This window comes from Ziziphus jujuba, chromosome 2 (assembly GCF_031755915.1).
Source record: "Ziziphus jujuba cultivar Dongzao chromosome 2, ASM3175591v1".
NCBI lineage: Eukaryota > Viridiplantae > Streptophyta > Magnoliopsida > Rosales > Rhamnaceae > Ziziphus > Ziziphus jujuba.
This window is the reverse complement of record NC_083380.1, coordinates 30,757,935-30,830,023: the sequence shown is the minus strand read 5'-3', so window position 1 is coordinate 30,830,023 and position 72,089 is coordinate 30,757,935. Positions and strand designations below refer to the sequence as shown.

Below are 72,089 nucleotides of genomic sequence, written 5' to 3'. Positions count from 1 at the left end.
ACAAAGCTTTTGGGTTGGGCCTAGATATTGTACTGCTGCTGTGCTGCAGCTTTTCTGCCTTTTAATTTAGTTTTTATTTTTTAAATAGCGCAATTTCTTTTTGCCATGCTTTACAAAATATTCAAATTTATTAATTTTTATTTTTTAAATGTTAAGACTTTTACTTCAATCTTTTAAATGTTATATAACAATTTAACAGGCAATCAAATATTATTACTTTTTTAGTGTTAAAGCTTTTTTAAATTCTTTTTTAATGTCAAATATTATATTATTTTAATCTAATTAGTTTTTAAGAATTACATGAATAATAATGAAAAATTAATTTATCTATTTTAAATAATGTAATTATTGAGAAAAAAATTATATGAATAACAATAAAAAATTAATTTTGCCTATTTCAAGCAATGTAATTATTTAAAAAAATCATATTCATAATAATAAAAATTAATTTTCTTCTTAATTAAGACTATTTTTTCCCTAATTTATAGTACAGTATGTTTGTATACCAAACTTAGTGCAATATTAATACAATACAACACTTTACATTATAATACAGGCAACATAATTAATACAAGAGTAGTTTTATTTACACTATAAAAATTGACAGCCATACTATATTCTTTGCATACTCACATTTAATTCAATTTTTATTTTTACACCAATAAAATATACCAATATACCTCTATAACAAATAAAATTAAATTACCATACACTACAACAAGAATCCCCTAATTCTAACACCCTAATTCTTCTTACACCATTGAAATCGATAAGCCCCTAAATGGTTTTTTCCAACCGCACCTGATCCAATAGCTATAGATAGAAGACATTAAGGTTTTTCATCTTCGTTAGTCAATTCCCCACTGCCTTGGTACCATCCTCTTCCTTTTATCGAAAAAGGAAAAAGAAAAAAAAAAAACTTGAAAAACAAGGTTAGACATTCTGAGTTGTTCTGGATTTTGTATACCAAATAGGAATGAAATATACAACCTCAATAACCCAAAAAACTTCAAAACATCCATGCTATGTATGTACCAAACTATTTCACATGTAATTGAAGTTATGTTCGAATATTGTTGTCTTCTTTGGTCTATATAACTTGAGCGGCTTCAAAATGTTGAGTTATGTATATGGCACAACTTCATTTATCATTGAATTTCTATTCGGTTTATATAAATCAGATCTCATTGTTTTCTTTAGAATATTTGAGTTATGTATACCGACCGACTTCACCTATCAATGGATTTTTGTTCGGTTTAGTCTTTTTCGAAATACATAACCTAAACGATTTCAAAATATTTAGATTATATATATCGAACAATTTTACATATTATTTAATCTATGTTTGATTTATATAAACTGGATAGTATATATCACATTAGTTTTTGTAAATTGAATACTCATATAATTTTGAAAGTATAGTCGTGAGAATAACAAAAAGAACGAACATTCAAAAAAGAAAAGGAAAAACACATAAACAAAATAAATAAGTTAATAAATAAGAAGTTAAATACTTTTATTTTCAGGATTAAAAGAGATGATTTGCCCATCATTTTTTTCTCTCTTTTACTTCTTTGTCACTAAACTCCATTACTGCAATATATAATATACTGCATGTAGTATTTTATTCTATTCAAGTGCTTAAATGTATTTTTGATTTTTTATCAATGAATATTTTTTAAATAAAAAAAAATCTTAAAAATACGGTAGGACTAATTTTATGGTGTGCATAGAACTATCTTTGATACAATGGAGGTGGAATTTCTCCTAATCTAAATTTTGTATAAGTTTTTGAGGATCTAAGGATACATGGCAACTAATATATTAATGGTCAAGATTCATCTTTTTATTTATTCTTCTCTTATTTATTTATTTATTTATTTAACCTTTCCATAATTTTACGAGCAACTAACATCTAAATGGTTTAAGATTTTCATCGTTTAATTTATTTTTTCATTTAATTTTATTAGCTTTTAAAAATAAAATTCAACTTTTCATCACCTAACTAAATAAACAGATAAGCCCACCCAAACTGTTTTCCAATAGAATATCATTTTTGTTTATCGAAAATAGAACTGATAAATTAATTTTCTGAAATTCTCATTCTCTACCTATACTTTCTCGAAATATACACAATGATAGTGTATTGTTACAAAATTAAGTATCGAATAACCAAAAAAAAAAAAAAAAAAAAAAAAAAACAAAACAAAAACAAAAAAAAAGGACAAAAAGGAAAAGAAATGATTAAGGCTAGCCGGACATCAATAGAATGAAGAACTCGTAACTCATCCTTGTTCATAAGTCTAATTCTAAAAGCGAGGAAAGAATGGAACACTTTCTGAAAAACAACGAAAAGGTCCTAGGGGATTAAAAAAAAAAAAAAAAAAAATAATAATAATAATAATAAAAAACAAAAAAACAAAAAAAAAAAAAAAACAAAACGTAGAGGAGAAAATACTACATAGGTTTTTTTGGAATATGTTTATCGTATTAGATTTCTTGTGGGATTTTGTCCTCTGCCAATTTTTTTTTCCCCTAATATATTCTAAAAGTTCATAAGAAAAAATCATTAAAGCACAGGATAAACATGTAGAAGAAAAGCTGGAGCAGAAGAAAAAGTGTGATTTAGGCGTTGATTTAGGGATGAAATTAAAACCTATTTTGAGAGTATCATTAAAACATAAACTTTAAAAAAATATTAAGATGAATTTTAACCATTGATGATAGAAGCCATGTATCACTAAATCTTCAAAAAAATTTAGGTAAAGTTTATATTAGGAGAGAATCCAGATTCTAATAGAATAAAGTTATATCAAATATGCTATAAAAGGTTGGAAATAAAGAGGAATTACTAAGTTTTATGAATCAAATAGACATTATATTAAACTGATTAAGTTGATATTTCATTTACATCTACATTGAAATGTTGTAAGTTCAAAACAGTCGGAAAGGAAAGAAATTGTTTTAAATGAGCAAGCACATATATTATTATTATTTGTTGTCCCATTTACATGATCTGCAAAACCAGAATATTGGGCCATCTTACAATTGTTGGAGGGTTGCTATGCCAAGAATTTGGCCCGGGTCCAAGAGCAGAGTTACCTTGCCAGAGGTTTTTTTTGTTTTGTTTTGTTTTTTTTTTTTTTTTTTTTTTTTTCCTTGACATGGTTCGTTTTATACCGTTGTTGGTTTTTTATTTTTTATTTTTTTAAATTAAAATTTGGAATAGTTGTACTTTAATTCTATTTTGGGATGATTATGTTTTCGATGCTCATTTTCAAAATAATGCAATTTAGACGATATGTTTTTCAGGAAATTTTTGGCTATCGTTTCTTTATTATTATTATTGTCCAAGTATTGATGTCCTAGATGGAAAATTAGAGAGTAGCTTTCACGTGGTCGGCTTCCGTATCTTTAGGGTTTTAAACAACAACTAAGTTGTCAATACCAGAAATTTCAATTTTTTTCTTCAGGTAAATTTCACATGCTTTTGGAAAATAACTACTTACAATTATATAGTAGCATAATCATTTTCCTGTGAAAATATTTTTTGTTGTAGAATTTTACAATTAATGATACAATTAATATGGAATTTACATTATAACACTAGATGGTGCTTTTATATAGGTTTTATCGTTACAAATAATTGTAAAACCAACCAATCAAACCAAAACCAATTATGAATAAACCATGAAATTCAATTATAGATACGCATAAAATAAACAAGTAATGAATAAATGGAACACATATTGTACACAATGAACAATTAACACTCACTGAATCTTCTTACCCCAAAACACTTAAAAAAAAAAAAAAAAAAAACACTCACTGAATATGTTCAATCTTTTTCATAAATTGAACTTCCCAATTGTGCAGGATTAAAAACCCAAAAATACCTAGCACATAGAAAAGTAACACAACAAGAGTAGGGATGAAAATTGGTTCACCTGTAAAGTAGGGCCATATGACTCCCAAACTAAGTGTATAGCACAAAAGAAAGAGAAAGAGAAGCCCTCTCAGCAGCTTACCAATATTCCCATTAGGGAGTAGAAGAGCCATAATCATGATTGTAATATAAAATGTGATGCTGTTGCAAACATATAGAGGGAAGAAATTTGGAGTCCTCATTATCACCGTCCCAGGGCGATGAGTGTTAATATTGTTGTTGTTGCCATCTTGCCAAACTCCTCCAGGGGGACTTAGTGCAGCCTGGAATGTGAATGTTGCAATCGTTCCACAAATCACTAGGACCAAATTGCGTAGTGATTCATTCTTTGTGTCGTTTTTCAAACGAATCAAAATTATGGCAATTTGTTCTGTCAATGCCACCTTAGACCTCAAGTGATCCATGGAGCTGGAGACTTTTGGAAGGGACTCAGCTCTTAAAGCTCCAGCTGCAAGTAGTCTTTCTCTGACTTCTGTGTTGAGTGAATTTGATGTATTTTCAAATGAGATATCTAGAGCAGTCAAACCCCTTGAATCCTTTGCGTTTACATTGATTTTACTATCTTCCAATAATATTCTCACCACCTGATCAAAGATCCATTAATATGCTAAATTAGTTTATTAATTAATTATTTTATATCATAGAGTCTTATCAAATCGTCATCCTTAATTTTAAAAATTTTAACCTAATGTTAATTTTGTTATTGGAAAAAATTATCTAAAAAGGTTTTTAAGGACAAAAAATCCCCATTTTATCTATAATATCTATTACGATATATACATATACTACAAAAATATTTTATTCTAATTTGATAAATTATATAGTAGTATGATTAACCAATATTGTAAATAAGTTTTACAAAAATGTTGGTTACAAATATTATATATTATCTAGTTTTGAAAAAAAAAAAAAGATGAAAATTCAAAAGATTATGGAGTTCAAAACAATAATCTAGGGTCCAAAAGTAAAGATAATGGAGTTCAAAACAAAAATTTAAAGTTCAAAAGTTTATATATTTGTTAGCAATAATGATAGAGTCACCAAATCTTGGACACCAAACAATTTGTTGCATGGTTCAATTATCATAAGTCAAGGTATAATTTTGTGTAAACCATTATTAATCCCATGTCACATTTTATTAAAAAATTTGATTGCTTTAACATTTTTTCACTCGCATGAGTATTTTCAACCTCTACCCTCTTCGATGTGAAACAATAATGAACCACTTAACAAAAGGACATTTAATAAATATTTTAAAGGACTTACATATTTTATTTTATCGTTCCATGACGTGGCATATGATTATAGGTAATTAAATTTATATGGCACGTGGCCCTACTGTTTTATGCAATTTTTCTCCTTTTTTTTTTTTTTTTCTAGAGAGAATCCATCTAAGTTACCTACTCACACTACAAAAAAATAAATTAAAAAATTCTTAGCATTCACTTTTCAGCTACATTGCTTTGGTTAGAACAACCACTTTTTGCCACGACAATTAGTTTTAACTACAAATATTATTGTGGCTAAAAATATATTTTAAATACAAATTTTTTTTTTTTTTTTGGTTAAAAACTTGTAGCCACACAGTTATTGACCACAACTAATAATTTCATTTTGTTATGGCTAAAAAACTTTTAGCCTTGGAATTTACAATTATAAACACGACATTTGTTATGGCTGATATCCTATTTCTTTTTTCTTATTTTTATCTTTATTTATAGTTTTAAATGTTAGCACCGTGATTAAATAAAATGTACTTATTGTCAGTTTACGACCCATTAAGGTAATGAATCTTAACGATAGATCTGTTATATGGATCTAGACCATCATATGTAGTTTTGAGCACTAAAAATTTCATATAGTTGCATGTGGTGTTAACAAATTATATGAAATGTCTACTTATATGCGTACGATCACCATTCCAAGTAAAATAAATTTGATTACCAACGGCTTTTTTTTTTTTTTTGGAACCACTTATTCAGCATGCAATAATATTGGATCGGAAAGGATTAAAATATTATTTCAGATTTGGATAAAATTGGACGGTATAGTATGTAGGAGGATTCTATGGTCAGGATCGTCCGAATAGAGTTGCATGCGAACCAGAAGCAAAGTCGAAGCAAAATCGATATATTTTTTTTGGGTAGCGTCGGCTTGTTCTCTGAGTGAAAAAGCCGACATTTTTTTGGCGTGTAGCGTTTGCTTTTCTCTAGCTCACACGTAAGTTCATTTGGACAATCCTGACTGTAGAAGAACTTATAGTATGTATATAATTTAATTATTTGTTTGGTAGATTAGATTGGACTAAATTTTAAAATAGAATTATTTTTATTGTATTTTTTATATTTATCTTTGTAAATTAAGAAAAATCAATAAAACTGAAAAAGTCATTGAAATTAATTAGCACTTAACTCCTTTTTCATTTTCTTTTTTTTTTTTTCAATTGGAAATTAACAACATTACATTACAATAAAAAACCCCATTCTGAAAACAACATTGCTATGTGTGCCAGCATGTTTATACAGAGAGAAACATACTTGCTTGGTTTTTCCATAACAAATGATTGAGATTTGAGATTTGTGAGTTTTGGTTGCTTGACAAGATTAGCAAGGTTTGTGGAGTTCTGCTTTCTGGCTTCCCATGGATATTTGTAGTAAGTTTTATACGTACCTATTATCTCTGTTCTAGATATTTTAAGTCACACTTAATCCATTAATTGAGATTGATTTCAAACCAAAAAAAGAAAAAAAAAAACTAACTAAGAAAATAAAGAATTAATTAATGTTGAACCATAAAGGAAAAACATAAAATAATTGAAATAGACAAAGACATAAGAGAAAAGACTTACTTGGGATTGATTCATAGCGGTAGCAATGTGTAGTACATTGTCCCCATTGGCATCCTTCAAGTTTATAATTTTCCTCTCATCCATTTCAGAGCCTTTATGGCAAGCTCTTCGCAGTCCGCCTAGTAAGAAATCAAAAGCATCATCATTTTCAGACTTAACAGCGATATGAAAGGCTGTTTCCTTTCGATTATTCGTATCTTGGATACTTTGTGGACAAACCGACACGAATTTCAGTAAGAGATGAATCTTTTGTTGTTGATGATCCACATCGTTTTCTTTTGCAGCCAGATAATGCAAAGGAGTTTCACCATGCCTTCCTTGAATGCGAACAAGATGATCACGCGCTTCGCATTCTAGAAATAGATGAACCATATTGATTTGCTTGTTGTACAAGGCAAGGTGCATGGGACTATATAAACTTTGATTTAGCATCCGAGCAAATGATGGTTTCAAATTCATTATCTCTTTTGCAAATTCGACCTTTCCATGCTCAGCTGCTATATGCAAAGGAGTATCGAAAAATGTTACCTCATCGATGTCAAGTAGAGATGGATTATTGTAAATTAAATAGTATAGCATGTTCAAATCGCCATTTTGAGCAGCCGTTTTCAAGGCATCCATTCTTTCTTTCAATTCAAACACCTGCAAATCACATGAACTAGAATGTTACCGAGTAAAAAAAGAAAAAAAAAATATATATATATATATATATATAAAATAAAAAATTAAAAAGAAAACAAAATTTATAAAGTAAATAACCAACTAGGGACTATAAGGAATAGAGATGATCAAAAATCAAAGAAATTTTTTTTCTTTTTCAAGAAAAGTAAGCTAATTATAATTTATAAACCTGGAAACTTTGGAACCATAAACTAGTCTCTGTATATTCAATAAAACAAGGCAATTTCATGCAGCTAGAAAAATTCTCAAAAACAATCATACGCCAGGATGATAGGAAAGGAGAGCTATATATACAAGACCATACGCAATTTCCCTAGTATTTTCCTTCTAAAAAAATTAATTAAAATTATAAAGAGCCCCGACCCGTAAGACTAAAAAAGTTAAACGCCAAATCTCTTCGTCATTGACTTGCGGAGGCTTTTTTATTTTATTTTATTGTTTACTATGTATAAACAGAACTAAGTTTCACACCCCCTTCCCAAATGATTTTATAATTTGTATGATTTTCAAAATATGCAGAAAATTTATCGGTATGTTTCTTTTTCCTAAAATTTCCCGGGTTATATATATAGATATATATATCTATATAAAGAAAACTCGAAATTTTTTTTGAACTAATAATTAGCCTTTTATATATATTTTTTGGCTTTCAAAAAAGATGTATTTTTTCAAACAAGTTATTTTCTTGAAATTTATTTTCATGTATATATATATATATACACACACACACATTCGCTTTGACTTTTATATATATGCTGGGGAAATTGGGAGGGCAGAGCTTTTACTTAATTAATTAATTAATTAATTTTCTTTGATTTTCTTTTTCTCTGAGAACGCGTTATACGCGTGTACCAAACGTGTGTCTGGAAGAAACAATGACAAAAATAAAAATAAAAAGAGTTAATTTTGTGTTTGGCTTCAAGAAATTTCGACGTTAATGCTCTTCCAGTTCCCGGAAGTGGGTTTATTCAGGAAACAATATGTTGGTTTCTCTTCCAGTTCCCGGAAAATGACTTTTCTCGGTTGAAGTAAAAGACATCAAACATCATCACCGCAGGTTAATTTGCATTTTTTATTTTATTTTTTAGTTTCAGGGGATCAAAATATGAAATTTCATCATTAATTAGCATCAAAAGAAATTATATAAATCTTCTAAATTTCATTGTTATGGCAAAATGATTTTTTTTTTTTTTTAAATTATAAGGCCCACAAGATAAGACGAGACAGAAACAGCTGCGTAGCCTTCAATTACAGTACTACCATTCAGTGTTAATTAAGAGTAAACAAAGCGAATATCCTGAAAATGTAAACATTAGTATGAATTTTCATGCTCCTTTTTCTCTGTTTTTGTTAATTCACAAAAAAATTATCTCACAAAATGAATTGGATCTCGTTGGTAACTTAAAAAAAGGATGAGATAAATAGAATTTGGACAAAATAATCTAATAAAAACTTTTTTCTAACTTTAGAGTTACTTAAATATTTACCAAAATTTAATTTTTTTAATTAATTTATCCATTAAAAAATTCAATTATTTATATTTGAATTTTTATATTTGAATTTTATAAGTATGTCAACTGATAATATTTTATTATTTATTTGATAAATAATTTCACATCTATACCATTACTAAAACCTTTTTTTACATATGTACAAGTAGATGGATGATGTGGTTCCACATAAATCATAGTAAATAATTATTAATTTTAAAGATGTGCATTATAGGTTTTTTGTTTTTTTTTTTTTTCAGTATATATTATGACCATAGGTTGACTTACCTATACGTTGTAATTGTATATAATAATTAATTACAAATGATATATATGTGATGATATGACCAGCCTTCCATATATATATATATATATATATATATATAACACATTCTCATAAAATAGGACCACTTTCAATCGTAATTTGGGCTAGGCATTTGAATTGAACTCCAAAGTCATATATATCTTGCCTCGTTTTGAGTTATGAATCAGGCCCTTTTAAAATCCTGATAGTGAAATGAAGAAGGCTATATCAATAATTTTCCAATTCTTTCATCTAATTCCCTTGTACATTATTACATATTTGCTAGCTCATGTTGTACCACTATAAAAAATGATTTTGTTGTAGCATTTACTTACCAGCATTTTTTGAATTAAATATATATATCTATACATATATATGTAGAAATGAAAAAATCGCGAAATAAGATGCTACAAACTTACCAGCATGTTTTTTAATTAAAAATTATATATAGAAAGAAAAAAAATCTCCAAATTAGAATCCCCTTTATATGCATTTTCTAAAAGGTGATTTTATTCATGCTATGGAATTTAATAACAACACTGAAATTTAATAACAACATTATGTTTTTAATTATATTTTTATATTTAAGAAATATCCTTCAATGAAAGGTCACAAATACTTTCAAATACTTAAATAAAATGAAAATAAACTACTATGCACATTTTAATGCAGTTTTAGAAAAAATAAAAAACCTAGTAATGGAGATAATGAAATTTAGCAATTATGAGAAAAATAAAGATAAAAAAAAAATCTTTTTTTTAAGCCCTATTTAGCTTTCTTTCCTTTTTTTTTTTTTTAATATTTGTTTTCTTTGTATTTTCTTAAATCTCTTTCTATCTATTCTTCATATGAATTGCTTTGAAAATTGAAAAACCCTAAAATTATTTAGTACACATGGGCCGGATAATTTTAAACTATCTGTGTTATATACATTGTAAAAGACAATTGTATCTGAATTATATAATCTTGATGATTTAAATTCGTCCGAGTTATGTATTTTGGAGAAAACATTTAGATCTAATATACGTAACTTAAATGATTTAAATTCATTTGATATATATATACCGGAGAAAACAATTAGATTTGAATTATATTAAAAACAAAAATTTAATATTAAAAGAACTCGTTTAGCATATATAGCCTCGACGATTTGAACTCATCTTGAATTTGTATGCCATAGTAGACAATTAATTTAGGTTATATAAACGGAGTAAAAATTCAATGATATGTAAAGTCGTTTGCTTATGTAAATTCAAACTCCAATAAGAAAAAAGTTAGAGTTGATTGTAGCATAGTATGTAAAACTCATGATTCAAGCAATCAAATCAATTGGATTAAATCTGTCTACTCATAGGTTGATGATGAATAATGCAATATTGATTTGGAAATTAGGGCAATCAAAGGGAATTAGGGGTGAAGTTCATGTAATGTATATTAATTATATTTACAGATAAATTATATGATAATGTATAATTTATTAGTATAGATATTAAAAAGTGAGTGTGTATAAAATATAGGATGGTTATTAAATTTCCTAGTGTAGATAGAATTATCTTTTTCTAAGAGTAATTTGCCTTCTAATATTTAGAAAAATTCCAAAATATCTCCCTCAACTTTCATCCATATTTCAATTTGCCCCATAATTTTTTCCCAAACAATTTCACTCCTAAACTATTTTATAATGTTAAATTGCCCCCTCTCTCAAATGTTTTTGTTTGAATTTAACGAAATTGACTGCATAAAAATTCAAATTGACCACTTGTATAAATTATAACTTGTTTTGAACAAAATTGATTAAAAAAAAAAAAAAAAACAGAATGCATTTTTTTTTTCTTTTTTATCTGTGTTATTGCTCAATTTTTTATCAGTTTCAATGAAAACAAGTTATAATTTAGACATAATTTATATGAGTAGTTAATTTGAATATTAAAAGGTCAGTTTGGTCAAATTCCAATTAAATGTTGGACAGTTTTATTCACATTATAAAACTTGTTAGGCACATTACAACTTTAATAATTTTTTAATATTCCAACAATACCTATTGATAAAATGTTGGAAATATCCCTATGCGATGTAGGAAAAAAAAAAAAAAAAAAAAGAATATTAGACACATTACACCTACACTCATCCTTTTATAATTTAGGAAAAATCATAAACTCTAACCATAACCATGTAGTATAATGATGAAGATAACAAAATAGAAAAGAAAGATTGGCAAATCATTTTTTTAATCCTAAAAATATAAGTCTAGTTATTTCATTTTCTTCACAAGAGTTTTTCTCAAAATTGATTTTCTAGCTCGTGTTCTTCATCTATTTGCATTGTTTTTATCTCTTCGTGTGTGATAGTTTCTCAATGAGTATCTGGTTTACATATACCAATGTGGTTTAATATTCGGTATATACAACCCCAAATATCATAACATTATTGATGTGTAATACCGATATATATGTATATATATTCGTTTTAGTGTAGATTGTCTAAACTGGATGAATATATGCTATTCGGCAAACATATACTAGGGGGACCAATATCATCTAAATTATGTATATTGCAACACTTTCAATGACTGATGAAAATATAAGTTTGGGTTGCGATAAATGTATGCTATCTTGTAAACCTATACTGAATGGACCACCATCATCATAGTTATGTATATTGCACTATTAAAAATTGATGAAAGCATAAATCCAGAATGTTTAAACTAAATGCATATACATTCTCCGGTAAACAAATACCAAATGAACTACTATCATCTAGGTTATGTATATCATGATCTTTGTTTGTTTCTTCGAAGCCTAAACCCAAACCAACAAACTCACCCCACGATGGAGGAATCTAAACAAATTGAATTGGTTTGTAGAAGAAAACTTGCAACTTTTTGTTTTTGATTGATCTGTGTTTGTTTCGTCGAACCTTAAAAACAAATGAAGAACAAGGAGAACTATTTATACATATCAAATTCTTTGGGAGCTTTTGAAAAATTCCCCTGTAATGAATTTAGGTTTATTTTAAATTAGTAAGAGTAAAATACACATAATTTGTTAGTGTAGGTTGCAAAAATAAATTTTAATGTGAATGTGTGTAAAATGTAGTTGACTAAAAAATTTTGTAGTTTGAATAAAACAACCTTTAAAAGTTTTAAAGAAGAGGCAATTTCTTGGATCGATATCAATATATAATCCATTTTAATCTTAGAAAATTTTATCTAATTCAGGGGAAGATAAATCCGAAACCGTAAAGGGAGAGTGGCTGAGACAAATGGGAGTCAACGACTGGTATTGACTTGGCCTACCACCATATGGTCTCCTTTCCTTCCATGTAAATTCCAGTGCCTGGTACCGATAGCTTATTAAATAGCCGTGTTGCCGTCGTTGCCGCGTTACCGTGCACATAGGGTTGACGTTTTGAAAGCCACCTCCACATTCCGGAAACCAGTACCTTTCTGTGCAAATGCTTGGTTGCTTCTAGTCCATATGCATGCATCCATGCTACAATAAAGGGCATTCCAAGTTTTGGTATATATATTGCATAGTTTTAAATTCAAATTATTAGCATCAAATGAAAATCTAACAAAGAAAGACTGGTTAAATTAGACTTCCAAACTTAATTGTTATGGCAAATGATAATAAGGATGAGACAACTGGACATGCTTCAATATCACCGCAATCCTCTACTAAGATTAAGCTGAATGAATTTACTGAAAATGTAAAAAAATTAATGTGAATTTTCTTGCTCCTTTTCTCTTTTTTATTTTTTATGAATGATATAAGTTTGGGTGACGGCCGTTGCCCCACGTTAACTCCACCATCATAGACGTTCAAAAATTTCTAAAGCGGAAAAAATAAAAGTAGAAATGCTTGTTTTGAAAAAACATTTTCAGTGTTTCCCCACTAGCAAATTCCAAGAAGAAAAGCAAACCCATTATTTTATATATATATATAGATATATATATATAAAATATTGAGAGGGCTGCCCGACCAATTGAAGTGTAGCACCAAAAGAATTACGAAAAATCCTCGGAATTTCTATGAAAAGGAGAGTCAAGCGCGCTTGCGCGTTTTCCTTTTGTATTTTAGAAACTTAATTGATTGCTTTGAAAGTTTCATCTCTCTCTAGCTCTCTTTTGCTTCAATGTTACTACAGTATTTGTCTTCTTTTTCTTCCTCTATATATATATATATATATGCAATGTCTAACCCAGAAATATTCCTTCTATCAATCTGCAATCTCTCCTTTCCCACCCCCCAAAAAAAAAAAAAAAAAATCTGTTATGTGCTGTCTCTCTTATGCCTACACTACTACATATAAATACAACCAGCCAATGATGCAGCAAATTAAGAGTCTTCAGAAAGCATAAATTTTTAAGGTACGGATTCTTTCTTTCTTTCTTATTTTAGATTTTTCAAGTACGTGTTTGCATTTTCTTCCTTCTTTCTTCTATGCGATTAAGGTTCCATAGAATTTTATTTTATTTTTGCTGTTTTTTTTAGCTTTGGGTCCTATGTCAAGTAGAAATATTAATCAAACAACTGAAGCCAGCCATTTAAAAAAAAAAAATCACAATAGAATGAAAACTAGCAATTAATTGCTGTGTCCATTTTCCCTTTCAATCTAATTAACGTCACGTTTGGCACTCAATCCTCCATCCTCCATCTTTGTTCTTTCGAACTCCATCTTCCACTCACCATTTCCCTGCTCATTCTTCGACTCCGGTTTTCTGGACTCCAACAACGGCTTCCTTCGCCGCCACCGGCAGTTTTTGTTTCTCCTCCTTTTCCACTTCAATTCTTCTGAATCTGCTTTAGCCCCCAAATCTTACCAACGTACCTGACCCCAATTCCAAAATTTTGTTCACCCAACAATTTTATTTCTTTTCTTTTTTTCTTTTTTTCTTTTTCATGTTTAGGTTTTGGTGAAAATAAAGTGATTTAGACCAACCAAACCGATCTACTCGAATTGAACACGATTCTGTTTGATTTGGTTTTTAGTTAATAGTTGATTTAATTCAAGTTAAACAAAGTTCAATTCCAATCAAATCAACCCTATATATATATATATATATATAATTCCAATATTTTTTTTTTATCTTTTTAAATTATAAACAAAATACACATTATTTATAAACATAAAAAAATAAAAACTGAATGCCTAATTTAGTCTTGTCCAACGCTTGTTCCAAAAAACCACGAATAAAGCTTTTGGGTTGGGCCCACATATTGTACTGCTGTGCTGCAGCTTTTGTTGCCTTTTAATTTATTTTTTATTTTTTAAATAACGCCGTTTCTTTTTGCCATGCTTCACAAAATATTCAAATTTATTAATTTTTATTTTTTCAATGTTAAGACTTGTACTTCAATCTTTTAATGTTATATAACAATTTGATAGACAATCAAATATTATTATTTTTTTAGTGTTAAAGCTTTTTTCAATTCTTTTTTAATGGCAAATATTATATTGTTTTAATGTAATTAGTTTTTAAGAATTACATGAATAATAATGAAAAATTAATTTATCAATTATTTACATTATTGATAAAAATTATATGAATAAAAATAACAAATTAATTTTGCCTATTTCAAGCAATGTAATTATTTAAAAAATCATATTTATAATAATAAAAATTAATTTTTTTCTTAATTTAAACTTCTTCTTTTTTCCCTAAATTATAGTACAGTATGTTTGTATACCAAACTTAGTACAATATTAATACAATACAACAATTTACATTATAATACAGGCAACATAATTAATACAAGAATAGTTTTTTTTACACTAAAAATTGATAGCCATACTACATTCTATGCATACTCACATCTAATTCAATTTTTATTTTTACACCAATAAAATATACCAATATACCTCTATAACAAATAAAATTAAATTACCATACACTACAATAAGAATCCCCTAATTCTAACACCCTAATTCTTCTTACACCATTAAAATTGATAAGCCCCTAAAGGCTTTTTTCCGACTGCACCTGATCCAATAGCTATCGATAGAAAACATTAAGGTTTTTCATCTTCGTTAGTCAGTTAGTCAATTCCCCTCTGCCTTCATACCATCCTCTTGCTTTCACCAAAAAAGGGGGAAAAAAAAATTTGAAAAAACAAGGCTAAACAATCTGAGTTGTTCTGGATTTTGTATATCAAATAGGAATGAAATATAAAAGTTCAATAACCCTAACAACTTCAAAACATCCATGCTATGTATATACCAAACAATTTCACAAGTAATTGAAGTTATGTTCGAATCTTGTTGTCTTCTTTGGTATATATAATTTGACTGGCTTCAAAATGTTGAGTCACGTACATACATCGCACAGCTATATTTATTATTAAATTTCTATTCGCTTTATATAAATTAGATCTCATTGTCTTCTCCAATATACATAACCAGAACGGTTACAAAATATTCAAGTTATGTATGTCGAACGACTTCACCTATTAATGAATTTTTGTTTGATTTAATCTTTTTCGGTATATATAATCTAGACGACTTCAAAATATCTAGATTATATATACCGAATGATTTTACATATTATTTAATCTATGTTTGATTTATATAAACTGAATAGTATATATCACATTAGTTTTTGTAAATTGAATGCTCATATGATTTTGAAAGCAAAGTCATAAGAATAATAAAAAGAACAAACATTCAAAAAAGAAAAAAACATATAAATAAGATAAATAAATTAATAAATAAGAAGTAAAACACTTTCATTTTCAGGATTGAAAGACATGATTTACGCATCATTATTTTCTATCTTTACTTCTTCGTCGTTAAACTCCGTTACTACGATATATTATTTTTTTCTAAAATATAAAGTATAATATAGTACATTAGTATTTTGTTCTATTCAAGTGCTTAAAGATATTTTTTATTTTTTATCAATAAGTATTTTTTAAATAAAAAAATATCTTAAAAATATAGTGGGACTAATTTTATGGTGTGCATAGAACTATCTTTAATACAATGGACGTAGATTTTCTCCTAATCTAAACTTTGTCTAAATTTTGAGGATCTAAGGACACATGGCAACTAATATATTAATGGTCAAGATTGATCTTTTTATTTATTTTTCTCTTTTTTTATTTATTTATTTATTTAACCTTTCCATAATTTAACGAGCAACAAACATATAAATGTTTAAGATTCATCATTTAATTTTATTAGCTTTCAAAAATAAAATTCAACTTTTCATCACCTAACTAAATAAACAGATAAGCCCACCCAAACTGTTTTGCAATAGAATATCAATTTTGTTTGTCGAAAATAGAACTGAGCAATTAATTTTATGAAATTCTCATTCTCTACCTCTACTTTCTCGAAATATACACAATGATAACGTATTGTTACCAAATTAAGTAACGAATGAAAAAAAAAAAAAAAGGACAAAGAGGAAAAGAAATGATTAAGGCTAGCCGGACATCAATAGAAGGAAGAACTCGTAACTCATCCTTGTTCATAAATCTAATTCTAATAGTGAGAAAAGAATGGAACATTTTCTCAAAAACAACAAAAAGGTGCTAGGTGATTAAAATAAAAATTAAAAAAACGTAGAGGAGAAAATAATACAAAGTTTTTGTTGGAATATATTTAATCGTATTAGAGTTCTTGTTGGATTTTGTCCTCTGCCAATTTTTTTTGTTTTTTTTTTCCTAATATATTCTAAAAGTTCATAAGAAAAATCATTAAAGCACAGGAGAAACATGTAGAAGAAAAGCTGGAGCAGAAGAAGAAGTGTGATTTAGGCGTTGGTTTAGGAATGTCAATTAAAACCTATTTTGAGAGCATCATTAAAATATAAACTTTAAAAAATATTAAGATGATAGAAGCTATGTATCAATAAATCTTCAAAAAAAAATTACGTAAAGATAAAGAAGAAATACGCAATAAAAGGTTGGAAATAAAGAAGAATTACTAAGTTTTATGATTCAAATAGATATTATATAAAATTGATTAAGTGGATATATCACTTACATATTGAAAATGTTGTAAGTTCAAAACAATCGGATAGGAAAGAAATTGTTTTAAAACAGCATGCACATATATTATTATTTGTCCCATTTACATGATCTGCTAAACCAGAATATTGGGCCATCCTACAATTGTTGGAGGGCTGCTATGCCAAGAATATGGCCCGGGTCCAAAAGCAGAGTTACCTTTGCCAGAATTTTTTTTTTTTTTTCCTTTTGTTTTTTGTTTTTTTTTTTGTTTTCGTTGACATTTCGTTTTATACCGTTGTTGTTGTTGTTTTTTTTTTTTTTTTTTTTCAATTAAAATTTCGAATAGTTGTACTGTAATTCTATTTTGGGATGATTACGTTTTCGATCCTCATTTTCAAAATAATTCAATTTAGGCCATGATTAACAATATGTTTTTTAGGAAACTTTTGGCTATCTGTTTTTTTTTATTATAATTTTTGTCCAAATATTGATGTCCTAAATGGCAAATTAGATAGTAGCTTTCACTTGGTCGTCTTCTGTATCTTTAGGGTTTTAAACAACGACAACTAAGTTGTCAATACCAGAAATTTCAATTTTTTTCTTCTGGTAAATTTCACATGATTTTGGAAAATAATTACTTACAATTATATAGGAGCATAATCATTTTCCTATGTAAATATTTTTGTTGTAGAATTTTACAATTAGTATGGAATTTACATTACAACACTAGATGGTGCTTTTATATAGGTTTTATAGTTGCAAATAATTGTAAAATCAACCAATCAAACCAAAACCAATTTTAAATAAACCATGAAATTCAATTGTAGATACATATAAAATAAACAAATAATGAATAAATGGAACACATATTGTACACAATGAACAATTAACACTCACTGAATCTTCTTACCTAAAAACATTTAAAAAAAACACTCACTGATTATATACAATCTTTTTCATAAATTGAACTTCCCAATTGTGCAGGATTAAAAACCCAAAAATACCTAGCACATAGAAAAGTAACATAACAAGAGTAGGGATGAAAATTGGTTCAGCTGTAAAGTAGGGCCATATGACTCCCAAACTAAATGTATAGCACAAAAGAAAGAGAAAGAGAAGCCCTCTCAGCAGCTTACCAATATTCCCATTAGGGAGTAGAAGAGCCATAATCATGATTGTAATATAAAATGTGACGCTGTTGCTAACATATAGAGTGAAGAAATTTGGAGTCCTCATAATCACCGTCCCAGGGCGATGATTGTTAATTTTGTTGTTGTTGTCGTCCTGCCAAACTCCTCCTGGGGGACTTAGTACAGCCTGGAATGTGAATGTTGCAACCGTTCCACAAGCCACTAGTACCAGATTGCGTACTGATTCTTTCTTCGTGTCGTTTTTTAAACGAATCAAAATTATGGCAATTTGTTCTGTCAATGCCACCTTAGACCTTAAGTGATCCATGGAGCTGGAGACTTTGGGAAGGGACTTAGCTCTTAAAGCTCCAGTTGCAAGTAGTCTTTCCCTGACTTCTGTGTAGAGTGGATTTGATATATTTTCAAATGAGATATCTAAAGCAGTCAAACCCCTTGAATCCTTTGCGTTTACAGTAATATTTTCACCGCCTGATCGAAGATCCATTAATATGTTAAATTAGTTTATTAATTAATTATTCTATTTCAAAGAGTTTTATTAAATTATCGTCCTTGATTTAAAAATTATACCCTAATGTTAATTTTGTTATTGGAAAAATTATTTAAAAGGTTTTTCAAGACAAAAACATCCCCATTTTATCTATAATATCTATTATGATATATACATATACTACAAAAATATTTTACTCTGATTTGATAAATTATACAGTAGTATGATTAACCAATATTATAAATAAGTTTTACAAAAGTTTTGGTTACAGATATTATATATTATCCAGTTTTGGAAAAAAAAAAAAAAGATGAAAATTGAAAAGATTATGAAAGTTCAAAACAATTATTTAGAGTTAAAAAATTTATGTATTTGTTTGAAATAATGATAGGGTCACCAAATCTTGGATACCAAACAATTTGTTGCATGGTTCAATTTTCATGAATTTAGGTATAATTTTATGTGAACCATTCATCTCATGTCACATAATTTGGTAAACAAAATTTGTTGTAAATTTTGATTGCTTTATCAGTTTTTACTGGCATGAGTATTTCAACCTCTACTCTCTTTGGAGGGCAAATGCTTACTCTCTTTGGAGGGCAAATGCTGATATACAACTATTATATGGTTGATGTGGTATAACAATGGATCATTCAATAAGTGAATATTTAATAAATATTTTATAAGACTTACATATTTTATTTTATCGTCGCATGTCGTGGTAAATAATTATAGGTAATTAAATTTAGATGGCATGTACTGTCATTGTTTTATGCAATTTTTCTGTTTTTAAAAAGAATCCATATCTGTTGCCAACTCGCACTAAAAAAAAAATAAATAAATAAATAATTTTTTAGCACTCGCTTTTCAGACACATTGTTTTGGTTAGAACAACCCCTTTTTGCCACAAAAATTAGTTTTAACAACAAAAGTTGTGGCTAAAAATATATAGTAAATGCATTTTTATTTTTTTTGTTTTTTTGGTTAAAAACTTGTATCCACAGAGTTATTGACCAAAACTAATAATTTCATTTTGTTATGGCTAAAAACCTTTAGCCTTGGAATATACAATTATAACCACGTCATTTGTTATGGCTGATATCCTAATTCTTTTTCTTATTTTTATTTTTATTTATAGTTTTATATGTTAGCACCTGGATTAAATAAAAAGTACTTATTGTCAGTTTACGATCCATTGAGATAACGAATTTTAACGATAGATCTGTTATGTGGATCTAGACCATTATAGTTAGTTTTGAGCACTAACAATTTCATATAGGTTCATGTGGTGTTAACAAATTTTATGAAATGTCTATTTATATGCGGACGATCAACATTCCAGGTAAAATAAATTTTATTTGATTACCAATGGCTTTTTGTTTTTTTGGATAAAATTGGATGACGTAGTATGTATATAATTTTATTATTTGTTTGGTATATTAGATTGGACTAAATTTTAAAATAGAATTATTTTTTATTGTATTTTTTATATTTATCTTTGTAAATTAAGCAAAATCAATAAAATTGAAAAAGTCGTTAAAATTAATTAGTACTTAACTCTTTTTTCTTTTTCTTTTTTACAATTGGAAATTGAAAAAATTTCATTACAATAAAAAATCCCTTCTGAAACAACATTGCTATATGTACCAACATGTTTATACAGAGAAACATATTTGCTTGGTTTTTCCATAAATGATTGAGATTTGAGATTTGTGAGATTTGGTTGCTTGACAAGATTAGCAAGGTTTGTGGAGTTCTGCTTCTGGCTTCCTATGGATATTTGTAGTAAGTTTTATATGTACCTATTATCTCTGTTCTAGATATTTTAAGACACACTTAAATCTATTAATGGAGATTCATTTCAAACCAGAAAAAATAAAAAATAAATAAGAAAATAAAGAATTAATTAATGTTGAACCAAAAAGAAAACATAAATAAATAGATAAATGAAACAACAAAAATTGAAATAGATAAAGACATAAGAGAAAAGACTTACTTGGGATTGATTCATAGCGGTAGCAATGTGTAGCACATTGTCCCCATTGGCATCCTTCAAGTTTATAATTTTCCTCTCATCCATTTCAGAGCCTTTATGGCAAGCTCTTCGCAGTCTGCCTAGCAAGAAATCAAAAGCGTCATCATTTTCAGTCTTAACAGCGATATGAAAGGCAGTTTCCTTTCGATTATTCGTATCTTGGATACTTTGTGGACAAAGTGATACGAATATCGGTAAGAGATGGATCTTTTGTTGTTGATGATCCACATCGATTTCTTTTGCAGCCAGATAATGCAAAGGAGTTTCACCATGCTTTCCTCGAATGCGAAGAAGATGATCAGGAGCTTCGCATCCTAGAAATCGATGCACCATATTGATTTGCTTGTTGTATAAGGCAAGGTGCATGGGACTATATAAATTTTGATTTAGCTTCCAAGCAAATGATGGTTTCAAATTCATTATCTCTACTGCAAATTCGACCTTTCCATACTGAGCTGCTATATGCAAAGGAGTATCGAAAAATGTTACCTCATCAATGTGATCAAGGAGAGATGGATTATTGTAAATTAAAGAGTATTAGCATGTTCAAATCGCCATTTTGAGCAGCGGTTTTCAAGGCATCCATTCTTTCTTTCAATTCAAACACCTGCAAATCATATAACTAGAATGTTACCGAGTGAATATATATATATATATATATAGAGAGAGAGAGAGAGAAATAAAAATTAAAAAGAAAACAAAATTTCAAAGCAAATAACTTACTATGGACTATAAGGAATAGAGATAACCAAAAATCAAAGAAAAAAAAAAATTTTTTTTCAAGAAATATAAACTAATTATAAACCTGGAAACTTTGGAACTATAAACTAGTCTAGATCTGTATATTCAATAAAACAAAGCAATTTTATGCAGCTAGAACAATTCTCAGAAGCAATCATACCAAAATGATAGAAATTTGAGGCTATATATATATATTCACACCACCACCATAGGCAATTTCCTAGTATTCTTCTTTTTTTTTTTAAAAAAAAAGTTAGAATTATAAAAAGCCACATTAACGCGTCATCTCTTCGTCTGATGACTTTTAAAATATGCGGAGCTTGGTTAAATATACGAACAGAACTAAGTTTCCTTACCCCCTTCCGAAATGATTTTATAATTTGTATGAATTTCAAAATATGCAGAAAATTTATCAGTATGTTTTATATTTCTAGTATGTTTTATATTTCTAAAATTTCCTTGGTTGTATATACACAATACTTTATATACATATATATATATATATATATATATGGAAAACTCGAATTTTATTTTTTGAAATAAGAAGTAGCCTTTTACATGTATTTTTTGCCTTTAAAAAAATGCATTTCTTGAAACTAATTAGTCATTTGAAATTTATTTTCCTGTATATATATATATATGTATATTCACTTTGAATTTTATATTTGCTGGGAAAATTGGGAGGGCAGAGCTTTTAATTTTATTTATTTATTTGTTTTCTTTGATTTTATTTTTCTCAGAAAACGAGGAAAGAAACAATAATAGCAATAAAAATAAATAAATAAATAAAAAGTTAATTTTGTGTTTGAAATCCGAGGCTGCAAGAAATTTCGATGTTAACGCCGTTCCAGTTCCCGGAAGTTGGTTTCTTCAGGAAACAATATGTTAGGCAAAGTTGGAGAGGGAGACATAGAAACATCATCACGGCAACTTAATTTGCCTTTTTTATTTTATTTTAGTTCTTTAATTTCAGGGGATACCAAAGTGTGAATTTCGTTATTAATTAGCATCAAAATAAATTAGAAATCTTCCAATTTTTTTTTGTTACTAATTATTTTCTTTTGAAATATATTTTCATGTATATATATATACATTCGCTTTGAATTTTATATTTATGCTGGGGATATTGGGAGGGCAGAGCTTTTAATTAATTAATTAATTTATTTATTTATTTTCTTTGATTTTCTTTTTATCAGAGAACGCGTTATACGCGTATACCAAATTACCGTGTGTGTCTGAAAGGAACAATAACAAAAATAAAAATAAAAAAGAGTTAATTTTGTGTTTGAAGTACGGGGCTGCAAGAAATTTCGACGTTAATGCTTTTCCAGTTCCTGGAAGTCGGTTTATTCAGGAAAACACTGTGTTGGTTTCTCTTCCCATTCCCGGAAGTTGGTTTCTTTTTCTCGGTTGAAGAGAAAGGCATCAAACATCATCACGGCAAGTTAATTTGCATTTTTTATTTTATTTTTTTAGTTTCAGGGGATCAAAATATGAATTTCATCATTAATCAGCATCAAAAGAAATTATATAAATCTTCCAAATTTCATTGTTATGGCAAAATGAAGTTTTTTTTTTTTTTTTTTTAAATTACAAAGCCCACAAGATAATAAGACAAGACAGCCACAGCTACGTGCCTTCAATTAAGTACTATAATTCAGAGCGAGTTAAGATTAAGCAAAACGAATATCTTGAAAATGTAAAAATTAATATGAATTATCACGCACCTTTTTCTTTTTTCTTTTTATTTTTATTTCACAAAATGAATTGGAACTTTTTTTTTTTTTTAATAACTGAATTGGATCTTGTTGGTAACATAAAAAATAAAAAAAATAAAAAAAAGGACGAGATAAATAAAATTTGGGTAAAATAATCTACTAAAAACCTTTAGTTAATGTTTGAGTTATTAAAATATTTATTGAATGATTGGTTTATTTTTTAATTGTTTATCCGTTTAAAAATTTATTTATTTATGTTTAAGTTTTATTAATATGTCATCAAATAATATTTAATATTTATTTGGTAAATAATTTGATGTCTATATATAGCATTACTAAAATCTTTTTTTTTTTTTAATTTATAGCAACTATATAGATGATATGATTGTACACAAATCATTTATAATCAAACACTATATAATTATTAATTTTTTGTGTGTTTTTAAATTTTTTAGCATATAATATGACTATAGGTTGACTTACCTATGCGTTGTATTGCATATATATATATATATATATTGGTGAACCTATACGTTCTATTGTATATGATAATTAATTAGAAATGATATGTAATGATATGACCAGCCTTCCATATATATATATATATATATATATGTATAACACATTCTCATAAAATAGGATCACTTTGGACTAGGCATTTGAATTTAACTCCCAAGTTATATATATCTTGCCTCGTTTTGATTTATGACTCAGGCCCTTTTAAAATCATGATAGTGTAATGAAGAAGGCTTTCAATAATTTTCCAATTCTTTCATCTAATTCCCTTATACATTATTACATATTGGCTAGCTCATATTGTACCACTACAAAAAGTGATTTTATTGTAGCATTTACTCACCAGCAATTTTTTGAATTAAATATATATATATATATATAGAAATAAAAGATTCTCGAAATAAGAATGTTACAAACTTACCAGCATTTTTTGAATTAAAAAAATATATATAGAAATAAAAAATTCTCAAAAGAAGGATTTCCTTTATATGCATTTTTTAAAAGGTGATTCTATTTATGCTATGAAATTTAATAACAACATTATATTTTTAATTCTATTTTTATATTTCAAAAAATCCTTTAATAAAAGGTTACAAATACCCTTAAATACTTATATAAAATGAAAATGAAAAACTATGTACACTATGATGGAGTTTTAGAAAGAATAAAAAACCCTAATAATGGAGATAATGAAATTTAGTGATCAAGAGAAAAAAGATACATAAAAAAAGAAGAAGAAAATCATTCCTTTCAACACTATTTTTCTTTTATTTATTTATTTGTTTTCTCTGTATTTTTTTTCTTAATTCTCATACTATCTATTCTTCATATGAATTGCTTCAAAAGAAAAAAAAAAAAAAAAGAATGGGAACTTTGAAATTGTTCAATACACATAACCCGGACAATTTTAACTCATTCGGATTATATATTTCGCTAAAGACAATTGTATTTAGATTATATAATTCGATATACATAACTTAAATCATTTGAATACATTCGTGATATGTAAACTAGAGAAACAATTAGATTTGGACTATATTAACTTAAGTTGAAATTCAATGATAAGCAAACTTGTTCAGCATATATAACCTTGACTATCTGAACTCATCCTATTTTTTGTATGCCAAAGTAGACAATTATATCCAAGTTATATAAAATGTCAGAAATTTAATAATATGTGTAAAATCATTCATTTATGTATATTTGAAGAAAGGCTTGTTCTTCAATTGGAATTCCAACTCCAATAAGAAAAAGTTGAATCAATCGTAGCATAGTATATAAAACTCATGATTTAAGTAATCAAATCAATTGGATTAAATATGTTTGTTCATAAAGTTGAAGATGAATAATGCAAGATTGATTTGGAAATTAGAGCAATCAAAGGGAATTAGGGGAAGTTAATGTAGTGTATATTAATTATATTTTAGGGTAAATAAGGTATAATTTGTTAGCATAAATAATAAAAATTGAATTAAAAAGTGAGTATGTATAGAATGTAGTGTGGTTATTAAATTTTGTGGATAGAATTATCCTTTTTCAAAAGTTCTCTGCCTTCTAATATTTAGAAAAATTACAAAATATCTCCCCCAACTTTCATCCATATTTCAATTTGCCTTATAATTTTTTGGAATATTATCACCATTAATCCTTAAACTATATAATCAGTATCACTTCAGTCTTTAAATTTATTATTTTGACAATTTCATTCTCCAACTAACTTCAACAATTCACCTTAGTCCATAAATTATATAATCAGTATCGCTTAAGTTCTTAAACTTTTTTTTTTGACAATTTCATCTTCAAACTAACTTTAACAATTCACCTTTGTCCCTAAACTATATAATCATTATCACTTCAGTCCTTAAACTTATTTTTTTGACAATTTCATCCTCAAACTAACTTTAACAATTCACCTTAATCCATAAGTCCTTTTCCATCTATTTGGAACCGTGAAACTCACATACTTTAAAAAAAAGGGGAAAGGGATAGCTGTAACACCCCGTCACAAATCACACCGGAATCCGTGCACATTGACCGAGGTTGACCATTGACCGAGCGGGTCAAAAGTTGACTTTTTGTCCCAGTTGGAATTTCTAATTGACCAGGGTACCATGGCGAAGTGCATGATGCCCCGAGTTCGTAGACTAGTAGCACGTCGAAAACGGAACTACGGTTTGAAAGTTATGGGCAAAACGAGTTGAGGTGCAAACACTCCAAAAGGTGTTGGGAGTTGACTTTTTCTTGTTGTGTAATTTTGTTTTGAATCTTGTACGGTTGTAAAGTACTCGTCGATATGAGGTCATAGACTAGCTGCACGCTTAAATTGGACATTTGATTAAAAAGTTATGGACATTTGAAGTTCGCCGGATACCGTAATATTTTATTATATCTGGCTTAAGTGCACAGTAACACCACGTTTCATCACCTGATTGGTCCATGTGGAATGAACAGTGTCACCACGGTGGCTTTTATTTGACAAAAATCTCGGGGAAGAGAGAGAAAGAGAGAGAGGAGAGAGAGAAAGAGAGAGAAACCGACCGGCCTCCGGAATCTTCAAATTTTCCGGTCGATTCACATTACACGCACCGGCCAGACGGACACCTCTCCCCATTTCCGGCCAAACCCTGAAATTTCACGGCTGTTGGTTGCCGGACGCGCCTGGATCGAGGCGGCGAAGTTCAGCGGCGATTTTTCCCTCCACCGCCGTTTGCCCTGTTTCCAGCCATTTTTAGGCCACACGCGCCAGCCACCCCTCACCACCTCCTCAAGTCCGGCCTACCCACCAAATTTCACGGTCATCGGACCTCCGACACGCCGAGATCTGAGCTTTTTCCGGCGAGGGGCCGAAATTCTTCAAACCGCGATTTCTCCGCCGTCCGGCCTCCGTTTGCCTCACCGCTGGTCCCGTTGGATTCCTCTCCCCTTGATCTACAAAACTGCCAAAAATCTCAGCCAACGGCCACCGCACGCACCGCCAACAGCGACGGTTGCTGGTGACCGCGGCGGCTAGTTGGAAGTTACTGTTCCGGCGAGTACCCAGTCGCACCGCCGGTCCTTGTCCACTGTGTTCGACCTCCTGAACCCTAATCCGGCATCATTTTTTGCCAATTCGCGATGGTTTGGGAGAATTGAGGATTCGAAACCCGAAAGCTTTTCGACGAGATTCCGGCCACCTCGGGTCCGATCACCAGAAAGTAAGACTGAATCTGTGATCCTCATCACTCGAGCTTCGATTCAGTATATAACTCGTAACTTTTAGTTGTCGTTGTGTTCGCTCCCCGGGTACCCATTTGGGAATTACCCGATTAAAATATTAATATATTTGGTTGGTATACTGTGGATGTTTTAGGTGCGCGTACGAGTAGTGGAGTTGATCCTGCGGAGGATCTTAGCTGATTTACGCGCTTAAGGTGAGTGACCCACCTTCAAAAAAAAATATTTTGGGCAATTAATTATATTTAATTGATGTTTAATTGGTATTTGAATTATGCTCATGTGGTGCGATTTAATTATGAATTTTATTGTGGTTTAATTTATTTATTGTGCATGAGCAAAGTATATTTCAGTAATAATCGTACATGGTTTTAAGTGTTATTTTTTGGGCATAATTGGGTTAAATATTTTATAAAAATATTTGCTTAAGTTGGTGGTTTAATTTTATAAATTATGCCCGCGATATTTCAATTGTTGAACCTCGTATTACGAGAAAAATTATGGTTTTATTGGTTATCGATGTTTTCGTACCGGTTTGTTAAATAAAAATATGTGGGATGGTATTTTGTGAAAATTGGTATATTTCCCACGGTAATTTTGGAAAAAACGATACGGTTGATTTAATAATTATTTTAGACGCACTCATACAGTATTGGTGTTCTGGTGTATGTACACGTGGTTTAGCGTACAAGTATTATGTGGTTTAGCGAGCAAGTATTATGTCTCCCGTGGTTGCCATTGGACCATGGGCAGGCAAGTTTGATATTGGCCACAGCCGCCCCCCTCCTTGGTCGAGATGATGGTTTCAACAGCGGTACTGTCGGGACTCCGAAGTGCCGTTTGCAAGTTTCTCTCTTTAATCTCCCCGCCAGTCGGTGCTCAGGACGCTGGGTATCGGAGGGCATCACCGGTATATGGTGTGGTGCGTCAAGTGTAATTTTCAGATAAAGTTTTAAACCCCAAAGGTGTTCAAAAATTATTTATTATAATTTATTACATTTTAATTATATATTGGGGTATTTATTTATTTATTGTTTATCAAATGTTTGATCCCTTGGTTTTCGGGAAGTACGAATATCGGGTTTTGTGAAATCGTTTTAAAAAGGGAACATTTCCACGGAGTGATTGGTGAGAGTTTTGAGGGAAAATTATCATTTGCAACTGTTATTATTTATTTATTAATTGTTGGTATTAGTTCAATTCCCTTATTTGTTATATTATTATTATTATTATCATTAAAAGTGTTCAGTAGTTAGGGTCACTCATTGAGATGATTAGCATCTCAAGTTTTTAAGTTCCGTTCCCTTAGGTGCAAGGGGTGGTAGACGTTCTTCCGGAGCGAACCAATTCTCCGCTGCTATCGTGTTTCGAGAAGTACCTTTGTACTCATTCATTTTAGTTGTATTATTTCTTTCATCTTTGTTGTATTTCTGTTGATTAGCACTTCATAAAGCTCTGTATACTATTTGGACATTTATGTTTTATTTATGCACTGGGCTGCTGTTATTGTTGTGACGTGCTGTAAATTGTGGAACAACTTGTAGTTTTGCGAGAGGAATAAAGGGGTGAATATAGAAGTGTGTTTTCAGTGCAAGTAATTTTTGGTAAGTCCTACCCTTAGGAGAGGTGCTGCCGAATTTTCCGTTGGAAGGTTCGGTGGTATTTCCCTGGGATTAGGGCTTGTCTAGGGTTCCGGGGAGAAATTCTGAGCGGGTCCTGACAATAGCGGAAAAAACCTTAAATATGAAACAAAATATTTTGTTTCTGTATGCATATCAAGGAGATGATTCAATTTACCAAACCAAGTATCATTAATGAAAAATCACTAATTCAATAATATAATTTAGAAAATGCAAAAGCTATTTAAATGCCAATTTAATTAGAATTTGATTGGTTGATCTTGATGTATTATTATGGTTAGCGTTTATGCTTGGATAAATTTTTCCCTTTTTCATATTATTTTAAATTTCATTTAGAACTAGTAAATTGAAAGTTTGAACAAAGGAGGTAGGCCACTGCTCTTCAATGAAAGGAAAAGTTTAAATTTTAATAATATTATAATTATTTTCAGTTCATTTTTCATATTTACTTTTTTAAAAAAAAAAAAAAAAAAGAGGGGGAAAAGGATACCATAAAAAACCTTGCATGTCCTTCATAATTAGCTCGCGTTTAAAGCATGTGAGTTTTGTGGTTCTAAATGGTTGGAAAAGACAATGGAAAATGGCATAGGGACTAAGGTGAATTGTTGAAGTTCGTTTGAGGATAAAATTATCAAGAAAATACGTTTAAGTACTGAAGTAATACTAATTATATAGTTTAGAGACTAAGATGAATTGTTGAAGTTAGTTTGAAAATGAAATTATCATAAAAATAAATTTAAGGACTAAAGTGATACTGATTATATAGTTTAGGGGCTATTAGTAATAATATCCCTATTTTTTTTTTTCTGAACAATTTCCCCCCTCAACTATTGTATAGTATTAAAGTGCCCCTTTTCTTTAATTTTTTTGTTGGAATTTAATGAGATTGATCATATAAAAATTCAAATTGACCACTTATGTATAAAAAATATGTCTAAATTATAACTTGTTTTGAATAGAATAAATTAAAAAAAAATAAAAAAAAAAATAAAAAAAAAACAGAATGCATTTCTTTTTATCGGTGTTATTGCTCAATTTTTTTTTTATCAGTTTCATTAATAAAAACAAGATATAATTTAGACATAATCTATATGAGTAATTAATTTGAATATTAAAAGGTCAATTTGGTCAAATTCCAATTAAATGTTGAATAGTTTTATTCACATTATAAAACTTATTAGGCACATAACAAATTTAATGATTTTTTAATATTTTAACAATATTCATTGATAAAATGTCAGAAATATCCTTAAGCACTTTAAAAAAAGTTTAATATTAGATACACTACACCACCCCTCATTTTTTCTTAGAGACACTACACCTACCCTCATTTCTTTTACAATTTAGAAAAAAATCATAAACTCTAACCATGGAGTATAATGATGAAGATAAAAAAATTGGAAAAACCATAATAACGATTTTTTACTATTCCAAAAATAACCATTGGTAAAATGTCAGAAATATCTTTGAGCACTTAAAAAGAAATTAAATATCAGATACACTACACCTATATTCATCCTTTCATAATTTAGGAAAAATCATGAACTCTAACCAAAAAGTATAATGATGAAGATAACAAAATAGAAGAGAAACATTGGCAAATCATTTTTTTCAATTTTGAAAATATAAGTATTTAGTTGTTTCATTTTCTTCATGAGAATTTTTCTCAAAATTGATTCTCAAACTCGTGTTCTTCATCTATTTGCATTGTTTTAGCTATTCACGAGTAACAGTTTCTCGATGATTTAATATTCAATATATACAACCCCAAATATCGTAACATTATTGATGTGTAATATTGATATGTGTATATATATATATATATATTAGTTAAGTCTAGATTGTATAAACTGGATGAATCTATGTTATTTAGTAAATATATATCAGTCGGGCCAATATCATCTAAGTTACACATATCGCATATCGCAACACTCTTAATGACTAATATAAATATAAGTCTGTGTTGTGATGAATATATGCTATCTGGTAAACCTATGCCAAGTAGATCACTATCATCTTAGTTACGTATATCGCACTATTCGAAATTGATGAAAACATAAATTCGGATTGTATAAACAGGATGAATATACATTATCCGGTAAACATATACCAAGTGAACCACTATTATCTAGGTTGTGTATGGTATGATCTGTGTTTTTCTTCAAATCCTAAACCCAAACCGATGAACTCACCCAACAATGAAGGAACCTAAACAAATCAAATTGGTTTGTAGAAGAACACTTGCAACTTTTTGTTTTCGATCGATTTGTGTTTGTTTCATCGAACCTTAAGTGCAAATGAAGAACTAGGACCTTAAACACAAATGAAGAACGAGGACAAGTATTTGTACGTATTTGATTCCTTGGGAGTTTTTGGAAAATTCCCTTGTAATGCATTTAGGTTTATTTTAAATTATTAAGGGTAACATAGATATAATTTATTAGTGCGGGTTGTAAAAATAAATTTGAATGTGGATATACATATAATCTAGTGTGATTAACAAATTTTGTAGTACTAATAAAATTAACGCTTCAAAATTTTAAAGAAGAGGCAATTTGATGTTATGGAATTATTTAATTAAGGGGAAATTTTCTTTTGAAAAAAAAGGGGTAAATAGAAATATTTTGTAAATTTTTTTCTTTTTTCTTTTCATATTTTTTAATTTCTTGGATCGATATCAATATATAGCCATTTTAATCTTAGAAAGTTTTATCTAATTGAGGGGAAGGTAAATCCGAAACCGTAATAAAGGGAGAGTGGCTGAGGCAAATGGGAGTCAACGACTGGTATTGACTTGGCCTACCACCATATGGTCTCCTTTCCTTCCATGTACATTCCAGCGACTGGTACTGATATCTTATTAAATAGCCGTGTTACAGTCATTGCCGCGTTACCGTGCATATGGGGTTGAAGTTTTGAAACCCCAACTCCACATACCTGAAACCAGTACAAATACCCCTGCACTTTCTATGCAAATGCTTTGTTGCTCCTAGTCCATATGCATGCATCCATGCGCTACAATAAGGGCATTCCAAGTTTTGGTATATATATATATATATTGCATAGATTTAAATTCAAATTATTAACATCAAATGAAAATCTAACAAAGAAAGGACTTGTTAAATTAGACTTCCAAACTTAATTGTTATTGCAAATGATAATAAGGATGTGACAACTGAACATGCTTCAATATCACCGCAATTCTCTACTAAGATTAAGCTGAATGAATATACTGAAAATGTAAAAAAATTTATGCGAATTTGCTTGCTCCTTTTCTCTTTTTTATTGTTTTATTTGCTTTTCTAAAATTTCTGAAATTGGTGTACTTCTCAAATTTTCAAAACGAAGATAAAGGCTATATGAATTTGTTACCTACCAAAAAACTCATTTTCAAGTTCCACTCCTATAATTCTAGGTGTTATAAAAGTGCTTTTAGCCTCAAAAAACGACACCAAATAGACTTTAAAACCAAATCGAACGGATCAATTCTATTTATACTATCCTGTCCAGAAGTCCAGCATCTTCTACTAATTGTTGTTACCAAATGAGATGCAAAAAGATTAGGCCTTGGGCCGGTTATTAGAGGAAACGGGGGAGTCATCTTGTCGTGTCTGGTTCTGGGTTATCAAGCCATCGTTCATGAACCAGGCCTTTTAGAAAGGCCCTTTTTCTTTTATCCTTTTTTTCCCTTTAAAAAAAAAAATATATATATATATATATATATATTCCTGAAATGAACAAGACTTTCAATATCTTCTCCAGATCCTTTCATCCAACTTCCTCATTCTATCTCATATTAGAATTTATGGAATTATCACTGCTTTTTAACTAGATCCATAATATAAGTATGGTCAAATCAAATTACATATGATCTTCCTATAAGTAGAAATAGAATTATATTTTGGGGGGGGGGGGGGGGGGGGGGGGGGGGGGGAACAAAAACATAAAATATTTTCGATAAAGCCTCCTTATACTATGAAAATTTTAAAGAATTTCTTACAATATAATAAGATGTTAAATATATATATATTGAAATACTCGGGCTAAATTTATAATAACCAGGTGTTCTTATTTTTATTAAGAGATCCATTTAATAGATTGTTTTGGTCATTTCTAAATATTTAAAAAACAATTGATAACTAGTATGACATAATTAATTTTGATTAACATAAAAATAATTAACAATATTAATTATCATAAATTTATAAAAACTGAAGCAGATAATATAAAATTAGGGAAGTTAAAAAGATATATATTATATTCTTTTTCCTTGATAACAGTTTCTTGATTTGCTACATTTCCTTTTTGTGGGGAAAAAATAAACCATTAGTATGATATACTATTTTAGTTAACTTTTCCTTTTAAAAGATGTATATGATGTGTTACGTCTAAGTTTTAGGTGTAAATCTAACCTTGTTAGAAAAATTATATGGTATTATTTTCGGCCAAAGGAAAAGAAAAAAAAGAAAAAGAAAAATCCAGCACCAACTACAACATAGTGGAATATTATTTGCTACCGGCCAAACTATATACCATTATTTGGCTACTGTATTTAGGTTCGGATTTAATGTAGTGATCATAAAATTATCAGACAATATGAACGAAATGAAGGACATTGCTTAGAAAACTTCATGAGACTATCAATAATATTAGAAGATCTACTTTGCACTTGAAAAATTTTATAGATACCCAGAAAAATGTAATAGTGTAGCTGACTAGCAAACAAGTTAATCACTCTAAAGTTGTTTGTCTCCAAATTGAGACTGGGAAGATGTTTTATTTAATCAGTTTGGATTGAGCAGAATCTGTAGTTTCTTCTTAGCATCAAGACAAGTCTACCTAATTTGGTATCAAAATAAAAAAAAGAAAGAAAGTAAAAAAGTAAAAAGGATACAATAAAAATTATCACCTTCACTCTGACTTGTGTTCCTCTCTTCGACACATGGGGAGCAGGGGAAGCATTTGGACTTGGATCTGCCTTCAGATCCTTGTTTCCACTGGTTTCGAGCACAACGAATGGCGCAAATTTGGGAATATTTCCCGAGAGGCTATTGTTGGTAAGCATCAACCGTGCCAAGGCTCTCAATCCAGTAAGAAATTTTGGAATCTCACCTAAGAAGTTGTTATTCGAGAGATCCAACACTTCTAACAGAAAGAGTCCATCGAGATTTCTTGGAATAGGTCCTTCAAAGAGGTTGCTGCTAAGATTCAGAGCAATCTGCAAATTTGGTGGCATCTTTGGAATGTATCCACCCAGTTGGTTTTTCCCAAGTTGGAGTTCCAAAAGCATAGTCATGCTGGCAAGGGAATCCGGTATGGAACCACTAAGACGGTTACTCTGTAAGTTAATGACAGTAAGTTTCTGCAATCTTGAAATGGAAGAAGGAATTGGACCACTCAAAGAATTCCCGCTGATATTAAGAGTTGATAAATTAAGTAGTTGGGTAATCTCAACTGGGATTTCACCAGTCAGATGATTGGATTGAAGCTTTAAGACTTGAAGGCTTTGAAGTTTACCCAGCTCCCCTGGCAATGTCCCCGTCAGACCATTCTGAGACAAATCCAACAGTGCCAAGCTGTGGCATGAACCCAATTGAGGAGGAATGGATTCAGTGAAGTTGTTGGTATCCAGCTCCAAGTACATCAAATTCTTAAGTCCTTCAAATGATGCAGGGATCTTCCCATCAAGTTGATTGCTTCCCAGCCGCAACCTGACTAAACTACGAGACATGTTTGCAGTAGGTATGGATCCTTTTAACTGATTATTTGACAAATCTACAGTCTGCAAATTTTGTGGTGACAAAAAGTCTGATGGAATTGAACCACCTAACGAATTATAGCTAAGGTCTAAAATTTTGAGAGATTTGGTTAAGCCACTGGGAATCGAGCCAAAAAACTGGTTTTGATGAGCTGCAAATCGAAGGAGGGTGGGGATATCGGAAAGGCTTTTTGGAATTTCTCCAGTTAGCTTATTAGAGGAGAGAATCAAAACCTCCAACTTGGATAGCTCACCTATTTTATCAGGAACAGAACCGGAAAGGTTATTTTGGCTAAGGTCAAGCACTCTCAAATTTCGATAAACCATAATTCCTACAGGTATTGTACCAACGAAATGATTCACAGACATAAGAAGTTCCTCCAACACCGTGGAATTTCCAAGCTGGGTGGGAAGAGACCCAGTGAATTGGTTAAAACTAAGATTCAAGCTTTTGAGTCCAACCAATTCTTCTAACTCCAGACTAATTTTTCCACCCAAGGAATTATAAGACAAGTCCAGAATTTCCAACCCAACAAAACCATCAAATTTAGGCAAATTACCAACCAACCTATTCTTGCTAAAATCCAGCAGTTTCAACCCATCAATCTTCCCACAATCTGTGATAAACTCCTCCGGGATTAAGGCGAACCGGTTGTTTGATACATTAAGCATCTGCAAAGAATCAAGCTTGCAGACAATAGGCAGAAAATCAGAGGAAGAGAGTGAAAACCCAGATAGAGTAATACCAGTAATGGAAGAATTCATGGAGTTGCAGTTGATTCCCTTCCAATAACAGGGGTTTGGCTCTTCGTTGATATCCCATGGAACTTTACTACCACTCAGACTCTTAGAGATGTTAACCATTGCTTCTCTTTGGGTTGAGGATAGTTCAGAAAACACCATGGTTGAGCAAAAGAATAAGCATAGTAAAGAAAAGAGCAAACTTTGCCCGTACCAGAACATTTTTGCTGAGGTGTAAAAGATTTCCCTCACTTTGTTTTGCTGTATATTAACTCAAAACAGATTCAAAGACTGTTTTCGGGTTGTTTTGTTTTGTGGGGGGGGGGGGGGGGGGGGTTATGTGGTGGGGGTGTAATTATGGAGATTTATAGGGAATGGAGTTGACTGGACCTGCTGGTCTTGTTGTAAGTAATGCCTGAGGCTTACACAATAACTGCAGGACTTCATTTAAACATTTTCATGCATATGGTTGTAGAGCCCATGCATGACTAGAGAAGTAATAGTCCGTGGAAAGCACGCCAAGATGACTAGATCAACATATATGGACTTGGGAAGTTTAATTTGAGGCTCTGCCCTCATTGCCTCCAAAAGAAAAAGAAAGACAATGACTTTGGAAAAATGGCAAGGACTTGCATGAATTACATTAATATATGCAGGTATTTAATGTGAAATAGATACCCAAAAGTATATCAATCATATTATATATTACCTACATTTTTAGTTTATGATAAATCAAATAATGAAAAAAAATACAAGAATTCAGCATAAGTTATTTTCAAATTAAAAATATTTAAAGTCTTTAATTCTTGTGTAACTAACTGAAAGTTAAAAAAAAAATAATAATAATACAATTTGATTTAAAAACGCAATATATGTACTTGGAAAAATTAATTTAACTACTACTTCCCATAGTGGTTTAAATACCAAGTAGTAATTTGTTTTTTATTGCTATTAGATCATGTAGCAATTGCATAATATATAATTTAGTTTGCATAAACAAATTCATAATAATAACATAAGAAAAAAGAGTCATTTTTTTAAGCAAACAAGATTAAATTATAAAAAGGAAAAAAAAATAAAAATTTTATCTAAAATATCGTAGTATCAAATATTTAACATTTGATTTTGAAAATATAAGAAATAAAATTATAATACTAATTAGGCGTGTACACAAATTTCTAAATTGGAAAACCAGCCTCTCTCTCTCTCTCTCTCTTCCTTTTTTTTTTTTTTTTTTTTTTTTTTGGGGGGGGTAAAAATTGGAAAAACTCTCTATCCATTCAAAGTTTAGAAGTCACCGTGAGATGACAGCCGTTGCCCCCACATTAAATCCACCATTATAGACGTTTAAAATTTTCTAAAGCGAAAAAATAAAAATAGAAATGCATTTTTTTTTTTCCGTTTTTGAAACCATAAATAAGAATAAAAACATTTTCAGTCTTTGCCCATTAGCAAATTCCAAGAAGAAAAGCAAACCCATTATTTATTGTACCATCAAACAAAAAACGGCACTTCACCTATTACATTCGCTTTTGTTTGACACAGTTCTTTAGTGGAAAATTACATACGATTTTGTTTCACATTGTTTCCTTTTTTATTTTTTTATTTTTTTAAATATTCTTTGAAAAAGTTATTTTTTTTATTAATTTTGATTAAAACATGAAGTGTTCTTAAAAAAATTATCTAAATACTTTAAAAAGTAATTTTTAAATTTTAAAAATTATTTTTAATTTTTTAAAAACTATACCAAATAGAATCTTAATAGTTTAGAAGAGTTATATATAACCTTAGGCAATTAATGGATTTTTTTTTTTTTGGATGAAAAATGGATTTGAGGACAAAATTTCATTTCCGAAAGGAGTACCGGAGTGAGCCGGCCGGAAGAAGATGACGATCGCTAAGCCTTGCCTTCGCCCTTCAACGTGGCCGTTTCAATCCCAATCATCATCATCGCCTCCAAACTCACAAACCCAGTACGTTTCTTCTCCTTACCATTTCTCAATCTTTCATTCTTCGCCATTTTCTTTCCCATAAACGGGAAAAGGGAAGAAAAGGAAGAAAAGTTCAGATTTTCAGTCAAATTGAGTTTTTTATTTTGTTGGGACTGGGAAGAAAATGAAGTGTGAGACTGAGCTGAGTAGATTGCAGTGGGTGTTTGTGGCTTAATTTGGCTGCTATCTTCGATGGTGTTTAAGGTTTCTTCTTGTTGTTTCTTTACTTTGGTTTTCTTCAGAATTCAAATGGTAATTTACTTCAGACTTTTGGCTCAAATGATGGTAGTAACCGACTGAGGCTTGAGGTTTGTGGGTGTGCTGCAATTTCAAGGACAGTGCAAGGTACCCTTTTGCCCTTTTGCTCTATCTAATCATAGGTTTTGAATTTTTTGGTCTGTTTCCACATTTGGTTATGATTAGAAAGTTTTGGATTAAGTTGACAAGTACATTCGATCCAGAGTTCTCATTCAGTGCTTGAACTTGCCACTGATTCTGAGTTATTTGAGCTTGAAAACGTTCTTTTTGGCCCAAGGTGTTGTTATTTCCTGCAATTTTGAAAAGCAATTAGAAAATTGTTGATTTGAAGTATGAATAATGAATTAGGTACTAATATATATTGTTTGAAAGCTGTCGATCTCCAGCTATTCAGCCCTTTGCTTAAATCAATACCAAGTGGAGCCAATGTGGATACCATGAAATGATCAACAAAGATCTTCAAGAACCAGATGAATTCACAGCTTCCTTGCAGCCGATGCTCAATCTACATTAAGGTTATTCAGTGCAGGGTTTATGCATGAACTTGAATTCATCTTTGGTTTTGCTGTTTTGCTTAGAAAATTCAGCTAGTTAGCTTGTTTCGGTGCATGAGAACTTTCATTTGTTGGACTGAGTTTGACAAAATAAAGTTGACTTAATGTTCGTTCCTGTTGCTGGCAAATTATGATTAGCTCATCTCATTCTGTTTTTACATGTTTTACTACTTAATCTGGTGAAATTTGCTGCTTGACAGGGGTTGGCACTTAGAAGCCATCATAGAGAAATGTCTTGGTTGGAGTGGGAAAAAATTAAATATTCCTTGCTCAAGCAAATTGTCAACTGCAAGCCATGAAGCAGAAACATTTATTTTTTTATTGCAGGATAACTTGAGGCATGTTTTCTAGTTAAATATCTAAACTTTTTACTCTTGGATCAGAGAAAATGAAAGGCAGGATGTACTTTCCAGCGTTGTCAATTCATTTTTCACTAGAAATGCTTGTTAATCTCCATTTAATTTGACAACTTACAGCATTAGAGGATCTTGTGTCTTATAAAAATGTCAAATAAACTTTTCTTTTATTATTATTTTTTAAATGTATGCTAATGACTTAGAGCTTGTCACCATCTTCATGCAGTGAAGAATACGGAACTTCTCCAGGCTGATTGGAATTTACTCAGTCAAAGGAAGGTGCGGGGTGGTGGTATGATTACATTGGCAAATTACTATTGGTTGGTAAGAGAGCACCAGCTGAGTTAATGTCATCTTCACTTAGTTCCTTTCTGATTTATTATATTTATCTATGGTAGTTGTCAATAGGGTTTACCAGTTTGCTGGTCTTGTTCTGCAGAAGAAAACTGAGGGTGAATCAGTAATTGAAGGACCTTTTTATTTATTTATTTTTATTTTACTTTTTCCGCATGGTGTAGACCCCATGCTTGACTAGAAGTAGCTAGTCGCTTTTCTTCAAACACGGCTGAGATGGATTTGGACAAAATGGGAATGACTTTTACAGATATGACCTCCTTGTAGGCAATGGATTTTGGGAGAGAAGAAGAAAAGGGTAGTTTGTGGTTTGAATGGGAGTGTTTCTTTGTTTTGTTTTTGTTTTTGGTGAAATGTTTGAATGGGAATGTTGCTTAGTTGGGAATTTTCTTTTTCTTTTCGAACTGCATATACAAAAGTTTCCTCCATGGTATTTCATGAATGCTATCACCCAAAAAAAAAAAAAAAAAAAACATGCCCACCAGTAGTAAATAATAGTTGTAAGAAAGTGATAAAAGGACTTGATTTTATATTTATGACCATTGATCTTCGCTTAGCAATATGCCAAAAGGCTCAGCCAAAACAGGGGAAAAAAAAAACTGAAAAAGGTAGTGATTCTCATCCCAATTTATAAAAATTTTACAGATGTGATGAGATATATTGTGATTTGCTAAAAATAAAAGATACAGTTTCCTTATGCTTTACTTTATAATTCATCAAAGCACACCATTTGTGAAAAGCAGTAATTTATACAAACAATGCTTTCTACCAGATTATTGAAACATTTGTTTTCGTTATAGCATATATGTATTGCTAAGCACATGGCTAGTTTTGTTTAATTTGTTTTCTTTATATATTATTTTATTACTTTATCTATTTAGTTTCGATAGAAGCCCATGGTTAGTTCATTGCTCTTGTGTTCAGTGTAATATATATATATATATATATATATATAATGGAATATCATCTGCACCCTGGCCAGAAGGCCAAGCCATATGCCATTCTTTGGCCGCTGCACGAAGGCTGGGGTTTAATGATCATAGAATTGGACATTCTGAAAAAAGTAAAGGACATTTCTAAGAAAACTTCATGAGACCAAATAATATTACAACCTCTTCTTTGCACTTTAGAATTTTACATAATAAGGTTTACATCTCCAGAAAAATGGAATACTGTAGCTGACAAGCTAACAAGTAATATTTGTGTCCAAATTGAGACAAGGCAGTACTTTGCAAGATGCAAGATACATATTTTAATCATATTAGAATCACTAACTTGTTCTTTGTTAATATACAATTGTGTCTACTTCCCAAACAAATAAAAGAAAGAAAGAGAAAAAGCAACAAGGCTGCAATGAGAATTGGCATATTCACTTTCATTGGTGTTCCCTCCTCTGATGCATGGGGAGTATTTGATTCTCGAGCTTTGTTCAGACCCTCATTTCCTCCATATTCAAGCTCAACCCATGGCTTAAAGATGGGGATAACTCCAGAGAGGCTATTATTAGCAAGTATCAACCCTGTCAAGGATGGCAATCCAGTAAGAAATTTTGGAATCTCACCTGAGAAGTTGTTATTTGAAAGATCTAACACTTCTAATCGATCAAGTCCACCAAGATTTTTTGGAATAGGTCCTTCAAAAAGGTTGCTGCTTAAGTTCAAAACAATCTGCAAATTTGGTGGCATCCATGGAATGTATCCACTCAGTTGGTTTTTCCCAAGTTGGAGTTCCAAAAGGGTAGTCATGGTGACAATGGAATCTGGTATGGAACCACTAAGAAAGTTGCCTTGCAAGTTAATGTGAGCAAGGTTGTGCAAATTTGAAATGGAAGGAGGAATTGAACCACTCAGAGAATTCCAGCTGATATTAAGTATTAATAAACTTGATAGTTGGGTAATCTCAACTGGGATTTCACCACTCAGATGATTGAATTGAAGTTTTAAGACTTGAAGGCTTTTAAGATTACCCAACTCCCCTGGGAGTGGTCCTGTCAGACGATTCTGAGACAAGTCCAACAGTGCCAAGCTATGGCAAGAATCCAATTCAGGAGGTATGGTTCCAGTGAAGTTATTGTTTTCCAGCTCCAAGTACATCAAGTTCTGGAGCTCTGCAAATGATGCAGGGATCTTCCCACCAAGTTGATTGCTGCCCAGCCGCAACCTGATTAAGCTACCAGACTTGTTTGTAGGTATCGATCCATTCAACATATTATGTGACAAATCCATAGTCTGCAAATTTGGTGGTGACAAAAAGTCTGATGGAATTGAACCACTAAAGTTATTATAACTAAGGTCTAAATTCTTGAGATATTTGGTTATTCCACTAGGAATTGCATCAACAAACTGGTTTTGACGCGCTACCAAACGTGAGAGGGTGGTGATATTGGAAAGGCTTTTTGGGATTTCTCCACTTAGTTTATTAGAGAAGAGAATCAAAACCTCCAATTTGGATAGCTCACCAATTTTATCAGGAACAGACCCAACAAGGTTATTTTGGCTAAGATCAATCAGTCTCAAATTTCGATAATCCACAATTTCTTCAGGGATTCTACCATCAAAACGATTTCTGGAAACCTGAAGTTCCTCCAGCACCTTGGAATTTCCAATAGGAAGAGACCCATTGAAAAGGTTGACACTAAGATTCAAGCTTTTAAGTCCAATTAATCCTTCTAACTCTAAACTAATGTTCCCTTCAAAGGAATTATGAGACAAGTCCAAAAACTCCAACCCAACAAAACCATCAAATTTAGGCAAATGACCAACCAACCTGTTGTTGCTAAATTTCAGCAGTTTCAACCCATCAATCCTCCCACAATCTCTGATAAACTCTGCCAGGATTGTGCTGAGCCGGTTGTTTGATACATCAAGCATCTGCAAAGAATCAATCTTGCAGACAATAGGCAGAAAATCAAAGGAAGAGAGTGAAAACCCAGATAAAGAAATACCAGTAATAGACGAACTGGTGGAGTCACAGCTGATTCCCTTCCATGAACAGGGGTTTGGCTGTTTGTTAATATCCCATGGAACACTAGTACCATTCAGACTCTCATATAAACTAACCATGGCGTCTCTTTGGGTTGAGGATAGTTGAGAAAACACCATGGTGGGGTAAAAAAATAAGCATAGTGAATAAAAGAGCAAGCTTTGCCCATACCAGACCATTTTTGCTGAGTGTAGAAGATTTTTCCCTTCACCTTTTTTTTTTTTTGTATTATATGAATGTTTGCATTTGGGAGAGGGCTATCTATAAAAGTCTTCCATGGTTCAGGCTGAAGGAAACCAAGTAATAATAGAGGAAGAAAGATTCAAAGACTGGGAAATTCGCAGGGAAGAGAGGAAACAAACAATGGTGGGGTATAGGGAATTGGGGTTGACTTGACTGCTGGTCTTGTACTAGTGCAGAAGAAAGACCGAGGCTGAGACTATGATTGCACCATTTTTACATTTTTCTGCATGGATGTGGAGCCCATGCATGACTTTGGAAGTAATAGCTTTTCGTTTAAAACACGCCTAGAAGAAAATGAAATGGGGAAATTTCTTTGAGGCTTTGTCCCCATTGTAACCAAAAGAAGAACAAAAGGACTTGCAGGGGGGTTTCCTCCTTGTGTCCATCTGGAAATTTTTGAAATAAAGAAAAACAACAAGAACAGAAAACAGAACCAACAAACAAAAAACATTATTGAAAAGAAAAAAAAGAATCACTTTTGAAATGGTGTTTCTCTGTTGCTAAGTTCTAGGAAGAAAAGCAAACCCATTGCAGTTCTTTCGTTTGAATAAAAAAAAGAAAAAAGGTTACCTCCCAAAAGTAGCTTGAAAGAGTGGGTTTGTGCTGAGGAGGTTGACTATGGCTTCCATTTAGGCAATGGATTTTTGGAGAAAAGAACAAGAAAGGTAAGGTTGTTTGTGGTGTGAATGAGAGAGTTGCTTAGTTAGGACTTTTCTTTTGTTTTGGGCTTTTAGCTGCATATGCAGTGATACAGAATGCTGTACTCTCATGGCATTCCATCAATTGCCAGCACCAAATAAAAATGTGCTACTAACACTAATAGTTATGGGCATGTAGTGGTCAAAATTATAAAAAAGTAAAAACAGACAAATTTGAAAGAAAAGTGTTTATTTTTCACAATTAATGAAAATTTGCCATCATGAATGAGCAGCGAAATTTCAACATATGATTATTGTCTATCAGATATCTAAAATATCTATCTTCCATAACAAATATTTGCTAAGCCCATGGTTGGTTTGGTTTTGTTGTCCTTTTTCATTATTTTTTGAGTTATTTATTTATCTATTTATTTTATTATTAGTTTTACTGCAAGTCCGTTTAGTGTGTTTTTCTTTTTTTCTTTTTTTCTTTTTTTATGTATAATTTTAGTGTTTTTCACATTTGATGATCTATTTTTGAATTAAAACAACTTCCCCAGCCTAAAAATAAAAATAAAAATAAATAAAACAAACAATGGTTTGATTGAATTATTAAGGTTAAAATAGTTAACATAAACTTGAAAATTTTCTACCCACAGGTATAAAATATTAAAAAATGAGAATTTCGAATTTTTTTACATATTTAAGGAAATAAAAGATAAAATAAAAAATTAAAACTAAAGAAAAAAATGTTGTATAATTCTTTTACCCTGAAAATTTTCATATAATTTGATATTTATATATATTTTGGTAAAATTAGTTTTGCTTGCAGTATTTTCTGAAAATAATAATAATAAAATGGAAAGAACAAAAATCAGGAATTTGGCTGTTTGGGCACCTATTTTTAAAATAATTTTCTGTTCTATAAAATAGAAAATTGTTTTTAAAATAAAAAATTATCTGTTTGGCCATCAATTTTCAAAAACAATTTTAGAAAACAAATGAAAAACAATAAAATGATGTTTTTATCTGTTTTGAAAATAATAAAATACATATTATTTTAATTTGTTTTCTTCATCATTTTTCTTTAGTATGCTCTCTATCTTATAGAAAAAAAATTGTAGAAAAAAAATATTATTTCAATTTTTTGGAATATCATAGAAAAAAAAAGTTGTAGAGAGAGAAAGATAAAATATTATTTCTTAATAAATGTATCCAATTAAATTTTCTTCTTTTTTTATTTTATTTTTTATTTTTTTAAAAATTTTTTTAATAGAACAACTTAAAAAAATTTCTATATATTTTTTTTTATCCTTTATAAGTTACATCAATTATTTTTTATTTTTTTTCCTTTCTTATATACCTACTAGTTTTATTTTTTTATTTTTATTATGTTATCTTATTTTTTTATCAGTTTTTTGGACAAATATTTCTTATATCAATTATTTATTTTGCTATTTTATTCTTTTTACATATTTTCCATTTTTCCCTTATTAAATATTCTCTTCCTCTCTTTTTTATTTTGTTTTTTTTCTAACTTTTTATTTTTCTTTTATTCCATTATTTTTTTTATTTTCCATTTCTATCATATATTTATTTTAATTTTTTAATTTTTACTTTTTCATTTTCATTTTTTTTCTGTTTTTCTATAAATTTTTTTTATTTCTATTTTTTATTTCTTCTTAGCTTTTATTGTATTTTTTTTATTGTTTATTGTTTATTTATTTATTTTTTTCTGTAATAGTATCAAAATGATCTAAAAGTGCGACTTGACTATATAAGGTTTAAAAAAAAAATTCATTTTATGTAAAAAAAAAATAAATAAATAAAATAAAATTTTAAAAAAAAAAATTAAAAATTATTAACCAAACATATTTTATGACAAAACTTCCTTATTGTCATTAAAAAGTAGAGAATAATTTTTTAGTTTCTATTTTGAAAACAAAAGAGAAAAGTGGTCTGCAGGAAATTCCAGTCCTGAAGAGAACCGAAGAGTGAGCTCTCGCTTAGTTCGTGGTGGGCGGCTTCAGCTGACGATTGCTAAGCCTCTGGCTTTCAACGACGCCTTTTGAATCCCAATCATCGCCACCGCCACCACCAAACTCACATACCCAGTGCGCTTCTCCTCCATTACTCACCATTTCTCAACCTTTTCATTCTTCATCATTTTCCTTTCTGTTATACGAAAAAGGAAGGATATTGGGTGGGCTTGGGAAAACTTATAAGTGCAAGCCTGAGCTGAATAGTTTGCAGTGGGTTTTCGTTGCTTGATTTGGCTGCTATCTTTGTTGGTGTTCAAGATTTCACGTTATTGTTTATTCTTTACTTGGTTTTCTTCAGAATCTTCAGAAATGGAACGGCCATTTGCTTCAGACTTTTGGCTCAAATGGCGATAGAAACAGTCCGAGGCTTGTGGTTTGTGGGTGTGCTCTGCTAATTCAAGGACAGTGCAAGGTACCCTTTCGCCCCTTTGCTCTGTCTATCATGGGTTTTGTATATTTTGGTCTGTTCCCACATTTGGTTAGGTTTGACACGTATGTTTGATCGAGAGCTCTAATCAGTGCCAGAACTTGCCATGGATTTTGAGTTACTTGAGCTTGAAAATGAATTTTCTGGCCCAAGGTACTGTTCCTTCATGCAATTTAGTGAAGCAAATAGAAAATTGTTGATTTTGAACTATAAATTATGAATGTGTTACTAATATATATATATATATATATATGTTGAGTGAATGCTGTTAATCTTCAGCTATTTCAGCCCTTCGCTTTAATTAATACTGAGTGGAGCCAATATTGACTATGGAATGATTGACAAAATCTTGAAGAGCGAGAGGAATTTATAGTGGCTTTTTGAGTCTTGATTCTTATTTCCAAAGATCATTCAGTTGCAGCGTTTATGGATGAACATAAATAGACAAAGTCAATGTGCGGTTTTGCTATTTTGATATGAAAATTTGACTAGTTAACTTGTTGGAGTTCATGCACGCATCCCTTTTTATGGTCTGAGTTCGACAAATTAAGATTTACTTCGTGAGTTTTCCTGATGATGGAACTGTGATTAGGTTCCCTTGCAACTTCCCTTGCTTAATTAATTATAATTTTTTCTTCTAAATCAGTAGTGAGGTTTTGTTTTGACTAACTAATAGATTTAATGCGGTGTTTTTTGCTGGGGTTGGAGGCCATCGTAAAGAAATGTCTTGCTTACAGGGCAAAAAATATTGAACATTACTTGCTCAACCAAATTCTCAAGTGAAGACCTTGAAGCAGAAATATTTCTTTATTTGTTGTACTATAACTCAATGCATGTTTCTCATTAAATCTCTAAACTTTGCCCTTGGGTCTAAGAAAGTGAAATGCATGATGTGGTTGCAACATCATAGTTACATTTTAAACCTGAAATTCTTGTTCGCTCTATCTATTATGACAGCTTACTGCATTGGTGGATCTGGTTCTTCGAAAACTGTCAAATAAATTCTTGTTTTTTATAAATGTAGAACTTGTCACCATCTTTATGTAGTGAAGCATATGAAACTTCTCCAGGCTTATTCAAATTCTCAAAACCATCTAATGTTCAAGGTAGTCTAGAGTTTGGACTCAAGTCAGGAAGGTGCAGGCTTTTTCTACCTTGAATCAAATTTTTGGTCAGTGATTTTGAAGGTATTGTAACTTTTTTACAAAGAATACAATCCCTTTGCTCATGATTTAAGTTTCTCTTTGATCAATGTTAATCTTGTGGTTTCCTGTTTTTGCTTCTTCCTTCTGGAAGGTGGTCTTCTTCACTCTGTTTCTGATCTATACTTGTCTTTGTCTTTGGTAGTTGTCAAAGGATCTGGGAAGGTTTCTCTAGAAGCTACCAACTATCAGGTGTCAAGGAAACTGATAAGAGAGGTAAAGAGTCTACATCAGAGCTTGTAGTTGTACATCTTGAAAAAGACAAAAAAGTTACCTTAATTTTCTAGTTACCTTAATTTTCTTATATGCATTAAAATTTGGATAGTATAGCTTTATGCAAATAGTCTGCAAACTGTTAGTCAAACTCAAATGGAGTAAAGCCCATACAGGTTAGTAACCTTTTAAAAAAATTCACTCAGAAAATGATAATATATCCTTTACCCTTCTACATTCCTTAAAGAGAAGCATGTTACATTTTCAAGCATGAGCAAATTTAGAGAAATCCTTTTGGTTAAACTTTCAGCTGTTTTATGACCAATTTCAGGCTATCACCTGGACTAGAGTGTGGGAGTAAGGTGTAGGTGTGAGTTTGGGTGCATTTTTAGGAGTAGCATTTGCATAATTTTAATATCTTAGAATATAGTAACTTGCTAAAAAAATGTCATAGTATAGATTGGATACTTAGATGTGCTGCTTCAAAATTTGTGTTTAGTGATTTTTGGAGTTCATGGACAGTATGTTGGCAGTAATAGAGTGCGACCATGGGAATTGGGTATTGGGTGTTGTCTTCAATTTCAATTGATGTAGAACCAGTAGATTTTCAATATTGTTGAAAAAATTCAATTCCTGAAAGCAAAAAATATTGGGCTATAAAGTCTATAAATAAACCAGAATTGATTCAAACAAAACGCATAAAAGTGTTAAACAATAACAAAAACAAACTCCATATTAAATTCAAAATTTAAAATAAAAAAAATAAAAAAAACTGAACGGTTTGGAGCGAAAGCGAGAACATAACTACACAATTTGAAAACAAAGACTTAAAAAAGGTCAAGAAAGCTACAAACTCCATTTTGAGAAAGCACCTATAAATTCTATTATTGAATTTCTGCTAAACTTGTCTACCATTAATTTTAAAAGAATATATAGTTAAGTAGCACCCAGCATTAGGTAATCACATTTTACACCACTCAATAATGCTACTCTATCCAGTTCGCCCCTCAAAACTTCAAAACTCTTCACATTGGCCCCTTAGCTATTATTTTCATTGAAGTTTACTCCAGTCATACAATTTTTCTTAATAAATTTGGAAAAATTAGCCTTGCATACTAAGTAAAATAAGATAGAGTAAAACAGTTTCTAAAAAAATTACATGAGTTTGTAAATTTTTAATTTCATTAAATTCATCATTCAAAATACATGGTTGGACTTTACTGGTAGAAAGGTAATGGTTCAGAGGCAAGGTGAGGGGTTCTATAGTTCAGGAAGCAATGTAATATATCATAGTTAGGAGGATAAAATGTAATTATCCAACCAAAAAAAAAGAAAAAAAAAAGGAAAAAAAAAAAAAAAACCATCAATCTTTCGTCTTTAGCACTTTGTCCAACTTGTTCTCGTATAATCAACTAGAAATTTTGAGGATCACCATGTCTGGTTGGCCTTAGCATGCATGGAGGTTCAGTGTTCGTGCGGCCATGATATTTAGCCCACTTATCTCTTGAGCTAAACTTGTCACTCTCTTCTAATCTTTTACAGAATAAAAATTCACAAATAAAAATAAAATCTCAATGATACTAACTAAAGCAAGTTAAATCACAATATATGCATGGTAGAAGAAGCTTTCATATGTATATCAAAATCATCTCAAAAAGAAAAGTATAATTATTTAGATAAATTAAAAGCTAACAAGTACCACAAAAATTTTTTTTAAAAAAATAAAAATATAAAAAAAGAGAGCTTTTATCTTACCTCTCCGAAGGTGAGGAAAGCCCATCCTGGCAATCACCATGAGGAGATTCATCGGCTGGTAATAAATTAATGTAAATTTTTTATGTCTTTCTTATATACCAAACGAGCATCACACAAGAAATTATGCGGTTGGTAAGAAAACGAAAACTTAACGATGCCGGCTCTATGCTGCAGCCACTCTTTAGGGAAGTAATCACGAGACAGATAGAATAGCCAAAGGTGGTGATCATCTGAGCTTCCCATATTTTTAAAATGTTTTGGGGTGGCTTCAAAATCATAACCAAAGGCTTGTATGTGACACAGTAAGTCATAGGATGAAGGTTTAGCCGGAAACAACACAAAAGCAGCAAAACTCATCCACTCACTGGTGCACCAATTTGGAAATAACTTTGTCCTTATTGATCCCCCACCATCTAGATGGGAAAACCATTCTGGGATCTTACTTCCCGGAAGAACAATGTCAAAACGTAAGCTTCCATCAGGGGGTTCCTGCAACATTAATAAACAAACACTGTGTTCAGTAATTAATAATATAATATAATTGGACTGTTTTACATATCACTCCTACATATCAAATTTAGGAGTGATATATGCAGCCATTTTCTTCTAAAAGTTGCAACTTTTGTAACTCTTTATCAATCACCATCCCAGAGTGCAAGTGCACTCTTCCAACTGTGCCTTGGTCTTTAATATAATTAGTTACTGGACCTTACCAAAACTTACGCTGAACCCTTTTTAGGAACCCAACGTAAGCCTACATTTGTAGCATGTCTATGATAATACAGTAAGAGAGAGAGAGAGAGAGGGAGAGATACCTGAAGATATCTTTTCAGTGATGTTAAAGCTGTCATAGTGCTGTCTTGCCTCTTTACCAACTCAGAGCAGTCCACACAAAATTCGGAACACCGCAAATGACATGGGTTTGATGGATCCAAGAATGAGTTTAGTGAGGTACAATAATTTACCAATATTGTTTCCACGCTAGATGGAACCTCTGGCCCCAGACATTTTAAGCTTGTACAATATTCCAGATTAAGATATTTAAGCTTGGATAGATTTTTGATACTGGGAGGTAGGACATTAAAAGGGTTCCTGCTGAGATTTAAATCTTCTAGAGAAACTAAGCACCCAAAATCTTCAGGAAATGGTTCATCTGTGAGATTGCGGCTACTTAGATCCAATTTTGTTAAGGATGAAGGATCATGACCTGGTAAGACACCTTTGCCAACAGTGGGATTGATCATGTTGTCCACCCTTTGGAAAATAAAATTTCATATCAAATTAATAAAGTCTCAGTAAGTCTAACAAAAGAAAGAAAAAATCAAAGCAATATCATTGAAACAAGTACTGAATAATAAACAAGAAAGTAAAGAGGATGGAGAGCTGGCCTATTAAATATGGTGGTAGTTATGTTGGAAAACGATGAAGAGGAAGAGAGAGTTTGGTGCATAACAATAGTATATCTACCAAAGAAAGATGAAGAACAATAAAAAGATAAAACCTTCTACAACTAGTGATGCCCTAAATTGACAATAGATCAACTTTGGCCTGTTGGTAGTGGTAAATACTGTCAAAGGAAACAAAAAAGCTTATCTTGTACAGAGTTATGTCATATATGGCTATAATATATATATATATATATATATATATGCACAATAATTTTCGACAAGCACCTACAATGCCCGATATATAAATTTTATTCTACCAGGCAATGTTGCTCATCTTATGTTGGAGGACTAATCAATTACATATCATTTGGGTAGTAGGCCCATGAGTCACCAACAGAAAGATATATAAAGTAATAATCTGTTGGGAGCATAGTTGCCGTTAGGCACCTAGTAAAGTGGCGAGTGCTGAAGGATTGCTATTTGCGCAAGTACGATTTTAGTATTAAATCATTAGTGGCACCCCTAGCATTTGACATGACATGTTTCCACCTTATGCTGGTAACTAGCCCAATATATCATTACCATATATATATATATACATGTTGTGTTGTGTTTGTTGGGAGTCATGGAGCGTATGAAGTTAGCTAATCCCCATATTGGCTAAATTTGAAAATTCTAAAGGGTATAGAAGAGGCTAGTGCCACTTTGTTAAACTTTTCTTTGATGAAACCTCAAGTCTCAACTTTTGTAGACAAGTAGGTTAAAAAGTTTATTAATTCGAAAATTTTTAAATATAGAACGCCACTTATATTTATTTAATATTACCTTTTTCTTTTTCTTTTTTCTTTTTTTTTTTCCTCCTTGAACGGCAAGAAAAATGATATTTTAATTAATATTTACCTGTTGGAAGGCGGGGAGTGTAAATCTTCTTGATGAGTATCAGTTTCGGTGAAGTTGTTCTTGGAAAGTTGGTTGAGTTCTTCGATGTCATTGTCATGCACCAAACGAAGACCACATGGTCCACAGTATGACTCGTCCTCCGCGTTTCCATTATAAGCAGAGACTGAAAACTCAAGGTTGCCACGAGTCTCGTGCAGCCACTCTGACTGGATGGAATCACGATGCAAAAAGAATAGCCAAAGATGATCCGAGCTTCTGCTTTTAATTCTTCCAATAGAATGCATGATTCTACATCTTTTGGCTACTTTGCTACAACATCTTACAATATATTTAAAATTATCACACGCAGAGGAATTGGCATGTAAGCAGACAGCCATAGCGAAACCTATCCACTTTCCATTTTTGTACCAATTTGCATCTATTTCTATTCTTATTGATGATGGCATTGAAGATTTTGTCTTGAACCAATCTGGGATTTCACTTCCCGGAAGAATAATGTCAAAATCTCTGCTTCCATTAGTGGGTTCCTATAAACGATTGAGAACCAAAATATTAGTATTTATATGGGAATATAATTTTGAGGGGAACAGTTTTTCAGAGAGAGATACGTAGAGATACCTGAAAGTATCTTTGCAGTGATGCAAGTACTGTTGTTTTGCTACCTTGCTTCTGTACCAACTTAAAGCAGTCGACACACCGCAAGTGGCAGGGCTTCTGCAGTGAATCCAAGGAGTTCAGCGAGGTACAGTAATTAAGTATTACATTTTCTAGGGTGGATGGAAGATCTGGCCCCAAATGTGTAAGATTTTCACAATGCTCCAAATTAAGATGTGTAAGGTTGGATAGTTTCTTTATACTTCGAGGTAGAACAGAAAAAGAGTTTCTGCTGAGATTTAATTTTTCCAGAGAAACTAAGCCACCAAAATATTCAGGGAATGCTTCATCTGTAAGTTTGCAATCACTTAGATCCAGCTCTTTAAAAGAACAAAAACGTCTCGGCAAGAAACACTTGACAGATGTGGGATTCATTATATTTTCCCTGAGAGTTGATTTTGCTACTTCATTACAACAAGATAGTGTTTGAAGCTTTTCAACATGAAAGATTGAAGATGGAAGGTGTGTCATTCCACTTTTTCTCACATCAAGCACAATCAAATTCTGTAGATCCCCAAAGTCTTCTGGTAATTTGCAAAGCTTCAAACAACCATAAAGATTTAGAGTTTTGAGGGAGTTCAAACCTTTTATACTCTTTGGGAACTCTTCAAGAGTCGTGCAATCTTTCAGGTTCAGTTCAATAAGCTTTTTAAGAACAGTTATAGAAGGGTCAATCTTTGATAGTTTTACCTTCAAGGTTCAACCTCTCCAAATATGGAACCACCGAAAAGTCTTCAAACTCACTAAGATTCCTCGAACAACTCAGGTCGATGATTTTCAAATTGTTTAAAGTCTGTTACATTAAACAAAAAGAACAATTATGGACAAATAAAAATATTTGTATATATAGAATTATGATTTGTTGGGAACATGGGGAGAACCATGTTGGCATGCATGTGTCGTGGAAGCCACTTGCCACACTAGAAGATTCCCAATATAAGGTGGGAGGAATAACTGTGGTTTAAAGATGTATGTAGGGTTTATGAGTTTAGTATAAATTTAAAATTCTAGGAAGACAAAGTGAATTGTGTATTGACTCATATAGAGTATAAATTTAAAATTCTAGGAAGACAAAGTGAATTATGTATTGACTCATATAAACCTCATGTGAATCATTAATTAAATCCCATCTTTTTAAGTAATCTAAAAGGGCTGATAAAGAAAGTTGTGACCTAAGAATTTTCTTATATATATATATATATATATATATGTATGACAATTATATGATATGAACATTCGCATATTTTTATCGTGTGGATATCAGTAAAGATGATTGTTTTTGAAAATGCTGTCATCTTTGTATAGTAGTATTGATCACGGTTTGTTCAAAAATTATCTTTCGTATGATAAAAGCATATGGATATCCGCACTATAGAAAAACCCTATATATATATGCGCATATATATTTATACATATATATATATAGTTAAGTGTCATCACTTACCCTATTACTTTTTTTTAGTTTTAAATCATTAATTGATGTCATCCTTAGAACTTGTCGACTGGTATAGTTTCCGACAAGGTGGAAGCTTGTTCCCTGCAGAATACAACTCTATTTAATGTATTTAAATTATTGGAAATTTGTAAATAGGTTATAAATGCAAGATTGACAGAAAGCAGCTAGCTTCATGGCACACACCTTGCTATGGTCGGTCCAAAGTTTTTCAATTTTGCTGTCGATCAACTTCAACTGAGCAAGTCCCTTTGGTCTGAAACTTGATGGACAATGTTTATAAGGGAATCCATCCCACTGAAGCACTTGCAACTCATTGGAAAGAAATTCAAGGTTTTGTGTTGGATCAACATTCTTTGATGAACAAGAAGTACTGATCATCAGTAGCCTTAGGTTCTTCATATGCGAGACGGCTTCAAAACTCAATTTTGTGCTTCCCTCTATAGAGGTTACGATGGCTTTAACTTCATCTGTTCCCTAAAATAAAAAAAAAATAAAAATAAAAATATATATATATATGATAAATCAAAATGTTTGCAAGGAAAATGCAATAGCAACATTAGTAAATGTATAATCTATATACCCTTTTGTGCTGGGATAATATCTATATATATATATATATATATATTGTATTAATTAATTGACCATGCTCTTCTTACTGTTTCATTCTCCAAGATATGATGAAAATCCTCCTCATTCCATATCCTACTTTGTCTTTCTATCTGATTCTCGGATTTTGTTCGAATGAATTTCTTGCCCATCTTTTGTACTAAATCGTGCATCCAGAGTTTATTGCCATGTTGAGTGCTCAAGAGACACTTATCCTTGAGAAGTCTTATCCCATTTTTTGGAGAGAATTCGTGGCTATCCAGAAATTGTATAACGTGCTCCTTTTCGCACCCATTGAAGAAACATGCAATGTCTAACAAAATCTCTTTCACTGGTTCTTCAAGTGCATCAAAACTTATTTGAATTATGCCTTCGACGATGTCCCACTTGGTTGGGTACTCTTTTAGTGTATCGATAGCACTTCTCCAACCGTCTATAGTTTTACCATATAAATGGGAACCCAGTACTTCAAGAGCCAATGGAATGTTTTTGGCATATGTTATTGCTTCTTTAGATAGCTCCTTATAATCCTCCAAAGGTTCACTCCTTTTGAAGGCTTTCCAACAGAATAGTCGAAGAGCGTCCTTATTGCTTAATTGCTCAACTTTATACATGGTAATTTCTTTGTAAGTTTTTCTTAGCAAACTTTCATTTCTGGTCGTTATTATGATTACACTCCCTCCACCGAACCATTTGGTGTTATCGGCTAATGCTTGCAGCTCTTTGGGTTTGTTCACATCATCAAGAACGATAAGAACCTTTTTACCCCATAATGCATCTCTTATCATTTCTTTTCCGCTCTCAACATCCATTATTTCCCTCTCTTCTCCTAAAATTTGCGAAAGAAGTTGATTTTGCAAATGCTCAAGACCCTTCTTTTCGCATGCTTCTCCAACGTCTCTAAGAAAACAGCTGTTACCATTAAATTTATCGGACATCCATTTGTAATAAGCTCTGGCAAGAGTTGTCTTGCCAATTCCTCCAATGCCGTAAATTCCAATAAAATGAACATCTCTCCGAGTTTTCTTATTAAGTACACATGAATCAAGTTCCTTTATTCGTGAATCCATTCCAAACAGGTCTTCTAAACTTTTTATCATTCCTGGACCAACTTTTTTCCGAACATCGTCCGTGAACTCTCGTATAAATTTTGCTTCATCCCTTAAAGAATTAATTCGAGCAACAACTTTAAAACTACGTACAGTGAGTAAACACATAATTAACATGAATTTTGTATAAGCAATCACTTAACAAGAATTGGCCTCGTGGTAAAAATCATTAAAAAAGGTTATCTTTAAAGGTGAAATCCCCACTCATTGCTTGTAATGAATTTAATGCTGACCAAAAGAAAGAAAGGAAAATAAAAATAAAAAATCATTTTGTCTCATTCTGTGATTGATGGTAAAAACTTGATGGAGTTTCTTAATTAGTTACCAAACAATCGAGTTTTTAAAGAAATATTTCCCTTTCTCTTAAAAAAGTGTAATAAAAAGCAAATATCAATAATAAACACGTCAAATATGTATCATTGTTATTAGAAAATATAGGGTAGACTACACTTAGCCACCCTCAACTATTACATATTTTGTACTTTTATCTTCCTAACTTAGTGTCACATTACCTCCTAAAGTACTGATTTTTGTCACTTTAGTACAATTCCTCAATTTTGTCTAATACAGATGGCAAAAATTAGGTAGACAGCAGTTCAAAAATAAAATAGAATAGAGTAAAATAGTTTTCTAATAAAGTTACATTAGTTATGTATAATTAATTTCATAAAATTGATATTTTGATAATGCATGGTTAGATTATAGTGACAAAAAACAATAGTTTAGAAGGCAATGTGATACTTTTTATATTTCAAAAGGTAAAGTAAAAAATGGGCAATAGATTAAGGAGGCTAAATGTATTTTAACTTCTACAAAATATATATATACATTAGTAGAAATATGGAGTAACTTTGGAGACAATCTGGTGGTAAATCCAATACTTTCTTAGAAAAAGATCTCCATTTGAAACTCACCAACTCAAACAATATAAAACCAAAAAAAAAAAAAAAAAAAAAAAGTAGAAATACGGGTGATAACTATTTTTAAGCAAAATATCAAATTTCTTATGCTAAAACCTTAATCAGAATTGTTATGGACTTTCATCCTACCAAATTATTAACATTAATAAAATTAAACTTGGAAATTAATTAGGTATTTTAAATTAATTTATTTACGAACCCAAAAAAAAAAAAAATTCTTCTCAAGCACACACAGGTTGAATTAATACAAGTATTAACCAATATGTAGAGCTAAAATATTCATTAATCCAAATGATAGAGACAATGACGGTAGATCTATTGATCAATTATTCTAAGAAAATAATGAGGAATGGAAAAAAAAAAAAGTCAAGATCAGAGAGAAGAAACACTTACGTAATTTTATCTTGCACATGCCAGCCTGTTATATTGCCGACTTTTTTTAACGCATCTCTCCAAGTTTGCACATCTTGAAAGTTGAGGAGGCCACTACTATTTTGTTCATGTTTCTTGAATGCATCTCCATAGCTTCCAATATGTTTCCGTACATGAGATGGATCCACATGGTAGAAAATTGGTAGAATACGTCCTGAGCCTGAGCCTGAGCCTGAGTCTGAGCCTGTGCCTGAGAATGAGCCTCCCATGCATTCAACGATTTTGGAGAGTTCCCTCAAACACCAAGTCGAAGAAGCATAGTTTTGTGAAAGAACTACGATGGCAAACCTCGAATTTTCGATGGTTTCCATTAGTTCTTGGGCAATATATTTGCCTTTCTCCAGTTTGTCTTCATCTTTGAAGATGTACAATAATCCTTTTTCCTTTAACGCATCATAGAGGTGACCTGTAAAAGTAAGGCGTGTATCTTCACCTCTAAAGCTCAAGAACACATCGTACTTTTTCAAGGGTTTCAAAGATGATGATGATGAAAATGAAGACGAAGAAGAAAAAAAGGAGGTATTAGAGAAGTTTTCCATTTCCTTTTCTCTGGATATATGCCACACTCAACTCGCTAATAAAGGGTCTTGAGGATTAACACCTAAAAGTAAAAAATAAATCTCTCTTCATAATTTTTGTTAAAGAAAAAGAAAACTACTTTGAAGAGCCTTCATCTTAATTATGATCTACCTCTTCAATAAATTAATTACGACGTGAAAATGTACCTGTTTGACAAGTTCATCGTGCCAATGGGAAAGGCCCACTACAGTACAGAAACCCTGCCACATGTCACCAGACAACCAGGGCCTGTCTGACACCACGCAAGTGAAGAAGGTCATATAATATTATCAAGTCAACGAAGGACCTAAAACATTGAAATTGAGAAGTCGCCGTGCGGCATTTGTTGCCAACTGTCAAGGAAGGTGAAGCACCTAAATTGAGCATTTTGATAGATGGTATATATGAAAATTAGACGTGGTCAACCAATTAGAAATATCGTACTTTTAAATGAAAACTAAAATATTTACAAAAATAAAAACTGAAAAAAATAAAAAATGGACCTAATATAATTAATGGAGTTTATAGAGGGTACTACCAGGCGGAGTCTTTTTTTTTTTTTTTTAAATTTATTACTAGAGCATATTCAACCGCCACTTTAAAAGTTTTGATTTCTATATTTTAAAGTATTATATCTATTTTTGATAATTTTAATAAATTTTTTATTTTAAAAAGCTAAAATAGAAAGTTAGATTTGACTTTTCAAATATAGAGAACAAAAACTTTAATATATTTATTTATTACATATACAATTTTCAATCTACAATCAATAATTTTATTTAATTTTATATTATTATTTTTTATGTTGGATATTGTAACAATAAAGAGTAATTATTGATCGGGATATGAAAAATAAAGAATAATAACAATGAGTATTGCTGGAGTTCGATTAAAAATTAAACTATTTATTTTATTATATTTTTCAAAATATTATTTATTTTGAAAATTATACTTTTTGAAACAAAGAATGCTGTAAGGGCCTTCAACAAGGCTCTTTGAAAGCCTTACTTTTATTATTATTATTTTAAAGAGTCATTTCTTATTTTCACGACTTTAATGGGATCTCTAAATTAAAAAACTAAAACAAAAAATCAGATTTGGCTTTTCAAATTTAAGAAAACTAAACTCATTATCTATATAAAGCATTTAATGAACTCATTTATAAATTTATAGTATTCTATGCATAATTTTAATTAATTTATAAATTATTATTTCATATTTTAATTTTTTTAAAACAATATTTTGGTGTAGGAAGGAGAAAAAAAAGAAAGAGAAAATGTGAATCATAATTGGTTATTGGAAAGTGTTGTTACACAGGCTACTATCTCTATTTTGATAATTGTGATATTTAAAACTAAATAGCACCACTAAAACTTTTCTGACAACAAATTTTAATCTGACAAGGAAGTGGCTATGGTATTTAACCCATAACCTCATAAATATTGATATAAAAGATATATTAATTAAGATAGTTTTACTTACTGTTAGAGTTAATTTGCTAAGGTACTGTTGTAACTCTAATCTAATACGTTAAAAAATACAATAGTCATATATTTACATATATTATAATATAATATATTTAATGTTTTGGACAAATTTCATGATGATGAGCTGGAATATTATATTGAATTTAAAGCAACACTTAAGCAGGACCATTGTAACATCCTGTTCCAAAGTACAACGGAAATTTTCCAATTTTGATCGAGGTTGACCGTTGACCGTTAACCCAAAGGGTCTAAAGTTGACTTTTTGACTCGGATGGAATTCTAGGTTGACTGAGGTACCGTTACGAAGTACACGTTGGCATGAGTTCGTAGACTAGTAGCACGTTGAAAACGGAGCTACAGTTTGAAAGATATGAGCAAAACAATATTGGAATCCAAATTGTCCAAGGGTAGCGGAGTTGATTTTTCATTTATGGGGAAATGAGCTTTGACTCATACATGGTTGTAAAGTGCTCATCGATACGAGTCTACAGACTAGCGGCACGCCTAATTTGGACGTACGGTTAAAAAGTTATGGGTCTGCAAAGATTTCCAATTACCCAAATAGTTTATTCTATTTTCGAATTATACACAGTGCATGAACAGTGACACCACGTGTCGACATCTTAAGGTTCATGTGGATGAACAGTGCCACCCACGGTGGCCTTAAACCGGTGTGAAAAGAGGGGGGAGGAGAGAGAAAGAGAGAGAGAGAGAGAGAGAGAGAGAACCACCGGCCGTCGGAGTTGCAAAATTTTCCGGCCGAATCTTGCCAAACGTGCCGGCCAGGCAAGAGCGCCTCTCCATTTCCAGCCAACCCCCAAAATTTCACGGCCAACCGACGGCGACGCGCCCGGATCAGGACTTTTTTCGGCAACGGCGCCGCCACCTTCAAACCCATATTTCTCCCAATTCCGGATACTGTTTGCCTCACCACCGGTCCCATTGGAACACCCACCTCGAGACCTACCTCCCTGCCAAAAATCACGGTCAGTGGCCACCGCACGCGCCTCCGGCGGAGATGGTTACCGGTGATCGCGATGGCTCGCCGAAGAAATCACTATTCCGGCGAGTTCCAGGTTGCACCACCCACCTTTTCCCACTAATTCCGACCCCTTGAATCCAAATCTGGTGTCCTTTTTCCTCTAATTCGTGATGGTTTGGGAGAATCGAGGCTCTAAAGGCCGAGAGCTTTCCAGTGAGATTCCGGCCACCATCGGTTCGATCCCCGGGAAGTAAGACCAGATTCGTAATTCTCGTCACTCAAGCTTCGATTCGGTATATTACTCATCAATTTTGGTTAACTTTTGTGTTAGTCCCCCCAGGTACCGGGTATTATTTACCCGAATAAAATATTAATTTATTTGAGATGTGTAATATTGTTGTTCTAGGAGCACGTGCACCTCGTGAAATTGATCCCATGTAAGATCTTGGATTAATTGCGTGCTGCAGGTGAGTGACCCACCTCAAAAACTATTTTCGGGTGATGATTTATATTTATTTGGTGATATTTGAATATTTGGAAAATATATGTATGTGGTTGGAATTTCATAAAATTGGGTATTTATTTTATAATGTCAAATTTCGGATGTTTGGTTATATGCATACATATATATATATTTTGATGCCATGACTGAATATTGGAGAAATTCAAAGAATTTATGATTTAAATTTTGAATTATTATTATTATTATTCTACCAAGAATTTTCATGTACAATCAAGGCCTTATGAAGAGAAAATATATTTAAATATTTTTGTAAGCCTTATATATTATTTTGGAGGAAAAAAAAAATTGATTTAAAGGATTTGAAGAAAAATATTGGTATGATGGTACTGTATGTTTTAAAAAGGTAATTATGCATTTATAATGCGAGGTGGTTGATTTCATGGTTTTGAATAAACCATATTTCTCTTCCATATTGATGATTTATGGTGAGAAATGCAAGGAATATGGGATTGGAGATTTTTATAACTCCCACGGTAAATTTTGAAAATTTTTGGTAATAATCAAAATGGGCTATTGGTATTTATTTTATTTTAATTATTTTAGATACACTTATGCAATACTGGTGTTTTGTACTGTACATGAGATTATGATTAGCGCATAGGTTTTAGTCTCCCGTGATTTACCTATGGACCTGAGGGTAGGCCGGTTTAATATAGTGCACATAACCGCCCTCCTCCTAGGCCAGGATGACAGATTTTAGTAGCGGCGCTGTCAGGACGCCGAAACAACCGTATTCCGGTTCTCTCTTTAACCCCTGCCTGAGGGTGCTCGGGATGCTGAGTACCGTAGGGCATCACTGGTATATAGTGTGGTGTGTCAGGCTATTTTCGATTTGAATTTTTTAAATTATTATTTGGAAATACTATTCAATTAAAAATGGTTAATTTATTTAAATTTTACCGTTTATTTCAAACAAATAATTTTTATGGCATTTTTTATATGATTTATTATTTGTTATTAAAAATTTACTTTATTCCGGATTATTTTTCTGAGTGCATTGGATTTCGAAAAAAAAGAAATTGTTGCATTTGATTGGTAATTATTGAGTAAATGTTTTCATATAAATTGTGGAGCTCTATATTATTATTTGCATGATTTTGTATTTTAAATGTTGATATTCCATTTATTTATTATTTAATTAATTATTTATTGGCTACCTTGATTTTGGGGAAATATAATTGCTGGGTTTTGTGAAATGTTTTAAAAGGGGAACTTTTCCAACCGAGTGAACTGTGAGGATTTTGAGAGAAAATATTATTTTCAATTAATTATTATTTATTTACTCATTTATTGTTAATTATTCAAATGTGCTATAATTTTCGTTACTATTATACTTGTACAGTAGATAGGGTCACTCACTGAGATGATTAGTATCTCACGTTTTTAAATTCCGTTCCCTTAGGTTCGGGCTGGTAGACGACATCAGAATCAAGCTCGACGTTTGTTGCTGTTGAGTTTCAAAGAGTTATGCTTCCTTGTATTCTATTATATTATTGTTTCCTATTTTATGTTGTATAACTTTCACACTCATCTATAACTTATGATGCTCTGTATATTTACTGGACCTATGGTATCAATACTGCATGAATTTCTTGTTTATTTTATCAGAGTGCTGAAAGTTGTGAATTAAATTGTAGTAATTTGGGAGGAATAAGGGGCTGTTTCTAGAAGTGTGTTTTCAGTACAGGAAAATTGTGGTAAGTCCAACCCTTAGGGGAGGTTCTGCCGGATTTTCTATTGGAAGGTCCGGTAGGGTTTCCCTGGGATCAGGGCTTGTCTAAGGTTCCGGTGAGGAATTTTGGACGGGTCCTGACAACCATAGTTTAGAATTTGTTGAAATTAATATAAATTATATAATAAAGAAGGACAACATCTCAATTTAAGGCACTCGGATACTTGCAATTTTTTATTACCATAAAAAAATAAAACTATATATTTTTCTTGAATTAGTTTAAAACTTCCTTTTAACAGTTTCAATCTTTTTTTTTTTTTAATAAGTTCAAGTCAATTTAAAATTATAATTATATTAAAATAGTCTTCGTCCGGTAGAAAATTTTATAGTATACTCATCACATGTGTATATATTAAGTAAATGATCCTTTAAAATTAATAAGTGTGTTCAGATTAGAAGGCGAAGTTCCACCAAACTGCTTGATTTCATTTATTCACTAACATAGCACACATAATTATTAATAATAACAACAACAACAACAACAATAATAATAAATAAATGAGAAGAACCATCTAAATTTGATTAAAATTATATATACAATAAACACTTTAGTGGCAGTCTATTAAACAGTTACATGGTGTGTAAATAATACAAAATTAAAAATTTTCCTGCATTTCCTTTTTTGCCTCCATCAAGTATTGTGACATGTCAATGTCATACACTATAAAGTGAACCAAATAGCTTATTAGATTAAAATTATATATATATATATATATATATACACATACTGAGTCTTATATCAAGATGTTCAAATTGATTTTTCAGAAGAACTTTTATTATTAACTTTTGAGTGGCTTTAAAGATTAAGATTTAAATATGTATTTGAAGTTTATATATAAGTCTAATGAAATACTAAAATTTTAGGAAATCAAAATAAACTTTGTTGAAACTCATATAAACTTTAAATATATCTTTTAATCTTAACTTTTAAAAAGATCTAAAGATTGGTGGTATGTCCTTAAGACGCATATGTGCATTCAAGTCACGCCCTTTATTTTTAAATATATTGTAATTAAAAGGAAAAAATCATTATTATTGGTTCTAGTATGCTTGCATCATAGTCTCCATAGGGATATTCTAGTAATGGTGTCCATACTCTTGATTCTAAGTTTGACTAACCCTAATGATTAAAAAAAAGAAATCGTTCTTATATCATAATATTAATTTAAGAGTAATGTTAGAGGTACTAGTTAACCTACCAACATATCTACCAAGTTGACGTGTTTTTCTTTTATTAGTTGAAAACATAATGTAATCTAGATATTTTTTTGGCATAAAAATAGTCATACTTTTGTGCCTCATTTATAACTTATTAGTTTCATAGTTTATGCTTTACTGTTAGGAGCCATCCAAAATCCTTTCTCGGAACTCTAGACAAATCCTAATCCCAAGGAGACTCTACCGGACCGTCATATGGAAAATCCGGCAGCAACCCTCTAAGGGTAGAACATGCCCAAAAATTTACCTGCACAAAAACGCACTCCTATATCGTGCCACCTTATCCCTCCCTCCTTACTACAATAAATTTCACAGATTTCAGCACTTCGATAGTACATTTATATAAAATATTTGTACAATGAAAGTAATTTAGTAAATAGCCAACCAGAATATACCATCATTGATTTTCCTCCGTCCACACCACCCACTTAGTGCTGCAAATTTCAAATACATTTTAAATGTCATTTTACAAATATGCCAATGCGTAATATAGAAAAAGGTGTACAAGCCAATCACCACACCAACAATAATAATAGTAAACATTTTCATGATAATAATAACTATATTAGTACAATTTGTCCGAGGGCTACGTATAACCATACATATTCAAAGGTTATCACATAACCTCACCTGCATAATGGCTATCACATAATCACACTTGCCAAGGGCTATCACATAACCACACCTGCCCAATGGCTATCACATAATCACATCTACCAAGGGCTATCACATAACCACACATGCCCAATGGCTATCACATAACCACACTTGTCCAATAGCTATCTTTCTCACCTGTAGGTTGTAATACTTATTCAAAGTTACCATATGATAATAATGATGATAAAATTTATTAATAATAGTAAGAATATATAATAAAATCAATAGTAAGAAACCAGATCACGAATAGACAAGGTAGCATAAGATAAAATATTATCTTAAAATTCGTAACCCATAATAAAATATGCACAATCATAAAAGAGATATATACGATACCATTTAACATACTGTGCGATCTATGATTCCAGCTGTCGCCGATACTCTGCTATCCATACAATCTGGGGTGGTTACCTAAATTGGCCATCCGATCCCCTGGATTCGTAGGCAATATATATACGAGGCTAGCTCTACATGGATCACATCTTATCGTCGCCCCGTACGGTGTGGTATATAAAACATAGTATCGCATGACATACATATGTGTATATATATATATATATATATATCTATATTTAAAATACTTGATACTCATACTATATACTAGTGGCGCCCGAAGGTGCCCAGCGTCCCAAGGCACCGACTGACAGGGGGGTTAAAGAGAGAAAACCGGCATCCAGGTCGCCTTGGCGTCCTAACAGCGCCGATGCTAAAAACTCAATCTTGGCCATGAAAGGGGGCGGCTATGGCCAATATCAAACTTGTCTGCCTTCGGTCCGATGGCAACCACGGGAGAGTATAAACCTGCGTGCTCATCACACTCCACCAGTACGCTAATCACATCCACAACTACAGAACGCCGGTACGTGTATGGTGCATCGAAAAACGATAAGATTTTATAATATTATATTTTTAAAATAATATAATATAATATTAAAAAATTTGAATTTAATAAAATACATTTAAATTTATGCACTTTCATCAAATCCGTAAAATTTCATGCGTAAATAAATAATTAAACACATAAGTATAGTTTCGATCACAATAATTCAATATAATCAATTCCTCAAACCTTCAAATTAATTCATACTAAATGTCAATAGAACCCCATATAATTCCACAAATAATTAAGCATATAAAGATACATTCTATTAGCTGCCATAACTTCACAGTAATCTCACAGTAAAGTTAACAATAATTTAACAGCAGTTTAAAATCTATAGCTTTTCAAATTTCAGAAACATTAATTCAACCCATATTTATGCAATTCAACACAATTTGACATCATCAATATAAATAGCAATTATTTAAACATTAAACATACATTTTTCATATTACCACATTAAAATAATATCATTTTATTCAAAAATGGTAACTTTTAAAATACTCTACCATAACTTGCAAATGAGATACCAATAGAAAGCTAAAGAGATGAGAAATATGTTACCAACTTCCGTTGGGCTCAAATAGATCGACAGTGATCAGAAAATAGACGAAAAGTTTCGGTCAAAGTTCAACTTCTCATATCTCTCAAACAACAAGGAATTCAACTGAATGGATCTCAAAATTGAGTTCAGAGGGTCCAAAAATAGTAGAAAGGAGTATCAATTTGACCGGGTGATGGCCGGATTGCTGGAAAACCAACTTGCCATCGCCAACGATGGAGGCCCGATCCCGGTGCTTCCGGCGAAGTTTGGCCTTTTCATTCTAATTACCGGCTGGGTTTTCCACCGGCTTTCTACATGTTCTGCACGTGTGGTCGTCTGACGGCCAGAAGAGATGTAGCAAAGAGAGACCGACGGGAGGGAGAGAGGGAAGGAAGAAAGAAGAAGGAATCCGGGGGGGGGGGGGGGCTGTGTTTTTTCCCATGTGGGGAGAAGAAAAAGAAAAAGAAAAGAAAAAAATAAAATAAAACAAAATAAAATAATATTAAAATAATTAAATTATAATATAATATTTAATTAATACGACACGTGACAGTTTTCCATTGTGACACGTGACTCTCTATACATGGCAACTTTCAAGTGGTGACACATGGCACAACTTAAGGACTCTTTCAAATATTTTGCTACCCAGTAAAACCAGTCTTGGAAAACACAGTCACAATTTTACATATCCATAACTTTCCAACCGTAAGTCCGATTTAAGCATGCTACTAGTTTACGGATTTGGATTAATGCGTACTCCACAATGGTACCTTGGCCAGTGAAAAATTCCCTTAGAAGCAAAAAGCAACATTTTGACCTGGTCAATAGTCAAACTTGATCAACCTTCGGTTAACGTGAAAATTTCTGATGTATTTCGAGACGGGATATTACATTACTATATGAAAAGTTATTTAATAATGTGATTTTCTATTTCTAGATGAAAGAAGAAGATTTTTATTAAAACAACACCAAAATTTGATTCCTTAAATTGAAATTATGATGAAAGGTAGAGCTCAAATGGATTTGTAGAAGAAGAACTTTTTGGCATCATCACGTATGCCAGGGTCTTTAATCTGAATCTTACAAAATAAAAGGAATGTAAAGGTCTTCAGGGCACCAGTGTGGTATCGGGTATACACACTCCAATTTTTAAGTCAATGAGAATGTTTTGAATTTCAAAGTATAATTAGGGTTGCTGAATGAGTGGTGTACCATAAGTGCAGATTATAATATGGTATTTATACACTTTGACACTAGATTTCTATTTGAAACATGAAAATTGACTTACCAAACCTTAATGGACTAGATTATAAAGCTATTTTCTAGGAAAGTAGGGTTGCCATGAAGAATGAGTGAAAATGACGTCTTGTATGAGAGTGATGTAAGTTATACATGAGAAGCTATTCAAATACCTAACATATGCATTGGGCATATATCTTAGCCATTCTGAGGCAAGCATCCCTAAATAATCCTTTTTAATGACATTGAGATGATGCTTTAGCATTCTTGAATGAGAGACTCAACTATTCCGATGGTAAAGCTCGTCCAATCCGAGGATGAGGCTCATTTGATCCCACATTGTGTTTATATGACAAGTGAAGCCTCACTCAATGCTGAGGCTGGTATCATGGTATTCATAGATTTTCCAAATGACTAGAATAGACATAGCTTGGCCAATCCAACATATGTCCATTAGACGAATGATAACTTGTCCAACACCGAGGTGCATTTCATTATATCAATAGAGCTCAAAGAGTGACCAATGTACATCTCAGCCACTTCTGCTGAATTGTACATCTCAGCCACTTCTGCTGAATTGACCATCCTTTTTAAAGCAAGACTTATCCCAAAAATATGATTTATCAATCAGAATGAATCATACCTGCATAGGATCAAGCATAAAAAAAAAATTTCAAAAAGATTTCATGAATATTCTCAAAAAATCTCTAAAAGGTCTTATATGTCTTAAGTTTCCTTAAGGTCCGCCAATTCTAAAAATTCAATAAAATCAAGATTGTTGAACCTATATTTTATGATAATTTGATGATACTTTTGGAATATTAAAAGAAGATGCTAAAAGCTTGGAGATTCCATTTAATCCTCACCATCCATCAAGTGAGAGTTAAGAAGATAATCTAACAGTTATAAAGAAGACAGTTGGCAGCATCTTAGCATTCAAAGATGAGAAATGTTTTCCTAAATTCTAATCTTTTGACCGAATGTTGAGACTAAATTTAGAAAAGGAAAGTAAAATTCAATGATAGAGATCATATGCTTGGATGGCACATAAATGTTTTAGGAAACTTCTTAGACAATTTGCAAGACAACTAGCATGTACTAAATTCCTCCTTATTAGTCATCAAATTCATGCCCAAAAAAAAAAAAATGTTTGTAAGAGTTTCACATCAAAAATAAAAAAAGAAAAAATTATGTCAAAGGTCCTATATATGGCCTTCATGAATTTGAAGAGGAAGTCAAGCGTTGGGGCACTTTAATTTTAGGTTTAGGTTTTAGGATAATTTGAGGGTGTTTTAAGGGTAAGTTTTTGCTAGGGTTTTGCTACAGAGGGTGCAACAACCTCTTTGGTCCTAGTTGTTCATCTTGCTCTTCTTTTAAAGACATAATTTGACACCTTTACTTTGGAGCTTGGAGTGAAAACTTGAAGATCAAAGGAATGGTCGTTTTGTGCACAAGATCGTGGATTCTCTAGAGTTTCTCTTCTCTTTTTCCTTTTTTTTTTCTTTTTAAAATTCAATTATGTTATCTTTCAATTTTTTTGCTAATATTTGCTACTTTAATTATGAACTAGTTTCATAACTGGACCATAGTTATAAAAAAAAAAAAGTTTATTATGCCTTGAATATTTATTTGAATATTTTTGTTTCAACATTAAATTAATAATTTATCTTTTTTCTTATTGCTTTGTAATTGACTTCTTTCACGATTGATTTGAATAATATGAAATAGTGTGGAAGCATGGCTACATTTTGATGAATTACTTACATTCTAAGCTAGTTTACATGCTATGTTAGATGCTACATCCTATACTGAAGCATGCCAAAATTTGAGCGCGTTGATTAACTTTGACCAGAGTTAACCAGGATTGACCAAATGGGCTTTATAGTTGACTTTTTGTTACAAAGAGAATTTTACATTGATTGAGGCACCGTGACAAAGTACATGTCGACTCAAGTTCGCTGAATAATGGTATGCTAAATTTGAAACTGTGGTTAAAAAGCTATTGACAAAACAAGTTACAGTCTAGACTAATCAAGTGAGATAAGTTTGACTTTTTATTATTATGATTTTTGGTTTTGACTTGTATACTATTTTATAGTACCCATAGACATGAGTTCATGAATTAACGTTACATTTAATTTGGACATATGGTTGAAATGTTAAAAACTTGTGAAGTTTTAATTATTTTTACCAGGTATAATTTGACATGTGAAAAATGCGTAACACGCACCCCACCGAACGTGCCATGTGTCGTAAGCTGAGAAAATCCTGTGAGTGTGTAGTGGCACTACGGGAGGCATTTAATTGGACCATTTGGAGGGGAAGGGGAGAGAGAGAGAGAGAGAGAGAGAGAGAGCTCACCAGCCACTGTTGATTTCACCAATTTCCGGCCACTAGTGGCTTGCACATGCTAGCCAGCCGACATTTCAATTTCACGACAAGATCGCCAGTGACTTGTCGGGATCAAGCATTTTTTCCCAATATATTTCTCTCTCTCTAACCACCACTTTGTCTCATTGTCATCACCACTTGTTACTCACTTCCAGGCCATCCTTTTTGTAAAATTTCATGGTCAATGGTAGTCAGACGCGCCAACACCAGATGAATTTTCTAGAAATGGTGGTGGCTCACTAGTTCTCCCAATTTCGGTGAGTTGTTAGTCCAACCACCACCTGTTTCCACCAAATTTGACCCCTTTAGTTCAAACACGAGGTCTGATTTGACCAATTCAAGCTAAATCGCAAGATTTGGGAGCATCAGGTTGTCGAGGTCTTCCTAATTAGATCTGGGCCACCTCCAGCCAAATCTCCAACAAGTAAGACCTGATTCGCGATCCTTGCATTATGAGCTTCAATTTGGTACATAGTTTGTTAATTTTAGTTAAAGTTTGTGTTAGTTCCCTCGGATAAATTATATGTAAAATGTCCGATTAAAATATTATTTTAATGGGTATTATGTTTCTGTTAATATTTGAGGCACCCTTGTTAACTGTGGAACTAAACCTATGTAAAATTCGGGCATTTAAATTATGGTAATTGTATTGTTTAAATTTCTTTTAAATTATGTGGTGCATGTTAAATTAAAGAAAAATTATTATTATTTGTGTTATGTTTAATAATGTTGTTTTTGTATTTAATTTTTTAAAATTGTGATTTGGGTTTGGAAAATAAATTGTTTTCATGTATATATATATTTATACACAAGCATATATATATGTGGTTGCTACATAAAATAATATTGTTGTAAAATTTTGTGGAAATATAATTTTTGGTTTAAATCAAAATAAGGAAATTTTATTGGTTTGGAAAGTTTATTAAATTCGGTATTGGTTTATAAAAATTCGGTGTTATATTATATTGTTCAATTTTAATGTTTTAGATGCACCATACAGTAGTGGTATTTTGTACAGTATATTATTGTTTAGTGCGCAAATATTGTGTGATCATCCCAAGGGAGCTAAGTGCAAGAGAGTTGGTTGGTATTTTGCATGGTGAGCATCAGCTGCCTTTCCTTTGGCGGCAGGATAGCAGTTTGTTAGCATCAACACCTTAAGATGCCAAGGTATCCGATTGCAGATATCTCTCTTATCTCCCTGTCAGGAGGTGCTTAAGATACCGAGTGCTACGTGACACCACTTGATATATAGTATGGTGCATTACGTTAGTACCTAGTACGTATTTTAAAAGAATAATATGTTTAAAATATATTTTATTTATTTAAATTATGTTTTCAAATTATTTAAATTGGTATTTCATAAATTATTTAAATTGTTGAATTTAACTTTCTCATATTATATTATATTATTTTATTTAGTTTTAATTTATTTTACGATCATTTTTGGTTTCCTCTAAATATTAATTTGATTTTTGCTTTAAATTGATAATTATTTTTATAATTATATCTATTGTTATTTTTATTTTATTTATATTTTCTACATCATTATTTTAATTTTTGAAGAATATAAAAATTATGGGTTTTTGTAAATTAATTTTAAGAAAGAGAACCTTTCTAAACTGAGCGAATTAGTGAGAATTTTGAGAGAATAATTTACCTCTAAATAATGTTTTAAATTTATTAAATTTTAAATTCTTACCTTCCCAATTTCCAATTTATTCATTTGTTTGTTTGTCTATTTATTTATTTATTTTTCATTAGTTAGCTTTTCTCAAAAAATAGCAATAATATTTTAGTATTTAATTGGAAGCCACTTATTAGGATGATTAACATCTCGTTACATTTTTTTAATTTATTTTTAAATCCATTCCCCTAGGTTTAGGTGACTAGTGGGCTTTCACAGTCGGGATGCAAGCTCGCTGTTTTTCATCCCATCGTTATATCTGGAGTAGAACACTCCTTTTTCGTTTCCCTGTAATGTTACTATTATTATTTCTTTTGCACTTGTATTATTTTTGTTCTTAAAAAAAATTCTTAGCATACTCTAGTATTAATTGTTGGGTGTAGAAATTTCTAATTACAATTGCTTTGGAATTATTAATTATTAAATTTTGTGCCTATTCCCTTTACTATTTACTATTGGAGTGCTGCACGTTGTGTAAACTTATGTAGTAAGGTGAGAGGAAAAATATGATATATTATTAGAGTGTGTTTTTTATGCAGGCATTTTCAGGATAAGTCCAACTTTTAGGGAAGATATTACCAGATTTTCTGTAGGAATTTTCGGTGGGGTTTCCTCTAATCAGTGCTAGCCTAAGGTTTTGGTAGGGAATACTAGAAGGGTCCTGACATTAGATCTTTAATCATAGTGGTTAATAATTTTGAATATCTTGAGATATTAATTAAGTTTAATTTATGTCTCAAAGGAATAAATTATCTTATGTGAATGTTATCAATTATATTGGAAGCAACTTTTGATTAATATAGTATTATCCATGGTTAGCTTATGAATGTTCGAATATTATTCTTGCATGTTTGTGATTAAATTAAATTAGCTAGGCAGTGAATTGCTTTCTTTTGAACTAATTGCATTGCTTCCTTTACTTTTGTTTAATTCCCACAACAAATTGAAGTCCAAACAATCTAAAAACCAAACAATCTTTTTTTTTTTTTTTGGGGGCTAAAAAAACCAAACAATCTTTTGTATTCAACAATATTCCTCGTGAGTTTGACAATCTTTCTTTATCACTTTATTACTTGTTAACGACTCATACACTTGTGAGAAGTAATTTCAACAACAATATGGATAAATGAACTTTTAAAAGATAAGTATAACTAAATATAATGACACTTCTATTACTTGGTAAACATTAATAGACTAGTTGGAATTGAGATTGGGAGATACAGAGGGAGGGAGATACATAAATTAATCTCTTTGGATTTCGCTGAATTTGTAATTTAATTTTAGGTATTAATATAAGTTTGTTTCCTTTGACAATGAAAAAAAAAAAAAAAAAACCAAAACAAAAAACTTGCAACAAAATGGTCACATTCACTTTCAAGCATGACGATGGAATTAAAGTTAGGAACAACTATAAAGAAGCAATAGTTAGTAAGCAAAACCAGTATCAAGCAATCAAGCCAAGAGAACCACATTTCCTTTTTGGGTCCACCATCTAGGTTTACCGTTTTTGTAGAGCCAAATGCTTGGGACTAAAACCCATCTTAGTTTGGCTTCCTAATTATTTGTGGTTTTTAGTCTTTATAATCTGAATCTCCAGGCTAGATGAATACTCCTTTTAAATGTAGCTTCTTGTAAAGGAATATGAACAAAGGAAAGCCCATTTATTAATTTAATGGTCCCAAAAGGTTTAATTTTGAATCCTCTATAGTTAATTTGAGGAAACAAATTCAATGTCTCCTACCTCAATAGTCTTCTTAAATATTAATTCATCTTATATTTATAATAAATATCATACAGAATGATGCTAACTTCAAATTCTTAAAATCTTCTTAGCAAAGTAGTACAAGAAGAAGACAATCAGCAAGGCATTCAGCTAAGAACACCAAAGTTCAAGGAGAAGGGTCTAACAGCAAAAAGAAAGGAAAGCAAATATTAGGTGAAAAGTAGTTCAACTGCATTGGGTTGCTTGTGGGAATTACTGCTTTAAACAAATTGTTTGGTGTTTTGGTGGTGATTTTCTTATGATAGCTTGAAGTAATTGTATTGTTGTTACTATTTTTGTATCACATGCAACATAAGTATGGTTAAAATTTGAAGTTGTATGTCACTATATCAAACTTTAGACGTATGATACATTAGTTGTCATATCCAAAATTTTAGAAACCTAGGATGTGAAAAACATACAAATATACCAACTTAAAACATAATTTTGTAATGCTGCGGACGCTAAGAGCCTGTTTGGTCATTAGGTTTTAAAACAATTTTTTGTTCTATAAAATAGAAAACTATTTCCAAAACAAAAGATTATCTGTTTGGCCATCAATTTTTAAAAACAGTTTTAGAAAACAAATTAAAAAAAACCAAAATTTATAAAACATTAAAATGATATTTTTTACTTTCTATCTTTTAATTTTAAAAACTATTTTCAAACATCACTGGCCAAATATTTTTGTTTTTAAAAAACAAATAATTTTTTTTATTTTTTAT

At 31.2% G+C, this 72,089-nt stretch overlaps 5 protein-coding genes and 4 long non-coding RNA genes across 15 annotated transcripts in view; 4 read left to right on the top strand and 5 right to left on the bottom strand.

Annotated features, from left to right (window-relative positions):
* Positions 1-3,316, top strand: part of LOC112489970 (uncharacterized) — a 4,605-nt gene extending 1,289 nt beyond the window's left edge. Inside the window, exon 2 of the long non-coding RNA XR_007240866.2 lies at positions 3,029-3,316. This is a non-coding gene — a long non-coding RNA (uncharacterized LOC112489970). The remainder of the gene's footprint in view (positions 1-3,028) is intronic.
* A 509-nt stretch (positions 3,317-3,825) lies between these two features.
* On the bottom strand, positions 3,826-7,711 carry LOC107405729 (ankyrin repeat-containing protein BDA1-like). The gene is made up of 3 exons (XM_048474830.2): positions 7,645-7,711; positions 6,795-7,436; positions 3,826-4,530 (listed from the first exon to the last, which is right to left on the bottom strand). Exons 1-3 carry the CDS (start codon positions 7,702-7,704, stop codon positions 3,826-3,828), a joined length of 1,407 nt encoding a protein of 468 aa, XP_048330787.2. The 5' UTR covers positions 7,705-7,711.
* A 5,558-nt stretch (positions 7,712-13,269) lies between these two features.
* On the top strand, positions 13,270-21,319 carry LOC132800459 (uncharacterized). Of its 2 annotated transcripts, none has more exons than XR_009635569.1 (2): positions 13,270-13,638; positions 20,948-21,319. It is a non-coding gene; the product is annotated as an uncharacterized LOC132800459 (long non-coding RNA). The 2 variants fall into 2 exon arrangements; XR_009635570.1 differs by having other exon boundaries at positions 20,142-21,319.
* Positions 21,320-33,497: 12,178 nt separating this feature from the next.
* Positions 33,498-35,523, bottom strand: LOC125422446 (leucine-rich repeat receptor-like serine/threonine-protein kinase At1g17230). 2 transcript variants are annotated; one of them, XM_048474157.2, is made up of 2 exons: positions 35,230-35,521; positions 33,498-35,155 (listed from the first exon to the last, which is right to left on the bottom strand). In XM_048474157.2, exon 2 carries the CDS (start codon positions 35,153-35,155, stop codon positions 33,506-33,508), a length of 1,650 nt encoding a protein of 549 aa, XP_048330114.2. In that variant the 5' UTR covers positions 35,230-35,521; the 3' UTR covers positions 33,498-33,505. The 2 variants fall into 2 exon arrangements, with proteins under 2 accessions (XP_048330114.2, XP_060670120.1); XM_060814137.1 differs by having other exon boundaries at positions 33,498-35,523.
* A 1,401-nt stretch (positions 35,524-36,924) lies between these two features.
* LOC107403919 (uncharacterized) lies at positions 36,925-39,122 on the top strand. 5 transcript variants are annotated; one of them, XR_007241276.2, is made up of 4 exons: positions 36,925-37,197; positions 37,458-37,988; positions 38,228-38,707; positions 38,823-39,122. It is a non-coding gene; the product is annotated as an uncharacterized LOC107403919 (long non-coding RNA). The 5 variants fall into 5 exon arrangements; XR_007241279.2 differs by having other exon boundaries at positions 36,988-37,197; positions 38,228-38,377; positions 38,610-39,122; XR_007241277.2 differs by having other exon boundaries at positions 36,998-37,197; positions 37,458-37,560; positions 37,860-37,988; positions 38,228-39,122.
* A 705-nt stretch (positions 39,123-39,827) lies between these two features.
* Positions 39,828-42,703, bottom strand: LOC107403920 (MDIS1-interacting receptor like kinase 1). The gene has a single exon (XM_016010837.4). The coding sequence runs from the start codon at positions 41,896-41,898 to the stop codon at positions 39,994-39,996; it is 1,905 nt and encodes a 634-aa protein (XP_015866323.3). The 5' UTR covers positions 41,899-42,703; the 3' UTR covers positions 39,828-39,993.
* A 1,811-nt stretch (positions 42,704-44,514) lies between these two features.
* Positions 44,515-47,847, top strand: LOC107403912 (uncharacterized). Its single transcript, XR_007241113.2, has 3 exons — positions 44,515-45,054; positions 46,094-46,256; positions 46,417-47,847. It is a non-coding gene; the product is annotated as an uncharacterized LOC107403912 (long non-coding RNA).
* Positions 47,848-47,896: 49 nt separating this feature from the next.
* Positions 47,897-52,720, bottom strand: LOC107403915 (uncharacterized). Its single transcript, XM_060815073.1, has 6 exons — positions 51,146-52,720; positions 50,528-51,054; positions 49,055-49,493; positions 48,605-48,728; positions 48,240-48,294; positions 47,897-48,017 (listed from the first exon to the last, which is right to left on the bottom strand). Exons 1-6 carry the CDS (start codon positions 51,650-51,652, stop codon positions 47,897-47,899), a joined length of 1,773 nt encoding a protein of 590 aa, XP_060671056.1. The 5' UTR covers positions 51,653-52,720.
* On the bottom strand, positions 51,669-56,243 carry LOC125422716 (TMV resistance protein N-like). Its single transcript, XM_060815072.1, has 5 exons — positions 55,666-56,243; positions 53,294-54,437; positions 52,821-53,111; positions 51,872-51,974; positions 51,669-51,721 (listed from the first exon to the last, which is right to left on the bottom strand). The coding sequence occupies exons 1-5, from the start codon at positions 56,241-56,243 to the stop codon at positions 51,669-51,671; spliced, it is 2,169 nt and encodes a 722-aa protein (XP_060671055.1).
* Between the last annotated feature and the right edge of the window lie 15,846 nt (positions 56,244-72,089).

Bases quoted from the DNA above. Each gene is read 5' to 3' on its own strand.
- LOC107405729 (XM_048474830.2), bottom strand. From the start codon at position 7,704: ATGAAATTGCCTTGTTTTATTGAATATACAGAGACTAGTTTATGGTTC. The intron at 7,437-7,644 runs GTTTATAAATTA...TGTGATTTGCAG, and splicing joins TATGGTTCCAAAGTTTCCAG to GTGTTTGAATTGAAAGAAAG. The intron at 4,531-6,794 runs GTAAGTCTTTTC...ATCTTTGATCAG, and splicing joins CCGCTATGAATCAATCCCAA to GTGGTGAGAATATTATTGGA.
- LOC125422446 (XM_060814137.1), bottom strand. From the start codon at position 35,446: ATGTTCTGGTACGGGCAAAGTTTGCTCTTTTCTTTACTATGCTTATTC.
- LOC107403920 (XM_016010837.4), bottom strand. From the start codon at position 41,898: ATGGTCTGGTATGGGCAAAGCTTGCTCTTTTATTCACTATGCTTATTT.
- LOC107403915 (XM_060815073.1), bottom strand. From the start codon at position 51,652: ATGACACACCTTCCATCTTCAATCTTTCATGTTGAAAAGCTTCAAACA. The intron at 48,729-49,054 runs GTATCTCTCCCT...TTAATGTTGCAG, and splicing joins CACTGAAAAGATATCTTCAG to GAACCCCCTGATGGAAGCTT. The intron at 48,295-48,604 runs GTGAGTGGATGA...ATTTATTACCAG, and splicing joins ATTTCCAAATTGGTGCACCA to CCGATGAATCTCCTCATGGT.
- LOC125422716 (XM_060815072.1), bottom strand. From the start codon at position 56,243: ATGGAAAACTTCTCTAATACCTCCTTTTTTTCTTCTTCGTCTTCATTT. The intron at 53,112-53,293 runs GTAAGAAGAGCA...TTTTTATTTTAG, and splicing joins ATATCTTGGAGAATGAAACA to GGAACAGATGAAGTTAAAGC. The intron at 51,722-51,871 runs GTAAAACTATCA...GGTTGTTTGAAG, and splicing joins GGAGAGGTTGAACCTTGAAG to CTTTGCAAATTACCAGAAGA.